Source organism: Arachis hypogaea, chromosome 20, assembly GCF_003086295.3.
Source record: "Arachis hypogaea cultivar Tifrunner chromosome 20, arahy.Tifrunner.gnm2.J5K5, whole genome shotgun sequence".
Taxonomy (NCBI): domain Eukaryota; kingdom Viridiplantae; phylum Streptophyta; class Magnoliopsida; order Fabales; family Fabaceae; genus Arachis; species Arachis hypogaea.
The window spans coordinates 137152664-137224752 of NC_092055.1; the positions used below are offsets into that span (position 1 = coordinate 137152664).

Sequence of the window (72089 nt, forward strand, 5' to 3'; positions counted from 1 at the left end):
ACTAAAATTAAAATATATTTTTTCATAATTTTACATGGATATTCTAAGAAAATACGAGTAATTTTTTTTTCTTACTTTTACGTTTCGTGCTTGTCAATGTCCATTTATTCTTTAATTTTGAAACTTATAGTTTTGAAATTAACAAATAATATGCATAATTATGGATATACTAATTAAAAAATTAAGAATTTTAGTTAAATTAAAAATAATAAATTAAAATCTTAAAAATTATAAAAATTAACAAATTTACTTCACAAATTGTGGTAGTTTTGCAGGTTTTATATTATATTTGTTTCTTTAAAATCTTGTACAAGGACCACGCTTATATAAATATTGAGAGGACAAAAAAAAATTAACAATGCATTTAATTTTAAGACAATCTCGTATGAATGATTTTTAACTAGTTTATTTAATTAAGTTAATTCTTGAAAGTATGACATTATGAATTTATGATTTATGAAAATCAGATTTAATATGGATTGATAAAGCGAAAAAATAAATCTTATTAAAAAAATTATTATGAATATTTTTAATAAGAACAATGCTACATGATAAACAAATATTATTATTTTTGGTCAGCACTTAATTGATAATAATTTGTACTTATATTTACAGAGATTTTATACACAATAAGCATATAGTTTGCACCTATATTTACCAAAATTTTGCACACATGAATCATTGTCACTTGCATCCAAATTTTTCAGAGTTTAAACACATAAATTAATAAAATTTATCTATTAAAGATAATTTAGTATTTATATTGACCAAAAAATGGCCAAAAGAACTAAAGATTAACAATCTCCAAAATTTTCTTTTTTAATAATAACAATAATAATATCAATAATACCAAGAACAAAAATAATAATAACTATGGTAATATCAACAATATTGTTTAATAGTTAATTTTATTTAAAATAATAATATTTTCTTATAAAATTTAGACACTTTATAAATTTATACTCTTATATAATTCATAAATCAGGCAAAGATTAGCCATTCTTTAAGTCACATTTGTTTTCATGGACCTTGAACCAAGTCCAAAAAAAAAAAAAAAAAAACAAATTATTCATTAAACTAATAAATTTTATTACTACATCTACCCCAACTATTTTATTTTGTCGAAAAAATTAAAAGTTTTAATTTTCTTTATTTTGTTTAAAATTTTAATTTTATTTTTGGTTTTTTTAATTTTTAGAATAAAATAATAAGAAGAGAAATACTAGAGGATTATCAAAATTTATTATTTTTGGTAATTATTTAGCCATCAATATTTAAAAATATGAGATAAAGTATGTTGTTGGATTACTAGACTAAAGAAACTAGACTAAATGAATTGAGTCTATGGTTAAATGATACAACAACAACAACAACAACAACAACAAAGCCTTGTCCCACTAAGTGGGGTCGGCTACATGAATCAAACGACGCCATTGTGCTCTGTCATGTATCATGTCTACAGAGAGACCGTTTACATGTAGATCTCGTTTGACCACCTCATGGATGGTCTTCTTAGGTCTTCCTCTGCCTTTCGCCCTTTGTCCATCTTCCATCTCATCCACCCTCCTGACTGGATGTTCTATCGGTCTTCTTCCCACACGCGATTCAACCATCTTTTCCACAATGGGTGCTACTCCAACTCTCTCCCTTATATCTTCATTCCTTATTTTATCCAATCGCGTATGACCACTCATCCATCTCAACATCTTCATCTCTGCACACTCAACTTATGTTCGTGCTCCCCTTTAGCCGCCCAACACTCCGTACCATTTAGCATAGCCGGTCTTATAGCGGTGCGATAGAATTTACCTTTAAGTTTTAAAGGCACTTTTTTGTCGCATATAAAACCAGATGCACTCCGCCATTTTGACCAACCTGCTTGGATCCTATGATTTACATCCTGTTCAATCTCTCCATTATCCTGTATGATGCACCCAAGATACTTAAAACTTTTAACTTTTCGCAGGATGTTTTCTCCAATCTTCACCTCTATATTGGAGTTTTCCCTTCTCAGACTAAACTTACATTCCATATATTCCGTCTTACTACGGCTTATGCGCAGACCATACACTTCTAGAGCTTCTCTCCATAACTCCAACTTCTTATTTAGGTCTTCCCTTGACTCTCCCATAAGGACAATATCATCGGCAAAAAGCATGCACCATGGCACAGGCTCTTGGATGTGCTCTGTGAGTACTTCCATGACTAATGTGAAAAGGTATGGACTTAAGGATGATCCCTGGTGTAATCCTATACCAATAGGGAATTCCTCTGTCACACCACCTTGAGTCTTCACACTAGTTGTGGCCCCATCATACATGTCTTTAATTGCCCAAATATATGCGATCCTTACTCTCCTCTTTTCTAAAACCTTCCATAAGACCTCCCTTGGTACCCTATCATACGCTTTTTCCAAATCAATAAACACCATGTGTAGATCCCTTTTATTACTACGATACCTCTCCATCATCCTTCTTAATAGGTATATCGCTTCAGTGGTAGATCTGCCTGGCATAAATTCAAATTGGTTCTCTGTTACTTGTGTCTCTTTTCTCAACCTCTGTTCTATCACCCTTTCCCATAACTTCATAGTATGACTCATAAGCTTAATCCCTCTATAGTTTCCGCAACTTTGTATATCCCCCTTATTCTTGTAGATAGGTACCAAGGTACTCTTTCTCCACTCATCAGGCATCTTCTTTGACCTTAAAATCTCATTAAAAAGCTTGGTTAACCAGTTGATACCTTTTCCTCCAAGACCCTTCCAAACCTCAATCGGGATATTATCAGGTCCTACTGCCCTGCCATTTTTCATCTGCTTTAGAGCCTCTTTTACCTCGAAGTCTCGAATCCTTCGATAGTAATTAAAGTTTTGATCTTCTTCCCTTGTGCATAATCGACCAAGGCTCGGAAGAGTCTTCTGTCCCTCATTAAATAACTCGTAGAAGTAGCTCTTCCACCTTTCATTAATCTTCTCCTCTTGAGCCAACACCTCTCCATCCTTATCCTTTATGCACTTAACCTGATCCAAATCTCTCGTTCTTCTTTCCCGACTCTTTGCGATTCTATATATACCTTTTTCTCCTTCTTTCGTGCCCAAAGACTGGTAGAGACCCTCATATGCTCTTGTTCTTGCTTCACTTACAGCCACTTTTGTCTCTTTCTTAGCCGCCTTATATTTTTCCCAGTTATCTGCATTGCGGCATAAAGACCACTCTTTAAAGCATTCCCTTTTTATCTTTATCTTTTCTTGTATACTCGCATTCCACCACCAGGACTCCTTGTCTCTTGGTCCTATTCCTTTAGATTCACCAAAACTTTCTTTTGCTGTTCTTCTAATAACTTCTGCCATCTCCCTCCACATTTTTTCCGCGCTTCCATTCCCATCCCACTTTGCCTCTTCTCCTACCCGTCTTAGGAAGCTTCTTTGTTCCTCCCCTTTCATCCGCCACCACCTCGTCCTTGGGTTCTTCGTATGATGTATTTTCCTCAACTTTTGCTCAACGCGAAAATCCATGATGAGCACCCTATGTTGTGTTGTCAAACTCTCTCCCGGGATAATTTTACAGTTAATGCAAAATTTCCGGTCGACTCTCCTCAACAAGAAGAAGTCGATTTGAGAGCTTGTCATGCCACTCTTATAGGTTATAAGATGTTCGTCTCTCTTTTTAAAACATGTATTTGCGATGAGAAGATCAAAAGTTGAGGAAAAATCCAAAATAGTTTTACCCTCGGCATTGATCACTCCGAAACCATGGCCTCCGTGAATACTCCCATATCCAGTCACTTCTCTCCCAACATGGCCATTTAAATCTCCTCCTAAGAAAATCTTATCTCCCAAAGGTATGCGTTGAACCAAACTCTCTAGATCCTCCCAAAACCTTATCTTGTGTTGTTCGTCCGAACCCACTTGCGGTGCATAGGCGCTAATCACATGGAAAGCACCTCCCTCCACCACAAGTTTGATAGAGATGATCCGATCTCCCACCCTCTTGACATCCACTACGTCTTTCTTCCACTGCTTATCCACAATTATTCCAACCCCATTCCTATTCTTCACCTTTCCTGTATACCAAAGTTTGAAACCAGAAGTATCCAACTCCCTAGCCTTTGCACCAACCCATTTCGTTTCTTGTAGGCACATAATGTTAATCTTCCTCCTTGTCATGGTGTCCACCACCTCCATGGACTTTCCTGTTAGAGTGCCTATGTTCCATGTCCCAAATCTCAACCTTCTGTCGCTTCGACCTTTACCTTTTCCTTTGTGAACTAGCTTATTTACCCTCGTCCGTTCACGAAAACGCGAGAACCCTTGCTCATTTAACACTACATCCGGGCACCGATGCAGCGGCTCTTGCTTCGACACCGTACTCGAGCCATACGGCGCGTTGCTTCCGGGAAACGACCTAGCTTTAGCGCAATAATGTCTTTGATTCATGTCATGGGGGTTCGGCTATATTTTTATGTTGGTTGCCGAAGACCTAACACAACCCTCCTCCTTTATCCGGGCTTGGGACCGGCTATGTACCGCAAATGTAACATAGGCGGAGTTTAAAAGAGGTGCAACACAAGGACTTCCTAGGAGGTCACCCATCCTAGTACTACTCTCGCCCAAGCACGTTTAACTGCGGAGTTCTTATGGAATCCGGTGCTTTTGTGCTGGTATGATCGCACAAATGATAGCTAAAAAAATAAATTATAATATTTTCTTAGCATTTCTCTAATAAGAATAGTAGCATAATTTGATAAAATAACGTGAATAATTATAAAATAATTTTATAACAACATGTGGTATATTTAATAAATAATTGTCTACGCATATTTCATATTTATCTATTTCATAATTTAAAATATATAATATAAATATTTAGCTAATATTTTTCAATTAATAGTAAATAGTAATTATGTACGTAACCATTAAAACTACTCTCATCACTTTAATGAAATTTTTATTTTTGAAATACATTTTATCTAATTAAATAATAAATTTTTTTGAAAAAAACTTTAATAATTATTTGAGAAAATATTTTGTCAAGAAGAATTAGATAACACTTTATATTAGATTAATTTTAAAAAAATAGCAATTATATGATGTTTGTTTTTGTCCAATTACATATAAAGCCCATATACATGGAGCACTTTTTTAAAGATGTAATTACAAATATACCCTGCAATACATATAGCACTCACACACCTAATAGAATCATTCATAATTATTATTGTTGCCACTTGTCCTCTTTATATAAGTCAGTCAAAACTTGGTCTTTCTTGGTCACTATATTCTTGGCCACCAAAGAACTCCCTTATATATATATCTTTATAATTCAATCAAATAACAATTAATAAAAATTTCTTTCATGTTTTTTTTTTTTTTTTTTCTATTCTTTCAATTCACAATTTTATTAGTAGTGATATGTGTAACTGTTATGTTAGAAAGAAGGAGGAGTGAAAAAAGGAGATAAAAAGAATGATTTAAAAAAATTATGAATTAATTTTATTTATTTGTTGGCTAAAGTATTAAATAGGTTGATTATTGCATAGTTGACTTTTGGCATGATTGATAAGATTTATAAGTCTGACTCCACCAGCTCTCCTTTCAATAACAACAAATGCAAATGCAATCCACCTATGAATGCACGTACGTAAGTGCATGCATGTAGGCTTAACTAGTTAAACAAGCTCACAACAACATAACTCACCTCCCAATACTTGTAAAGTTAATAATTAATTGATTAAGTGACAGGTATTGTATCTCTTTTAGTTCGTATTTTTTAGTTTGAGCTTTAAAATGAAAGAAAAAAAAATTGCATTAAGAATAAGAGTCATACTTTTCATGTTAAATTAATTAGTTGCATTTTGACTATAAAAAAAAAAAAAAACCTTTTTAGCCGATATCAAAGAACATTTTTTCTCTATAAATTATACTTTTCTCTTTTAATCTTTATTCATACACTACTTTGCTAACAATTGTTGTTTTCAAAAAATTGGTTTCTTAACAAAATTATTTAACAATAACATTTAGATATTATCATGAAATCACTATTTTAAAAATTCTTAAGACGTTTTTTTTAATAATAGTCTTTTTTGGGTTTGTTTAATAATCCTTTTTTTTCTTCTATCTTTTGTTTTTCTTCTTTTGAAGACAACAAGAATCGAATTTTAGATTTTTTTATTATAAAAATTTTAATACTATAAAATAAATTTTTTTAAAAAAATTTAAATTAATAAAAAAAGACATATAAATAATTATATTTTTATGATCTATTTTGTGAATTTCTTTTATTTTGGTGTAATTTGTCCTATTAATAATCATCGTGATACATTTATGTACTCTATGCATAGAGCTCCCTTTGCTTTATTGAAAATTATAAAATAAAAGAAAATTAAAATAAAAAAGAGGATTATACAAAGACAAAAAAGCAACAACCACCAAGTGTACGTGTCCAATAATATCTGAATTTCACAACATATATACCATTTAACTAAACAAAATGTGCATACCCAAAAAATGAACAAATGAAAAAGTAGAGGTGTAGAACTCCATTTTATACCCCTTAATTATTAGCTTGTTTATGCATGTTAATATATATGGATATTATTTTTATTGGTTTCTATTATATTTCTGAAAAATAATCTATTTTAGTGGAATTTACATTGAAGGTATACTACAAGAACGTGCAATCTCACTCAATGATATCTATTACAGAGTGATAATAGAGTTGTTCACACACATACCATGATAGATTAAATTTTTAAGAAAAATATATATTAAGAAATCATATTTAAAATTTTTATAACAAACAAAACTAGAATTTGATTCTTGTTGTCTTTATTATTTTAAAAAATAAAAGTTTAATATAAGACAAACAAAAATGAAAAGAAATTAACGCACAATATATGTTATTCGCAATTCAAACAGCATTTTAGAATGGGAGTCACTTAGATAAAGACGTCTAAAACGTCTTTTTTTAAAGATGTTTTTTACTAATTAAAATTTAACACATATAATCAATTAAATCGTGTTATTTTTATTAAAATTAGGCCAGATAAATTAATTTGACTAAAAAATGGTGAATCAAATCTTGAATCGAACTAAATTAATATTATTTTTTATAAAAAATGACTACAATATTCTTATTATAAAAAATGACTAAAATACTTTTATTATATATATATATATTAAAAACTCTAAATCCTAACCCTATAACGGCGGAGAAGTAAAGGGATAGAATTTAGGATTCTCAAAATTAATATTATATAATAAGAGTATTTTAATTATTTTCTATAATAAGAATATTGTAGTTATTTTTTATTAAAAAAAATTATATTAATTTAGATTAATTCAAGATTTGATTTACTATTTTTCGGTCAAATTAATTTGTCTAACCTAATTTTGATAAAAATAATACGATTTAATTAATTATATGTATTAAATTTTAATTATTAAAAAATATCTTTAAAAAAAAAGACGTTTTAGACATCTTTATCTGAGTGGCTCCTTTTTAAAATAATTAAGTTATAACAAGGAGGATTGAAAAAATTAGCAATGCTTTTTATGATATATACATTTACCACTCATCATGATCTAAGACTTTGCACAAAAAGATTCTCATCTTTTATAGTGGCTCTGGTGGCTCCACTGCTCAAGGTGAAGTCATCACATCCCATGTGTTTGAAGGTCTCCCATTTGAGTTTCTTTGATAATGGGGGAAGTTTTTCTTTTAATTTAATTTTTTTTTTCCTCTTTGCTAATATTTTGAATGACGAGGAATATATGATGACGTTTTGAATGGTTTAGGTAAATTTAAATTCAAGTATAAGTTAAGATCATTGTACCAAATTTATTAGGAAAAATGCTAAAGTATCATTAGAATGTTTTTGGCTATCAGTTAGTTACTAATATTTAAAAATATAGAATAAAATAGGTTATTAGATTACTAGACTAAAAGAATTAAATTAATAACTAAATAATAGCCAAAAATAATAAATTCTAATAATCTGATAATTCTTAGTGTTTTTTATTTATTATAGAAGAAAAAGTTACAGTTAAATAACAAATAAACCTAAAAATAAGATTAAACTTGTGAATAACTATTTTGAATTAGTCTAATAATTATCTCACATGTTTATTTAAGTAAGAGTAAGAAGTTTAAACATATGGAAATCGATTTTCAATGCCTCCAAAAAATAGTGAACAATCAAGAATTCTATGTTGTCCATATTTCTTCCACAGATTAATTTGGAGACATATTTACAAAACTATTTTCTGCATCCCCTCTTTCACAAATTTAAAGACAAAGTTAGAGTGGTTAATTCAACCATAGCTAAGTTTGAGGGAAGGGGGTATAAGTGAGTATTGTTAGTTGTTACGGTTAAAGTTAGTTACAAAATGTTAGCATTATAGTTTGAGTTTGTTAGAGTCTGTTGTGCCAGCTATGATTAGTGTTTAGTTAAGCTAGTCAGAATTCACACCTCTTATATATTCATCACAATGTAATCAATGGTTAAGTGAGAATTCAATCTCAATTTCACATTCCATTCTGTTTTCTTGCAACACAAGTCTATTATGTTTTTTCCTCTTTTTTGTTCTTTTCTTCAAGACTCATTGACTTATGTTCGTTACTTGATGTTCTCGGGTTGTCATGAGGTGACGAGTAGGAAAGAAGGGGAGACTCCGAGTTGGCGTGGAGCGAGGGAAATCGCGTTCTGGTGACGTTGGAGGTGGGACGGAGTGGGGATGGCCACCTGCAACGACACTCCGACAATCAAGTCAGAATCCGTACTAAGGGGTGATAGGATTAGGTAAGGATGTGACGTACCTTGGGAGAGAGCTGTCCTCTCCCCTTATATACTATGTTGGGTGGGCTTATTAATGGTTAGGCCCACTGATAGAGAATGAGCTGTCACCTTCCACGTGAGCGAGTCGTCCGTACTTTGGTCGGGACGCCGGGTACCGACCATATGGGACTTCGACCCGAGCGATAGCATGCTTGGGGTGGTAAGTCGGTTGGACTTCAAGTCGGGTGCCAGGGACTGACCCGTGAAAATCCTTTGCTGGAGATTTTGGGTCTGGTGGGGCAGTGCCCCGACCCGACGACTTCTTGGGCTGGACTTTGGTAGTCCGTAACAACTTACATTCATGCTTCTGATTCTTGATCACATGAGAATTGCGTGCTATCAATAAAAAATGATATATGTATACTAAAAATTAGTTAAAAAATATGTTATTTAATATATTCTCATACCCATGCTAGAAACAAAAGTAATAAACACATTTACTGTCAACTCATGGGGTTATCCGAAGCCACATTTAGGTAAGCCATATGTTAGAAAGAGGGTACCCAAAAAGGCATGTGATTGGGTGAGTGCTTAGCCACATTGAGGAAGATAGAAACTGATGAGAGCCTTATTAGCTTGTGGGGCTATTATTTATATCTTGATACATATGGTGCCAAAAACAACAAAAGATGAAGAAAAATGGTGACTTGTTGCATGTTACCCCCTCGTGGAAATATGAATATCGTGATCGTCCTTTGTACGAAAAACAAGAACCATTGACAATTACCATTCAGTTTTGGCCTTGTGAGCCCAATTTATTGAGTCATTGCCCCCACTATCTCCATCCATGTATACGCATATATAGAAAACACACACAAACATATACTTATCCTTGCAATGCAATTCCAACCTTTAATATTAAACCTTAGCTTGAGGTTGACATCTAACGGTTCCCCTCGTGGGACTCTCATCTATTGCTTTTCTCCTTCTTAATACTACTAGATAGTTTCTTGCATTCAAACTTATTAATTATAAATATTCTTACAAAACTATATTTTTAAAAAAGTTTAAACTAACTAAAAAAGTTGTATAAATTATATCTCTAAAAAAGTTAAACTAATAATAAAGAAATTCAAGGTTTTATAATTTTTTTTAGACTTAATTTCTCAGTGTAAGACTCTTTTTAGATATTGATCTTATAAAACTCATAACATAATATCTTATGGAAAAGTATAGGTAACTAACAATATTGTTGAACAATATGAACGATAGAATTAAAAAAGTAAATTAATTCTAAATTTAATTAGTGGCATGACTAATTAATAGCTAATAATTTTTAAATTTTAAATTTAAAAAATCAGAGTTTTCACATTGATGAATTGAGGCTCTGCAACTAGCCTCTCATCTTATCTTCCTCTCGCTCCTCTCGCTGAACCCTCTTCTCTTTTTTACTCTCAACCCAGCATACCCTGAGACTACAATCCAGCCCCAACCCTCCATCCGACACCACCGCCATCACCACCGGCGACCACCGTTACCTACCCCTTCTCTCTTCCCTCTCTTCTCTTTTTCTTCCCTCTTTTTCCATTTCTCCTGAATCCCCTGTACGCTACCCCTGTTCTCTGTGCAAAACCCAACCCTGGCGAGAAACCCCGATGCAACCCCAGCAGCGGTGGAGCTTTGTGCCGCTGCAACCCCGTGTCTGCTACCCCTCTCTTTCTATTCTTCCCCTTTCACCAACGCAGTTCCATGCTTCCCCCTGCTCCTGTGTTCTTTCGTTTATTTATTTTAATTGCTTTTTAATTCTATTTTTATTGTTTAGATTAGGTTTAGATTAATGGATTGATACTTTCTGGATTGCAAAATATTTGATGACTAATTTTTCTGGGTTGATTGTTGCTTAAATTGAGTTCAAAATCCCTGTTTACATATTGTGCATATATACCATATGCTCGATGAAATGCCTGAGTGAAACTTGTTGTTTAATTCTTATGTTTGGCCGGCATTTGTCTTAGATTAGGCTTATGAGCTTATTGTGAAGGATTTCTTTGATTATGTCTTCCCTTTTGGTGTTGAACTTGGTATATGAATCGAATTTTAGAACTAGCTTGAAGGGTTTTTTGGAAGATTTGTTCTGGGACCTGTAAGGTCTTTCTTCTTCCTTCCTGGATGGTGGTCTCTCATTCCTCCGAGTTTTGCAAAACTCCTCTATTTCGATTTGTCCAGTTGCTTTGTCTCGGAACTCTTCCAACGTCTTTGGTTTTGCCACAGCGATAGCTTCCTGGAATTTTCCAGGTCGAAGGCCACTCTTTATAGCATTCAACTGTACCTCTGGGTTAAGGTCAGGGATTTCCATGGCCGCTGTTGTAAAACGTGTCATGTAGTCTTTTAGGCTTTCGTGCTGCCCTTGCTTAATTGTGCTGAGGTAGTCCGAGTCTCTCACATAGATTTTGAACGCTGCGAAATGATTGATGAACATCTTGGCAAACTCATCAAAGCTGGTTATGGATCCTGTAGGCAAATTAGAAAACCATAATAAGGCAGCTCCATCTAAAAAAGTTGGAAAAGATCGGCACAGGATGGAATCGGAGTCACTATTGAGGAATATTATAGACTTGAATTTTGTGACATGAACTTTAGGATCTCCGATCCCCTTATATGGTGTTAAAGTAATAGGGAGTGTAAAATTCTTAAGCATTTTGAAATTCATTATTTCTTCGGAAAACGGGTTGGTTCATCGTCTTCCAGTTTTGGAGGGTGTTTTCCCTGTCTTTGCATTGGACTCTGACTAATGCTCTTCGTGCTGATCGGTGTTTGTTTTTTTGTTGTCATCCTTCCGTTCTCCATTAATCTGCATTGTTGCTAACAGCTCGGCCATCCGCTGATTTTCCGCTAGGAGGGCGGCATTAGCGGCCATGAGGTCGGCATTGGTTTGAGGATGTTGCAGAGTCTCCAAGAGATCAGTCATGCTTCCCTTTCTACAAAGAAAAAAGGGGTACAAGGTAGATATGGATAGGTTATAAAAATCAAAATAACGGGATGGAGTAAAGTTAAACTCTTCATCCCCACGATGGGCGCCAAATGGTCCTGCCTAAGGCTCTGGCCGAGGTATAGGTCGGTGGCAACTTCTGAGATGCTTGCGCGGATGCTCTTGCCAAGAGTCGTGCCACCAGTGCAAGCCTCATCCAAGCAGTGAGGAGTACCTGCAAAAAGGACTCCGATGCTTAAGTTAGTTTATGCGCAGGAATAATATCTTAACAACGATTATCGTGAGTAGTAAATTTTGACTGTGTTTTGTCACTCAGACTTGATCTTTATTTAAGGAAGTAGTGTAACCGTTCTGTGAATCTGTATCCCAAGAATCCGGGCTTAGTGGTTTGTTGATTCCGAGATATGGTTCGCTGATTTTGTGCTTCACTTTGTGCAGTTGGTCAAACCAAGATATGACGTTAGGGTCCGAGCTTATAGGGACGGATCACTTAGGAAACCAAAAATCATTTTTGCTGTGGATGTGAAGCCTTTGGCAATTATTCCAATCCTTGAAACGAATGATGTAATTACAGATTTTCTGGATACTAAATTAAATTATGCTGGTTGTTCATTTTATTAGGTCTGTGGATGGTTATTTTTATTATTAAGTGTTTAGTTGTTTGGATTGGATTCAAGTAAATACATTAAATTATGTTGGATGTTCATTTTATTAGGTATGCGGATGGTTATTTTCATTGTTAAATGGATGTTTGTTTGTTAGTATTAGATTCAAGTAGATATAATTAAATTATGCTAGATATTTAGTTTAATAGGTATGTGAATGGTTATTTTCATTTTCAAGTGGATGTTTGGTTGTTTGTATTAATTAATTATTATGTACCTTATGTGAATACATAAAAATTAAAATTTTCTTATATCTTTAAGGAATTTAATTTTGATGCACTGATTGTGCAAAAGGTTTTACCTAATCGACCAATGTCATATGTTTTTTAGATGATTTTTCACGCCGTCGAAGTAAAATAGTAGTAACAATAACTAGATACATGCACAAAACTAATTTACAATGACAATGTATTAAGGGATGCCCTTCAATGGTATTTTTTATCTAAGCTGTTTTGATCGTTAATTCATTAATTTTGGCTTTAATTTAGGTGTTGGTGCAACAACTAGTGCTGGTGTATATGTACTTGTTGGAACCGTTGCTTGCGAGCATTCTGGTCTGTCGGCGATTTCTTTCTTGGTAGCTGGATTTGCAGCTGCTCTTTCAGCTTTTTGCTATGCAAAGCTTTTTGCGAGTCGCCGCTAATGAGTTTGGAAAACTTTAAATTAATATTTGTGATGACTAAACATTATTAATTATATTAATTACAAAATTATTAATTCAGTTTTTATTTAACATATGTTAATTAATAATTTTGTGATGCAGGTTTTCTTATTGGGCCGAACAGGAAAAGAATTATTGCCAACCCAATATGCTTAAAACCATTCAGCCTTGTTTAATGATTCCTATATTATGTGGCTGAAGCAATTTGTGATTATTTGGGCCATAATTCAAAAAAATCATCATAAGCCCAAATTGAAGCTAACATTCAGCATTGATACAAAAATCTTTTTGATCTACATTGCTGAATTAATGGTAACATTACTTGGGCCAAAATTAAACTATTATTGCTACAAGCCCAAATTAATAATTGTTGCTACATGAACCAATGCTTGATCCGAAACCTATTAAGAAAGGAAGCAAAATTGCTTCATACCTCCAACGGATCCCAATCCTTCTCTTGGGATGGATTTCAAAATTTAATTTGCTAGCATTGGAAACATGAGAGAGAATGTCATTGATATGATTGATGGCATTAAGGCTACACGCTACTCAGGGAAGGAAAAGCAACTTCTATTCAATTAATTTGTTTAATTCATTTAATTGCTTCTCTTTCAATTGTTTCTTCTCTCTCATTCATTCTTTCCTCTTTTTCAGACATTACCCAGCAAACCATGGAAGCTACATTGAGCTACCGAAAAGAAAGAAAGGCACACCAAAAGACTATCACAATAATGGCAAGAAAAAATAAACTGAAAGTATGTAGTGGCTGAGATTATCACCAAGAATGGTAAGATTTGGTGAGGTAATCTCAGGCTCCTCATACCCAAAAAGAAGAAGAAGATCTCAGCCAACAGAGAAGAAGATCCTTGGAGAAGATGGCTTGTCTCTGACTCTGCTCAACTATCACAGGAGGTAGCTAGAGTGGCTACGTGATGGAAGAGGCAGAGATTGGAGCAGATGAAGCTATCATCATCATGAAGCATCAAGGGCCAGAATTTCATCTTGGAGAGCAAAACAATGATGAAAGGCTCGGATTGATAAAGAGTGGTGACCAAGGAAGGACTAGAGGTAATTGCATACTGGGTTTTGCATGAGTTATCTCTTCTCTCTCTCTCTGGCCGAACCGGTTCTGTTTGAAGAAGAAGAAGATTGGCTTGGTTTGTTTGGTTTCAACCTTGGAGGCTTCTCACTATAAGTAAGGGTGAACAGTCAGGGTTTGATTCAAGGAGTAAGGAGTGAGAGTGCAAGGCACAGAGTTCTCATAGCTCTCTAAGCTGACAGAAATTATTCTCCTTCAATGTTCTTATTTTGTAATTTTTCTTTTTAATTTTGTCATGTCTTGAGTCTCATGGAAAAGGCAAACAGTGAGGTTTGTATGAAAAAGCCATAGAGCGGAAAAAGGCAGAGAGTGCAAAATTAAAAGAAAAAGCCATAGATGTCCTTAGAGTTCCTTTGTACATCTGTGTTGTGTTTCATGATTCTGTGGGAATCCCCTTGTAAGTTGGGTTAGCACTTTACAGTTGAAAGCTTGGCTGTGACCAAGTCAAGTTCAGTTTGGGTTTAGATTCTGGACTTGTCCCGGATAGGAAGGGTAGTTCCTAGGGAGAATTGGTGTTTGTAATCAAGGATGATTATAGTGAAATTCCATCATTGTTGTGATGGAGACTGGATGTAGGCTGCCTTGCACTTAGCAGCTAAACCAGGATATATCTTGGTGTAATCTTCTCTCTCTTCTACTCCATTTCTGTTTCTGGTGACCAGGAGATAAAACTGAAAATATCTCGTGCTGACTGACGAGATAAAAAAAAAGTCTCGTGGCTGGGGACGAGACAAAAGAAAACGTCTCATGGCTAGCTACGAGATAAAAAGACAAAGAGTTTTCAGAAGTGGTTTCAAAGGCCAGCAAGCATTGTCAAGCAAAAAGGGGGCTAAGATTCAACCCCCCTTTCTCTTAGCCACTGATAACCATCAATTGGTATCAGAGCTTGGTCTCAAAGAGATCAAACTTTGCAGCTTGGAGTAAAGATCCTCATGGCAGAAAACAGTGGCTCAAATTTGGTGTCCTACAATCTGACCAAAGGACAATCAAGCAACAGACCTCCTCTTTTCAATGGAAAAACTATACCTATTGAAAGGAGAGGATGAAGATCTTTGTGCAAGCAGTGGATTACAAACTTTGGAAGATTATCCTGGAAGGCCCTCAATATCCAACTTTTACAAGTGCCGAAGGAGTTGTCTCTCCTAAACCAGAAGCAAGCTGGATGAAAGAAGATAGAAAAAAGGTGGAGCTCAACGCCAAAGCTATCAATCTGCTCAACTGTGCTATCAACTTTGAGGAGTACCGACGGGTATCACGTTGCACAACAGCAAAGAAAATATGGGACAAACTCCTAGTTACTCATGAAGAAACAACCATTGTGAAGAAGACCAGGATAGATATGTTAAACAGAGAGTACGAAATGTTTGCAATGAAGGAAGGAGAATCCATTGATGAGCTGTTTGAGCGCTTCAACACCATTATTGTTGGCTTGGATGCTATGGGAATCAAGTATCCTGAATTTGTGCTAGTGAGAAAAGTGTTGAGATGTCTCACAAAAGAGTGGGAAACAAAAGCTTTAATTATTTCCGAGAGTAGTGGTCTTGACTCTATGACTTATGATGATTTGAGAGGAAATTTACTTGCTTTTGAAAACACCTATTTGAAAAAAAGATTCAAAAAGGAAAGGAATAGCTTTTTCATCTGTCACTAACCCTCTGGATGATGAATCCAGTGATAACTCATCTGAAAATGAATTTGTGTTGTTTGCAAAAAAAATCAAGAAAATGGTAAAGCTCAAGGAGAGAGGCAAAGGAGGCAGCTCAAGAAAATAAAAAAGAGATTTCAGCAAGGTGACTTGCTACAACTATAAAGAAACAGGGCACTTCAAATCTGACTGCCCTAAGTTGAAGAAGGAAGAAAAACCAAAGAAAGGGAAGAAGAAGGGACTAATGGCATCATGAGAAGATCTTGAAAATGACTCTGAAGAAGATGAAGAATCTGAAACAAAATCTCAACCCTGCCTCATGGCTGACCTTGTTGAGCAGGTAATCGTTCCCAACCCTGACACTGAATCTCTTTATCTTATGATAGATCATCTTTCTGAAAAAATAAGATGTTTTTTGCTGGATAATCAAGAACTTGAACAACAAATTATCATCCTTAAAGCAGAAAACAGATTTTTAAAAGAAAAGCTAAGGGAGGCCGAAACTGCTTGTGATATTGTTGAAGAAAATAAGCAGTTAAAAGCCCAATTTAGGAGCTGTGAAAGTGACCATTCGGTTGTTTCATATGTTGATTGTTTTAAAAGGAATGAAGAGTTGCTTAAAGAGGTCAAAAGGCTTAAAGAAGACTTAGCCAAGTTCACACAAAGTTCTAAAAATCTGAATCAAATCTTGGCTAGCCAAAAACCTCTTTATGATAAAGCTGGCTTGGGATATTATAAATCTATTGAAAAATCTCATTTTGAAAATAGTGCCTCATCTTCCAATGATACAAGATTTCAAAACCCAAGAAGCTTTAACAAAACAGCAACTCCAAGATTTTGTAGACTGTGTAACTAAAATGGACACTTTCCCATACAATATTTTTTTGGTGAAAGGATGATAGGAGATAAAGTTTACAAGGTTGTTTTTTATTATAATGGCTTAGGACATAAGAGATGATTTAACGTGAAAGGATCCAAGAAAATTTGGATACCTAAGGTCACTTGAGCTTGTTTTGTAGGTGTGCCTAGCATCCAAACGAAATGAGAATATGTGGTATATGGACAGCAGATGCTCTAGGCATATGATCGGAAAGACAACCTTCTTCCTAAAGTTTGATGAATATGATGGAGGACTTGTCACCTTCGGTGATGATGCAAAAGGAAAAATAGTGGTTGTTGGGAAAGTTGGTAAAAACTTTTCATCTTGTATAAATGATGTCCTTCTTGTAAATGGTTTGAAACATAATTTACTTAGTGTTAGCCAATTGTGTGATTTGGGTTTTAAAGTTATTTTTAGGAAGTTTGTATGTTTGTGAGAAAACTGGGGATATTTTATTTGAAGCTAAAAGATGCAATAATGTGTATGGATTGACTCTTGAAGACTTGAAACAAAATGTGACATGTTTTACATCTCTTGAATCTGAAAAATGGCTATGGCATAGAAAGTTGGGTCATGCAAGTATGTATCAAATTTCTAAGCTAGTAAAAAAAATTTGGTTAGAGGAATTCTAAATATCAAATTTGATAAGGATCTCACTTGTGATGCTTGCCAATTGGGCAAACAAGTGAAATCTTCTTTTAAACCTAAAGATGAAATCTCAACCAAAAGGCCATTAGAGATGTTACACATTGATCTTTTTGGTCCAACAAGAACTCAAAGTTTAGGAGGTAAACACTATGGTCTTGTGGTGGTAGATGATTACTCTAGATTTGGTTGGGTACTTTTCCTTACTCATAAAAATGATGCTTTTCATGCCTTCTCCACTCTTTGCAAGAAAATTCAAAATGAAAAAGATTTAAAAATTGCCCATTTGAGAAGTGATCACGGAAGAGAATTTGAAAACCAAGATTTTGAAAAATTCTGTGATGACTTAGGAATTTCTCATAACTTTTCATGCCCTAGAACACCTCAACAAAATGGGGTGGTTGAGAGAAGGAATAGAAGCCTTCAAGAGATGACTAGGGCCATGCTTTGTGAGAATGAGATTCCTAAATTTTTATGGGCTGAAGCTGTGAATACGACTTGTTACATTTTGAATAGGACAATCATTAGAAAAAGAGTTGAAGAAAACCCCTTATGAGCTATGGAAAGGAACCCCTCCAAATCTTAAGTACTTTCATGTTTTTGGATGCAAATGCTTTGTACTTAACAATAAAGAAAACCTTGGAAAATTTGATCCAAAATCCTATGAAGGAATGTTTGTTGGATATTCCACCACAAGCAAGGCCTATAGAGTTTATCTCAAAAAGCATAGAACCATAGAGGAATCCATACATGTTACTTTTTGTGATTCTAATTTAATTCCCAGTATTGTGATAGATAATGATTCAGATGGTGAAGAAGCTGGAACAAGTAAAGAAAATCCCAAATCTGCTCAAAATGAAGAATCTGCCAGTCCAGTTTTGTCTCGTCCAATTGAAGGAGACATTTCCATTTTGTCTCCTGAGCAAACACGAGAAACTGAAACAGTGAGACCACCAGAAACTCATCAAAGCTCAACACCACTCCGAAAGCCTAGAGAATGGAAGTCTATGAGGGGTTATCCTCATGACTTTATAATTGGTGATCCCTTTCAAGGAGTAACAACAAGATCCTCCACCAAAAGCCAATCCAAACCAAGCAATTTTGCCCTCCTATCACAAATGGAGCCCAACAATGTCAAACAAACTCTTGAAGATCCATCATGGGTCAAAGCAATGCAAGAAGAGCTTGCTCAATTCGACAAGAATGAGGTTTAGATACTAGTACCCCATCCGGATGGTAAGAAAGTTACGGGTACTAAGTGGGTGTTTAAAAATAAACTTGGTGAGGATGGACAAGTTGTTCGTAACAAGGCTAGATTAGTGGCCCAAGGTTACGATCAAGAAGAGGGTATAGATTTTGATGAGTCTTTTGCTCCGGTAGCTAGAATGGAAGCAATTAGGTTGCTTCTTGCCTATGCTGCCCATAAGGGTTTCAAAATGTTTCAAATGGATGTTAAATGTGCTTTCCTTAATGGCTTTATTGATAGAGAAGTGTATGTGGCACAACCCCCAGTTTCGAACATAAAGATTTTCCAAATCATGTTTTTAAACTATCTAAGGCTCTTTATGGTCTTAGACAAGCTCCAAGAGCTTGGTATGAAAGGCTTAGTGCCTTCTTGTTGGAAAATCAATTTCAAAGGGTACCACTGATACTACTTTATTTATTAAAACATCTAATGATGATATTCTCCTAGTTCAAATTTATGTGGATGACATTGTATTTGGTTCGGCCAATGAGTCCTTGTGTGAAGAGTTTGGAAAACTCATGGCTAGTGAGTTTGAAATGAGTTTAATGGGAGAGCTTACTTTCTTTCTTGGCCTCCAAATTAAACAAACTCCTAGTGGTACCTTTATTCACCAAGGAAAATATGCAAAAGAACTTATCAAAAAATTTGGCCTAGAAAGTTCCAAACCAATGGGACCACCAATGCATCCTAACACAAAACTTGAAAAGGATGATGATGGCCAAGATATGGATGAAACAAGGTATAGAGGAATGATAGGTTCACTTATGTACATTACCTCCTCTAGACCGGATATTATCCAAAGTGTGGGTGTATGCTCAAGATTTCAATCTCACCCAAAAGAATCCCATCTTTCGGCCGTTAAGCGCATCATTAGATACATTAAGGGGACTAGTGATTATGGCTTGTGGTATCCTAAATCTGATGACTTTTGTGCAGTAGGATTTTGTGATGCAGATTATGCGGGAGATAGAGTGGATAGACGGAGTACATCCGGCATGTGTTGCTTTCTTGGAAGGGCTGTGATTAAGGGGGAGACAGCGCCAAAATTAATTCTCATGGGCCCCACCAAATTTCTTTGACCCCATTCTGACCGTTTTGTTAGTTCCTCATTTTTGAAAATCACAATCCTTTTCTTGTCTCATCAAATTTTATTGGAAGAGGATAATGTCAAATCAAATCTTTCCTTCCAACTAATCCCTTGATTCAAGGAAACCTTTTTTTTTTCAGTTTAATTCAAATAAATAGAAACCCCCTTTGGTTAATAACTGCGCCCTCTTGATGGTCATTAACTCCCTCTACTATCTATTTTCAATCAGCATTTAATGCCTCTCTAACCTCCCTCCACTCACCTCACCCTTCGGCATTCTCTTTAACCTCCATCTCCATCCATTTTCACTACCATAAAAAAGAAAACTGCTACCAGAAAAAGTGAATGCATTCTCTTCTCTCAAAAACCGTCCACTCCACAATCTCATACTCACTTCCATATTCACTCTACATCATCATCTTCTCCCTCACCTCCCTCAAAGCAAACCAACACCATGAGAAGGAAGGTCATTGCCACAAAAACCTCTTCAAGGAAGAAGAAAGAGAGAGTTCCCGTGGAGGAAGAGGAAGAGTCTCACACATCACCCATTCCGTCTCCACCACCATCTCCACAGAAGAAAGTCACACCCGGGAAGAGTGGCCAAAAATCTAAAGGCTTTGCTCTGCACAACACCAAGGAACCTGCTAACCTAAAATCTTTGGACTTCAAGAACAAATTCAACAAGACACACTCTCACTATGACCCTGCCCGATTCAATTCCTGTGCTTCATATGAATTCCATAAAGAAGTCCTTGAGAAGCGTCATCTCTGTGCAACCTACCTTGTCAACTTGGATTCTCTCACCAGCAAGGGAATAAATGTGTCTCCTCTTTTTGAACTGCTTCAATGGACTCCTCTGCTTCACATCCAAAAGCCAGTTTATCCAGGTTTAGTTCGAGAGTTCTACGCCAACATGAGACTCATAGATGGTACCATACATTCATATGTGAAGAGAGTTCACATCACTCTTGATACCGCCACCGTTGGAACGGCCTTGGGCTACAAGGAGGAAGGGCCGCGAGCATACATGGCCGAAGGGTGGGACTCACAAGTCGGCGTCACCTATAAGGTTGTTCTTCAACACATCTGTGAGAATCTCTCTGGTTTGGATGGCACTACTCCTACACACAAAGCTCTCAGACCAACCAACTCCTTGCTTCACAGGATTATCACATATTCTGACTCCTCAAAGCGGCTCTCACAATAGAGTAACACTCTCTGATTTTCTAATCATCTTTGCACTTGTTACATCTACTCCAATTTCTTTTGGTTATCTTATGATCCGTCATATGTGGGATTCGGTAAAGAGCACCAAAAAGGAAAATATGCCCTATGGTATGTTCTTAACCAGCATCTTTAAATTTTTTAAAATTGACCTTCTGAATGAGGCTGTAGAGAACAAAGTGTCAATGATAAAAGGAGGCGGCGCTGTTAAAAAGGGAAAGAAATCTGTGACTTCTGATGATGATTTTAAAAGTCGGCCAGAATCCTCCAAGGCAACTGAATCTATCAGAGACATTCTCACAGAATTTTCAAACATGTCAGAACTCATGGTACAATTTCATAAGTCGGCACGCAAACTAGCCTATGAAAATGAGTCGGCTTGGAAGAAATGTAAAGATAGGGTCGGTCTGATGCTGGAAAGCCTTGAGGATGAAGTGGGTAGTGAGGCAGGGGCTGAGGAATCTGAGTTTCATCTCTCTGATGATTAAACTTCTGTTTAGTGTTTAATATTGGCACACTTAGGCTCAATTTGATACTCTGTTTTGACTTGTTACTGTTAGTACTACAACTCTGTGATACTCTATGGACACTTTTGAAAATATTTTGGATATTCTGCTTGCTATGTCATATTTTTTTTGCAGGTGCCCCTTGATGCCAAAAGGGGGAGGAATAATTCTGAAAATTGAAACTGAAAAATAGGGGATGAAATTCTGTTGAGAATTCATGATCACCCTTGTTGAAATGATACACTTGATGCTTGTTAATGCATGTTGATAATGCAATTGCTTTGCCCTATGAATGCTGCTGTTACTTGATGTTTCTCTTAGTAAAATGCTTGGTTGAATATAATGGTGATACATCTGTCTTGGTATAATGATTACTGTCTTTGAATTTATTTTTTGGCAGTTCCTTTAAATTGAGAAATATGAAGCTTACTATTGTCTGTGATGATTATGCTTGATGAGAAAAATTTTTTTGCTATGGTTAACTTGCTCTTATTTATACATTGGAAAATATTTTCAAAGAACAGCTTCAGGAAACTTCAAAATTTGTTTGCATAAATTGTTTTGTGTGTGTTTGAGCTGAAAATCAAATTACTGATAACAAATGAGTTTTGATTATCATTCAACTCTGCTCATAAGATCAAGCATTCAGTAGTAAGAATTGGATATGCTGAATAACATTGTTAATTTAGGCTTGATTAAAAATGTTACAGGTTAGAGCTTCCCTTGGTAAAAATAGCATATATTAAGGGGGAGCCATGTGACATTTAGAAAGGGGGAGAAATTCAAATCTTCAAAGGGAGTACTCTATACTCTATACTCTAATCTTTAATTTCTTTCCATTTCAATTTTGATAATGTTTGTCATCAAGGGGGAGATTGATGAGTTTGGAAAACTCTAAATTAATATTTGTGATGATTAAATATTATTAATTATATTAATTACAAAATTATTAATTCGATTTTTATTTAACATATGTTAATTAATAATTTTGTGATGCATGTTTTCTTATTGGGCCGAACAGGAAAAGAATTATTGCCAGCCCAAAATGCTTAAAATCATTCAGCCTTGTTTAATGATTCCTATATTATGTGGCTGAAGCAATTTGTGATTATTTGGGCCAGAATTCAAAAAAATCATCATAAGCCCAAATTGAAGCTAACATTCAGCATTGATACAAAAATCTTTTTGATCTACATTGCTGAATTAATGTTAACATTATTTGGGCCAAAATTGAACTATTATTGCTACAAGCCCAAATTAATAATTGTTGCTACATGAACCAATGCTTGATCCGAAACCTATTAAGAAAGGAAGCAAAATTGCTTCATACCTCCAACGGATCCCAATCCTTCTCTTGTGATGGATTTCAAAATTTAATTTGCTAGCATTGGAATCATGAGAGAGAATGCCATTGATATGATTGATGGCATTAAGGCTACACGCTATTCAGGGAAGGAAAATCAACTTCTATTCAATTAATTTGTTTAATTCATTTAATTGCTTCTCTTCCAATTGTTTCTTCTCTCTCATTCATTCTTTCCTCTTTTTCGGACATTACCCAGCAAACCGTAGAAGCTACATTGAGCTATCGAAAAGAAGGAAAGGCACGCCAAAAGACTATCACAATAATGGCAAGAAAAAGAAAACTGAAAGTATGTAGTGGCTGAGATTATCACCAAGAATGGTAAGATTTGGTGAGGTAATCTCAGGCTCCTCATACCCAAAAAGAAGAAGATCTCAGCCAACAGAGAAGAAGATCCTTGGAGAAGATGGCTTGTCTCTGACTCTACTCAACTATCACAGGAGGTAGCTAGAGTGGCTACGTGATGGAAGAGGCAGAGATTGGAGCAGATGAAGCTATCATCATCATGAAGCATCAAGGGCCAGAATTTCATCTTGGAGAGCAAGGCAAGGATGAAAGGCTCGGATTGATGAAGAGTGGTGACCAAGGAAGGACTAGAGGTAATTGCATATTGGGTTTTGCATGAGTTATCTCTTCTCTCTCTCTCTGGCCGAACCGGTTCTGTTTGAAGAAGAAGAAGAAGATTGGCTTGGTTTGTTTGGTTTCAACCTTGGAGGCTTCTCCCTATAAGTAAGGGTGAACAGTCAGGGTTTGATTCAAGGAGTAAGGAGTGAGAGTGCAAGGCACAGAGTTCTCATAGCTCTCTAAGCTGACAGAAATTATTCTCCTTCAATGTTCTTATTTTGTAATTTTTCTGTTTAATTTTGTCATGTCTTGAGTCTCATGGAAAAGGCAAACAGTGAGGTTTGTATGAAAAAGCCATAGAGCGGAAAAAGGTAGAGAGTGCAAAATTAAAAGAAAAAGCCATAGATGATCTTAGAGTTCCTTTGTACATCTGTGTTGTGTTTCATGATTCTGTGGGAATCCCCTTGTAAGTTGGGTTAGCACTTTACAGTTGAAAGCTTGGCTGTGACCAAGTCAAGTTCAGTTTGGGTTTAGATTCTGGACTTGTCCCAGATAGGAAGGGTAGTTCCTAGGGAGAATTGGTATTTGTAATCAAGGATGATTATAGTGAAATTCCATCATTGTTGTGATGGAGACTGGATGTAGGCTTCCTTGCACTTAGCAGCTGAACCAAGATATATCTTGGTGTAATCTTCTCTCTCTTCTACTCCATTTCTGTTTCTGGTGACCAGGAGATAAAACTGAAAATATCTCGTGCTGACTGACGAGATAAAAAGAAAAGTCTCGTGGCTGGGGACGAGACAAAAGAAAACGTCCCGTGGCTAGCTACGAGATAAAAAGACAAAAAGTTTCCAGAAGTGGTTTCAAAGGCCAGCAAGCATTGTCAAGCAAAAAGGGGGCTAAGATTCAACCCCCCTTCTCTTAGCCACTGATAACCATCAGCCGCCCTTCTGCTGGAAGTGCTTATCATTAGTGAGACCTATGGCCTGGATAAGACCATCAAAATACCCAGGGATGGCGAACACTAAGAGAAATGTAATTGCATTGCGACATTTACAATATTGTTTTTCTCATTGGTCTATTTAGTATGACTACAAAACTACAAATGGAATATGAATTGATTATGTTTGTTTTAGGGTAGTGCTATTCCTGGTTAATAATGCAGATAAGCTACCAAAAATAATTTACTTATGTATTGCTATAAATAGACCTACATAGTTCTGTAATGTCTTTTTATTCATGTAATTGATTAATTCAATAAGAACTATGTCTGTTAAAATATTGCATATAATGCTCTATTTACCATCCCAAAATTTTGTTGGAGTCCTATGGGCACCGTAAATTTCATGAACAAATAATCCATTACCATATAAATTATTGATTTTTCTTTTTCACATCAATAATTGAGATGTATCATGTACTATATTTTAAGCCATTTAAACTAAAACAGATGTTCATTTTACTATGATTTCGAATGGTTGTTTCCCTTCAAAAGTGGATGGTTATTTATCTCACTCACATTTTCATAAAAAATTCAATTGTTTAGTCTTATTACTTGTCTGTAAATGTGTTGGATTTTGCAAATTGATAGTCATAATAATTACTATGAAAGGATAAAAAAGATAATTATTTTTTATTAACTAAGACCCGATATTCTTTTTCAATTAGAAAAAAATATCTTGATTTTATTGGAATGTGTAGTAATTCTATTAGGCAAACAAAAAATTAAAAGAGAAACTAAGATAGGTCGGATGTTCATTTTATTAGGTAGGCTAATAGTTATTTTCACTAAGTTAGATGTTTATTTGATTTGGATTGGATTTAACATAACTTTTCCTAATTAGAAAATTTTGTTAAAAAATATTGTGAGCATGGTGCCTATTATAAATTGAAATTTTACTAACACGCTTCATCCTATTTAAGTTAGTCATTTTCTTAAAATATAAATTAATAAATTATAAAATACATATCACTAGCAATCTCATTATTACACAATTTATCACTAATATTAGGACCAAACATTTAGTAACTTTTTAGATCAACAATTATTCATATTGTGTACAACTATGTCATTTGCATCTTTGGCATGTTTCGGCAGCATTGTTTGATATTTTTTCACCCTAGTAAGAATATCGCAGCCTCCTTTAACATCTTTCATATTGGCCTCCTTTCCAGATTTCTCCTGAAGCTCCACTTCTCTCGTTAATTTTATAAGAGATTCTATTGATGAAAACAAAGTTTTTTGCATCATAATCAATATCAAATAAAATATTAATATAAAGTAAGAAGTTCTTAATAGATTTCATCTAGAAAATTGTTATTACCTTATTTTAAACTCTTAAAATTCATGCATTATTATGTAATTAAATCTTCCATTTAACAATTGTAATTGCTAGCACAACTGAAAAAACTCTCAACCTATAATTCAATTATCTCACGTCCTACATAATAAATCAAGCAAAAGACCTAGTACATAATCAAATCAAACTTCCATTTATTGAAAGAATCCAACCATCCGGATACATAATAAACTAAACATTCGGATATTTCTGGCAAGTAAAGTAATATAACATCCGTCATATCAAGTGGTTTAAAAGATGAACAGGCACACAAATGGAAAAAGTGATTTAATAACATCTCGATCGATAATCTTTACACACTGAGTTATCAATTTAACAAATGATAAGCTGAATTGTTTTTTTTTTTTTTTCAACTTTTTCAAATAAAGAAAACTCAAGCCAAATTACGAAAGATATAGAATTAGGTTGATTCTTACGCAGCTATAATAAATTTCAATCAATTATTTAAGCAAAAGAAACATAAAGAGAACTAAATCAAGAGTTATAGATAAGCTTGTAAAATCGAAGATGAATGAATAAATTGTATACATAATTCCAGGCTCAAATAATTGTACAATTTTTGTATCCACTCGGAAGAAGAAAATTTTTTTATTCACATTCATTTTACACATTTCAAATGCCTGGAAGTAACTAAGGGGTGGAGTCCTCAATAAACCAATGGTAAACTCACAATTCACATAGTAAATCAAGCAAAAGACTAATTAGGTAACCAAAACAAACATCAATTTATTGAATGACACCCAACCATCCATGTACTTAGTAAAGTAAACATCTATCTTATTTTGAATAAGTAAAATAATATACCATCCGTCATATACAGTAGTTTAATAGTTCAACAAACATTCACTAGTTCAATAAATTTAGGTAACATCTCATTTAAACATCTGTGCATGCTACTTAAATCCTGGCCTAACTAAACCAAAATTAGAAACATATAGTAATGAAAAAATAAGAACATGCAAATCAGCAACAGCCACACATTTTTTTTTCAAATGAGTTCAATTATTCAAATACATAAAATGGTGTACAGAATAAAAAAATTCAATAACTTAACCAAATTCATTGAATAAACATCTAGTTATCAAATAAATCCATAGCCATCAACTAACTTAATGAAACAGCAATGAGGCAGGCGGTCAGCATTAGGTCTGGTGCGAGAGAGTGCGACGCCGGGTGCGAAAGTTTGGCGGCGCGGCGACACCGACTAGGAGCTCCTCTGCCTGGACAAACATAACCCAAATTAAAAAAAGTAACCTGGAAATCAGCAGCAACCACCGTAAGTTTTCTTTCAAATCAGTGCAATAAATCAAACATATACACCTTTACGTAGATGTAACATCCATTTCAATCAACCATCAACTAAATTCATTGCATGAACAGCTACTCATGAAATAAACAAGCAGCAAACAACTAGCCTTTGGCAGCAGCGAACAGAAGGAGAAAACCACGGCATTGGGGGGCGTTCACGCCAAAACAGTGGCGGCGCGAAGAAGCTCCGGTGGTCAGTGCTGGGTCAGGTGCGATGGAGTGCAACCCCGGATGCGGACGGTTGGCGGCGCTACAACCTCCGTGAATGGCCGACTTTGATTCTTGCGGGAGGAGCGTCTGGGTGGTGCTAGATGTTCAGTTTGCAACGGACACCACGGGAGGATTTGGTGCGGTGCTGGCGGTAGGGGATGTTGGGGCGTGGCTGCTGCATTTTTGAAATTGGGGGAGGGGGAGAAAGGATGTTGGTAATGGCGCGCCGGAGGTGAAGGCTCTCCGTGACTGCACTTTCAGTTTGGGAGTAGAGGAAACGTGTTTACTAGTAGGTAAAAAAGGGGTAGATGATTAGAATTTAGGATGGTTAAAATTAGGATTGTGAAAAAATTAAGGTGTAGTGTGTTTTTAGTTAAATTGAACTAAGTTTAGGGCCCATTATTCATGTTAGTCAGATAAATCATTGGTTATCTAGCGTTGTCCATATATATCTTATTTTAAACTTTGTTTGCCGGATAAAATTTTCTACAATAAATAATCCTTTTTGTTTGGCCTATTCTCGGTAAAAACGCCAATGCAATGAGTATTAATTATCACCATAAAAATTAGTAATTATAGTGAAAAAAATCCAAACCTTATAATTAAGACTCTTTCTTAAATATTAGTCTCGCAAGCCTCGTAACCATCTCTAAAATAGTTTGACTCAACCTATGAATATATAAATTAAAATCTAAATTAGATGTTACGTGTTCTTCAAAATTTAGTCTTTTGATCAATTTTTTAAAAATTTATTATTATATAATTAATTTAAATATTTATTTTTATGTATCAGTTATTCAAAAAATTAAAAAAATTATTTTTTTCTAAAAATAAAATAAAAAATAATATTAAAAAAATATCTAATTACACTGTTAACTAATATGTGGGACTACTTTTTGAATTGGCATAAGAAATTAAAATAAAATCCAGCTTGAGTGTAATCACTAATTAATCATCGATCTTGATCCAAACTAAAATAAAGTGAAATATATAATATGTATGACCCCACTATTTGCAAAATGCAACCGAATCATCTAAGAAGATTGAAAATAAATATTATGTTATTCACGTCAGATCTTGTACTCTCTGCAAACAATACAGGAAAAATTTTAAGTGTACGTAAATATCTGTATTCTAGTTGTTTTAACTATTAATTTTAATTAATATATATTTTATATATTTTTATAATTCAGAATAACGGTTAAAATAATTGAAATACGAGTATTTTCGATATACTTAAAATTCTTCTCAATAATATAATACATCATAATTAAAAGAATAATATTTTTATGCTATTAATAATGCCTTAGCTTTAAGATTGGTAGCATGTGTAGGACACTTTCTAACCTATACCTAATCACATGCTTAGCTAATGACAAAATTATCGATTGATTGAGCAGCTAAGAAAGCTATTGGTGCTTATAAATGATTGTTGCATTCCAGAGTTTTTCAAACCATATATCAAGTTGTGTGTTCGAATCTATGTAAATAGTCAAATAGATCACAGTCTCGGTTGACTGCTTGCTCCTCGTTATTCACAAAATCTTGAGGCCATTCTTTGACTCCCTCGGACTCTGACTCACTGAATCTGTGTCGGTGTATTAATTAATAAAAGATTATTATGCTTTTTCTTTTCCTCTCTTCTACGTTGATATTAACCACTGAAAAATAAAAAATAAAAATAGTATAATATAATATAATATTAATTGTGTGGTTTAAAATTAGGTGTATGTTATTCTGAACAGAAAAAATAGTGAAAATTGAGAATTTTTTTTAAAGATAGTTAGATATTTATCTAAAAAAATTATGTCATTTTATTTTTATTAATTTTTTATAATAAATTATACACTTCTCAATGAAAGTGATATTTCTTTTACAAAATATTTGAAAACAATAAAAAAATTTAATTTTAAATAATTTAAAATTATTTTATTTTATATTTTTAATTATTATTAAAATAATTAAATATATAAATATATAATTATGAATATTACATAAAAAAGTTATAGATATTAAGTTAAATAAATTAACTTTCAATTATTTTCTCGCTCTCTTTGCGTATTTTTTTGTTTTTTGGACATGCCCTATTTCAGGCCCAGATGATTCAACGCAATATGGAGTCCTGGACCAACTATGGGATCTCTGCGCGTAGTTTAAAATCCTTATAAATCAACACCAAAAACAAAATGGTTATATGTGATACGTAAAAAACATGCTTACATTTAACCTTTTTTTTTTTTGGGGTCAGAATTCTTAGTTGCGCTTTTCTTAGGGTCGGGTTATGGGGGCGTATTGGGTTCTGGTTGGTTTGCCAGGTCAGCTCTCTGGCCCATGGCTGTGTCCAAAAAAAAAAATACTATCGTCAAGTCCAAAACAAAAATCAATACTATCGTGATTCTAGTCCACAAAGGGGATTTTGGTCATAGGGGAGGGAGTGGGGGGGGGGGGGGGGGGGGGGGGATTTTCTCAAACCCTAATACTTTCTAAGCTATTAGATAGTTAACCAAAAAACAAAAGCTATTAGATAAGAAGTATTTAAATAATTTGTATCTCCAACACAGGCAAAGACGCAATTTTTTCTTTTTGGTTTTTCATACCGATATAAAGAAATACAGTAGAAAATATAATTACAAAACAAAAATTTAGTCCTTCAAAATTATGCGTAATATCAATTTAGTTTCTAAAAGGTTTTATTTGTAATATTAATCTAGTCTAACTTATACCATGGTATGATGAGTTTATCATTAATTATATTTTAAGATTTATGTATATATTACCAGTTCCATTAGAAAACCAACTAAAATCAACCCATTAAAAAACAGATGTTATAAAAAAAAAAATCCTCCACTAACATAATTTTTCGAATTTCAAAATTAAAAATACAAATAATTAACTATAGTTAACTCCTTAAACTTTTTTATATATTACCTTTAACTTTTCTGTCGAGAACTAGGTTTTATTTATGTATTTATGATTTTTCATAGTTATTTCACTCTTGTTTGTTCCTTATTCTCCTACAAGTTTGCGGCAATAAATGGTGTTCCAATGTGTCTCCAATCTTCATAGCATCTTGGAAACTTTATGGTGCATCAATAGATTGTAAGATATCATTTCTGCTATTCAGAGTTGCATGAAGAATCAGGACTATAATTAATAGGTGAGGGAGTCATTAAAGTTGAGATAAGTCATGCATTATTCATTGATCGCCACAGTCTTGTATAATAGAGGCTATGCAGTATCAAAACGGTTAATTCAGTTGCTTAGTGTGCAAGGATTCAATTCTGTTTTAACAGAATCTGATGTATGTCTATGAAACTGATACAATCTCATCCATTTTCTTTCATTATTCATCACCAAACCATCTCCCTTATAAAAATCTTCCTCTGAGTTGCATCGGGATCTTTACTTTTTCAATAAACACGCATATTCTTACTTAATTTTAGAATGTGACGATAATCCTAGCTATATATATTGAATTCATGTCAATATGACTAGGCAGGATTAAAATTGATGGATGATAACAGGAAATATATAAACAACGGTAATACAAGAAACCCAGACTCATAAAAAATTAAATAAAATAAAATAAACCATAACAATTCGAAAAAGATAAATGATGGCGTGGACGTGCGTGCAAACAAAGATGCAAACGAAGATGGTATGCTCAAGAAGCCTGGGCCCCACTGGTTTGTTGTTGACCAAAGTCCTTAATCTCACGCGCCTTGCCCATCAGCTTGTGGCGGGCTGTGTCCAATTGGTTGGCGCCAGGTGGATGCTTACCTGTTACGTACCTATAGATCCACGTCAGCACTGTTATTGCCGCCACGCCGAAGCCTCCAGAGGCCAAGAACCCCAAGCCTAAGAGTGCCACAGTGATGACAGCTGGCACAAGCACCGGGCTGAAGATCACGAAGAGCGGTGTGATCGTTGTGAGGCCAATGACGGTGCCGGCCAGCACAAGGCCGGCGAGGATCAAGAGGGAGCCTCCGGCGACAACAGCGGTGGTGGCCTTGACAAGCTGGGTGGACCTTGGTTGCTCTTGGCGTTGGCGGCCGCCGTAGTAGAGTGCTTCAGCCATGTTATTAATTAATTATGAAGTGAAATGAAAGGGCTAATGCTAATGCGAATGAATAGAGAGCGGAAAATGTGGGTTTTAAATTGGGGAGAGGAGGAGATAGGTGTCTCCGGGTGGCAATCTTCACAATTCACAAGGTGGGTGTCGTGGCACGTGTTGAGGTGCTTCTCATGCAGCCGCTGCATGCAAAACCCATTTCTGGGTTTCATGACACGTTTGCCTTTTCCCTTTTCTTTTCTTTTCTTTGTTGGCGTCATATTTTTCAATTCTTATCTAAAACTGTTACATACATTACATCACAAACAAAACTCACTCATCAAGCCTGCATATATATATATATAATTTAACTTATTTTAATATATATTTTATTCTAATAATTAATTTTAATAGGTAATTTTATTATATATTTAATATAATTGATTTAATATATATTTTAGTATTTAAGTCACCAAAAAATATATATTTTAGTGGCTAATGTTTTATGTCTACTATAGTCTATAGATTAAGTTATATAACGAACAATTTATATATTTTTACGTAATTTTTTAATTAATTATTTAAAAATTACAAAAAAATTAGCCAAAGATTGATCTTTATTACTTTTTTTATTTTTCATTTTTTCATTCTTATTAAAAATTTGTCATAAAATTCCAATGTAAAATTATCAAATTTTTTATGATGGAAATATCTTATTTATCTAAATAGATTTGTAAAAAAATTTACTTGAGGATTAATGTATGATTAACCAATTTTATACAAAATTAATTTTAACTTACAAAAGAAATTTTAACAATTTAAAAAAATCAATTAGTCATTTTTAATTTATCTATTATAAAATCAACTTAAATTTGTAACACATTTATATTAAAAAATTAATTTTAAAATTTCAAACGATCTAACCGATTTTGTTTTGTTAATCTGTCGATTTACAAACTGGTTTTTACTAATTTAGTTAACCACTTTCTAAAATTAGTTATAGTTTATGGGCTATTTTAAAAAAATCAGTTATTTTAAAATTTGGTTAATTTTTTAAACCAATTAACCATTTTATATTTTTTTATGAACAGTCCTACTGAAAATAAAATACCACATTGCTACAATACCATTAGACAAATTAATTTGGCATAAACTTGCATGCAAATTCAGATTTGGATATTTATTTCATAAAGCAGTACTAGCTTATTTAATTTACGCATATGTACATATACACACAATAAAATAAAACAACCCAAGCACCTCTACATGAAGGTGAACTTTTAGGAGAAATAAAACAACTCACTAATAAAAACATACATACATACGATGACATATATATATATAAATATGTGCACACTGCACATTTATTAATTAATAACATAATGTCATTATACCACCACTACATAGATCATTTAATTTGTGGAACATATTATGGCTTGATCTTGAAGTACTCCTCTTCAATTTTCATACCGTTCTTAACGTAATAAGCATGGAAATCTTCAAAGTTCATAAACTTACCAAGTGTTGGAGTTTTTTCATTCACAAATTCTTCAGCAGGTTTAATAATAGCTTTAGGCGATGGGTAGATTAAATAAACAACACTTGTTCGTGCAGTTTTTGAATTTGTCACAGCACGGTGAATTCCACCAACAACCTTTCCATTAGTCATTAGCTACAAGAGCAAAAAAAAAAAATAAATAAGAAAAAAAAATTCCATTCTCACTGTAAACGAAATATACATGTGTCACGCTTATTATTTCGTTTACACTGTAAACGAGATACGTGCAATATTATCTCAAAAGATTAAGGAATTTATTTATAATAATTAAATAACTATTAGTGATCCATTTAATAAACAGTATTTTTATATATTAATTAATTTTCTTAATCTATGTGCTTTTATTCTTTTGGAAGTCCTTCTTTTTATATACGTAGTTTAATTTTGGAAGTCATTGTTACTTTACTATTTTTCAAAAGGTAGGACATACATATATATATATAAAACAACATTGGCAAAATCCCATAACATGCATGTATAGGAATATTCCTTTCGGTTTTAGTAAGTGATAGATATTTCTATCTATATGTTGTATGTCCTTCATAATTTGTTTTCTAATGTATTATTATTTATCTCAATTATCTATCTTTCGCATTGAAAAAGTGGTCGTGAAAAAAAACAGAGAGAAGTATATCACTAGCTAGTTATAAATGGATTAAAAAAAATTGTCATATGATTAGTAATTTATAGGTTAAAAAAGTAATGCAACTTATTGTATACATCTAGATCGACTACTTTGCCTTAGCTATATAACTAAATTAACATATAGCTTCAGACAAAATTATGATTACGACAAAGTAGTATACCATTATTATTATCATTACTAAAATATTTAACAAAAAGTTAAAATATTTAGAATGAATTAGGTTATAACTCATAAGTGATAAATTAAGATGTTAAAATATTTTAAAATAGTAAAATGATCAATAATATTAGACAAAATTGTAGATAAAAAATCACTTACTCATCCAATACCCCCATTCTTAAACAAATTAATTTCTACATTAAATTTTAGTAAAAAATTAGACAAATTAAATTTTTTATTATTACTTAATAAAAACATAAAAATACCTAATAATTTTTAAAATTCTTAGATAAGTCCCTCTTATTTGGACAACAATTTGATAATTAAAAATTAATTAAAAATTAAAATGGCCTATTAAATATTTTTCAAAAACTGATTTTACATATTACTCATAACTTTTTTTTTTCTTTTGGTAGATTTTATGGTACCTTTTATTGTTGTGATTAAATTGTCTAACTTACTTTTATAAGTAAAAAATAAAATATTTAAAATTTATTAAATACTATTTTTTTACCTTTTTAATAAGTTAGACACTATAGTATTTACCTTTTTTATATAAAGGGGTCAAATTATATTAAAAAATATTACTAAAAAAATGAATTCAAGTCGCTTGGCAAAAAATAAAATATTGAAGAGAGAGAGAGAGAGAGAGAGAGAGAGAGAGAGAGAGAGAGAGAGAGAGAGAGAGAGAGAGAGAGAGAGAGAGAGAGAGAGAGAGAGAGAGAGAGAGAGAGAGAGAGAGAGAGAGAGAGCACTTGAATATGAACAAGATTTAACATATAAAATTATTGCCTGAAAAAGACCATATTCTTGAGAGGCTTTCAAAAGTTGGTTGATGATATGAGCACGATCATGTCCTCCAAGATTAATGATCGGTATGCTATCATTCTTCACCATCACTTTATCAGGTCTCGATTCTTGTGGTTGCACATAATATTTAGGCACTTCTGAATAACGATGAATGTCAAGCCTATTGGCCAACAATTTTATCTCACTATTATCACTATTATTATTATTATTCAAAGTCTCCATTCTCACACTATTACTACTCTATAGTGATGATGATGTGAGAAATGAAGCACTCAATGCCTCTTCTTATATAGCACTTTTGGTAAAAATTTATTCATGAAAATTTTGGACTAATAATTAAATTAGTTTTTAAAAAATTAAATATTTTTTAAATTTATTTTTAAAAATATTTTTTAATTAAATTAGTTTTTTAAAAATTACAAATTAAATATATTTATTCTTTAATTATTCTATTAACAATTTTTTTTAATAAAATAATGATGATGTAGAGTATTAATTGACAACATATATAATATCTAACATATCTAATTGAACGCTGACTAGATATATTATAAAAATATATTAATTTACTCTCATTTTTCAATTACATAAACTCTATTTTTAATATTATTTAATGACTAAATTGATAGATTTTTATAAATATATTTTGTTAGCGTTCAATAATTGAACATATTAGATGTCATATATGCTTTAAATTAATATTTTAGATTATCAATCGTTGACAAAATTATTAATGAAGTAACTGAATGATAAATATAATTATTAATTTATAATATTTAAAAGATCAATTTAATTGGTAAAATTTTTTAAAAATAAATTTAAAAATATTATATTTTTTAAAGATTAATTTGGTTATTATTCTTAAAAATTTTAGTAAAAAACTTGTCATGTTTTTACCAATTTTCACGTAAAAAAAGTTTATCAATAAAACATGATATAAGTTAAGAAAGTAAAATTGCAATTTCTTAAAATTACCGACTGAAACATAATTTTCTTTTTTCGGATATAAATTCACAATAATGCCCAATAGATTGGGCACTCACGAAGATGTACAATGACAATAAAGATAAGAGATAAGTATTATTTTATTTTCTAAAATTTTGGATTAAAATTAAAATTATTTTTTTTTTGTTTAAAATAGTTTTAACATTATATTTAATATTAAAATTATCTTTTTGATAAATTTATCTTTATAAAATTTGATAATTTAAAAAAATATATTATCATCTTCAATCAGATAAAAGTTCTCATCATTCATCATCAATCTTCTCACTGTTATCATTAGATAAAAGTCTTCATCTTCTTTTCCACGGTTACTATTGTCTATCATCTTCAATCATCAGCTTCTATCATCTTTCATTATCTCAAATCACGTCTTTCTCATTTCTTTTTCCAATTTCGCTCATCTCATTTATCTGATTTTAATTCTATTTTTATCTTCATAAATCTAATTAGATTAACCATTACATACACGTTCAGATAAAAAAATAAAAAAATGAATGAAAATTTGGTGTAAAAAGAAGAGGCCGTCAGCAAAGAACTGCTCAAACACCTAGACGCGTTCGTCTCAATCTGCGAGAACTGCTCCAAAAGTCGATCAAATTATGAATTTAATAGAAACTTTGTAATAGCCGGCAGCAAAGACCGCAAAATTGCTTCCGTCGCCGTTGTCATAGTATAGTTTGAAGGCAACACCTTCTTCATGATCAGCGTCATCACTAAGACCACCAGAAAAAGAAAAGAGGAAGCGAATTGTCTCTCTCTACCTCGCGTGCTCTCTTTCTCCGCCTCTTGTTCTCTTGTCTTTCTCTCCAATGATGACGACGAGTCCTCTCTATGATGGTGCCGTGCTATCCTTCTCCTTCTTCTTCTTTCTTTTTCTTCTCTTCTGTCACTTCCTCTCTTTTTTCTTTTTGTCTTAATTTGTTTTCTTTCTTTCAGAAAAAAATATATGAATGTTGTGTGTTGTTTTTGTTATTGAATTTAATATTGTTGTTGTTTTTAAATTATTTAAATGATGCGTTATTATTGGTTATCATTGGTGATGGATGAAATTGATAATTGTTTGAATTTAAATATATTATTATTGTTAAATATTATGTTCTTAAATTTGATTGTTGGTATGTGATAGAAATAAGTGGAGGAGATAATGATAATGGTAAGGATGATAATAATAGACGATGAGATTAGAGACTGAACAAATAAAAAAAAAATTATTCGTAAAAAATTAAAATGATAATTTTAAAATTAAATAAAATGTTAAAGACAATTTAAAAAATAAAAATAAAAATAAATTTAATTTTGTGTCTAAACCTTAAGAATAAGAAACGATACTTATTCCTAAATATAAAACAATGTCTCAATCCCTCCATCTCACTTGCAGTGCAGTAAGAGAGGAAATTATTACTAAATGGTAACCGGATTGACGAGAAAAAAAAAAAAATTAAGAAATGACAATCCATCATGATATAGATTATGTAAATTGAAATATGCAGCTCAATAAGGATGAATTATACCTTAATTTTAAAACTAATTTAATAAATAAAATTTATTTTTATTAGAGATATAATTATTTATTAATATTTTATATTAATTTAAATTTTTGAATTAAATAATTTTATAATATATTATCAAAACTTATGATTAAAAATTTTAAAAATCGATAATTGTAATCTAAAAAAATAAATATATAAAACTAAAAAAAGATTTATACATAGTCACACTAGCTAGCTAGTTTAAAAAAGATTGCATAAAAAACATGTTAAATATATATAATTATTTATATATATTTTTTATTATTTTAAACTTTTATAATAAGTAATTTTGTATAATTATAATTTTAAAAGATATCAATAATCAATACCTTATTTTTAAATGATATAAAATTTTAATATTGACCAAATTTTGGAATTAAAGTAAACTGTTCTGGGGTTGGTTCTGATATTTCATTTAAACTATGGTTAAATTAGTTTGAATGAGTTTTATTTGTTCTCCATTTTTGCTGTGATAGTATTTAAATAAAAATGAGATTTGTCCTCCATTTTGCTGTTTAGAGGGCATTTGTGTTGAAAGACACATTAATGGTTTCTTGGTCCCTATCTATTTCCATATTGAGTTTTCAGGAGCAATACCTATCTAAAATCTAAAAACCAAATAAAGGTGGAATTTTCCATAAAAATACAAATAAATAAAGAAGCTCATCAACTCATTAAAGACATAAATTTAGGGTTAACATATGTCTTTATAAAAACATGATAAAATTATAGTTTTAGCTAATATATGTCTTAATTTTATTATTAGTAGCGATAATATTAAAGACAAAAAAAAAACAGTCATAATTTGTCTTAAGTAAAGTCTAAATAAGTTAGTCAAATTTTAGTTGTTTTTTATTAAACTTTTTTTATTATTAAATATTTTTATTTTAATAAAAAAATTTTGAATTTATAATCTTAACATGTGTCTTTATGACACAAAACAGATAAACTCTAAAATTATTAATTAGAATATTTTTATAAAAAATATACAAAATTTAAATTTTAATATATTTATTAAAATCTATCTATTTAAAACTTTTTATTACTAACCATCTTAATTTGTTCCCTGTATATTAGCTAAATCCATAAATTTATTCCATTTTGATTTACGTAATTTTCGGTTTGAGCTAGATTTTCTTTTAATTTCGGTCATTATTATCAAATTGGCCATCTAACTAGCTATCATGCATCTATTTAATCAAATTGTGTGATGATGCACTTAATTCTTTAATTAGTATATTAGAAGTGACCGAAAAGAACTGAAACACTATCAAATACAGTAATCTCATTTTTAAAGATGGAATGCAATAATTATAGTCGTAGACCAAGTACACATCAGAAATTTATTCAGAAAAAGATATGCTAATAAATGATTCACTTTAGTTTCGCAACTTATTGCGTGCTCTTCTAATTTACTGAACAGTACTATTGAAATTTAACAATGTTTTTTAGTATTAATTATCTTTATTTTTAAAAATTAAAATTTTCTAAAATAAAAAAAATTAGTAAATAATAAAATAATTAATTATTCTTAAGATATTAATAAGACACATATTTAATAAGAGCTACAAATTTAATGATGATTAATTCTTCACTTTATGATTTTATGTTTTTTCATTTTAAATTACTCAATTAATTTATTTAATTTAGATACCATTATTTCCAACTACATTGATTTTTAATGAATTAAAAAAAATCAAAGACGATTAATTAGAAATTATTTATTTATTTTCTTAATCTATCTATTTTTTTTATTTTTAAAATTTATTTTAAAATAAAAGAAGTAATATTAATTTATAGTTTGTCAAAAGATTGAACAAAAATAACATAAAAAATATTTCGCTTTGGTGGTGGTAGCAAAAATAATTCGTATATAGTTGTCTTTCTTTAAAGTGATACTTAAAAAAACAAGAGAATTCGTATATAAATAAGGTGGCTATTCTAATAAAAATTTTATAATTATTATTATATAAAAATATTTTATTTTAATTATTAAATAATAAATTATAGAATTTAATTTTTATATATTATAAAAATATTATTTTTATTTAAAGTGTAACCAAATAAATATATTATACTTTTTAAATAAAAATTATTATAAAAAGATATTTTTACCATATTCATAAAATAGTTGCCTATAAATAATTATAACCTCATTTGATTTGAGCATCTATAAACGTAAAATGTTCAAATAATGTGTCAGAATTCTCTTTCTCGCACCAAGCAAGACCCAAAATAAAACCCTTTCTACCTTTGTCATGCATTTTAGCGTTTATCCATTTTCAAATCTATTATTCAATCTCAATGACCTTCTTAATTACCCAAAAGAAAAAAGGGAAGGGGGCTCGGAGGGGTGGTTTTTATCTCAATTACGGTATGGTTTTTTTTTTTTTTTTTTTTGAAATGGAGAACGGTTTAATATGAACAGTTCCCGTAGCGTAAAAATTTAAAGAAAAATATATATTTTTTTTTACTAAAGATAGGAGACTCGAACTCGCAACCTCTTAATTGAGTATGGGGACTTGGGGAAGACTATGTGATTTGAACTATAACTCATTGGCAAAATTTAGAAAGATAGGAGACTCGAACCCGCAACCTCTTAATTGAGAATGGGGAGTTTATGTCATTTGAGCTATTACTCATTGGCTTAAAGAAAAATATTTTAAGGTAAGAAAAATAAATAAAAATATTGATACTTAATATTCGCTCCCTATCTTACTTTATTAAGTAAGAATATTATTTCATACCATTGAAAAAAAAAATAGCTAATTACCAATCAATTAACTAATTTTGATTGGTCGAATAATTAACTTATTCTTTTATTTAAATAAGTATTATGAGTTTGAATTATGCTTTATATTCGTGATAACTTCTTAAATAAATTCAGAATCAATTAATCTTTAATTGAATTAGAAAAAAAAAAGTTAAATGAATAGTGAAAGAATGAGTCCCTAGTTTAATGGACCAAGATCTTGCTTATTCTTCCAACCAATTATGGTGTGTGACATTTGATAATAAAATAATTTATATTTATAATACAAACAAAATTATATTTAACAAACCTTTTAATATTACAACCGTTAGCTTTAATTCGTACATCACACATTGGTTAGACAAATAAAAAATTAATTCGTCGCAAATTATAATTCTATTTAAGAGTTGGTTATTAATCAATAAATTACTTTATTAACAAGACGGGATTCGAATTTTTAACACTTATTTAAATATATTAGTAAAATAAATACTAGATCAACATAAATTAATTTAAATCATAACTATATATATCAAAATGTATACGAATAAATTTAAACTAAATTGTTTTAGCCGTTAATTTTAGTATACATTTCCTTTTTTTTTTCAAGTTACAGGATCGGATAAGAACTTAATTATTCAAGCTTTCTCCATTTCATTAGAAGCTCATTAAGAAAAAGTAGTGTGCCATTTTGATTTATGTAGATTCAGTTTGATCTGGATTTTCTTGATCATTATCATCACATTTCATTGTCATGCACCCTTTTAATCAAATTGGATGATAATAACTAATGCACGCAATTCCTTAATTAGTATAAGAAGTTAACCACTAATTAACAGATAAACTCACTTTCGTACTTGGAATAATGTTGTAATTATCTTTATACCCATAGATCAAGTACCTAGCTAGAATCACGAATTTATTTAATTAAATGGAAAAAGATCCTCTAAAATGATAATGTTAGTGATTGACTCTCATCACTTGCCTACATGCTATGTCATCGTTACACAAGAATCTTCACATTTCAGAATATTTTATTTATTTATAATTTCAAATTAATATTATTTCTTTTTACATAACTTTAGACACTACGATAACTAATTTATTAAAGTAAAAAAAATTAAAATGCTTAATTATCTTGGTCAGTTAATTATTTTTTTAATTGTTCAATTATCAAATAAATCACACCAACATTTAAGATTTACTTGTTTCAAGGTTATCAAGTGTCTCATTTGTGTATAAGGAACAAAATTGAGTGGGCGAAATGGCAATTAAGCAGCGACAGTGGCGAATATAATATGCAATTCCTAAATAAATGAGATTAATTCTAAATTAATTAGAATTAGTATCCTATACAATTTTGGGATGTTAATTACACATACCTCTTTGCCTCTAATTACGTGTTGTTCCTCCTGCTTTCAAAGAAAAAAGAATATTGTTCTTCCTTTTTCATCGCAAGTGTTACGTTAAGTGTTATTCTTTATATTGATTTTTTAAGTTACATTCGCATTTCAATGTTGTTTCCAAATTTTTTATTTATTCAATTTGATTCCATAATTTAGTATTTATGATTCAAGTTAGTCTATAACTTTATTTTTATTAAAGAACAAATTAAAGTAAAAAAATTTAATTTCTACGTCAATACTCGTTAAGGAGTCCAATACGACGTAACATGCTGTTAAAGATTTTATGATAGAAATAATCCTAATGTGAATTATAAATATTAAATTAAGTAAATTAAAATTTTAAAAATTAAATTAAAATATAAATATAATTTTAAAGACCAATTTAAATATTTATTCGCTAATTTCTCTTTTCAATTTGTCTGTTTGATTTTGGTATTTTATATATATATTACTCAATCTATCTCTACTTTTTTTTTTTTTAATATATATATTGTTACTCTAGTGTAGCTAAATTACTGTAGTTAAAAAGAAATGCTCAGATGGCAAAGAAAACAAACGAGTACGTAATTGATGGGAAGAGGAAGACTAGACGAAGGCTGAGTTTGGTAAAGCTTTTTCAAGAGGTGCTTGTGCTTTTTAAAAGCACAAGCACGTCATTTTGCGTTTGGTAAATTAAAAAGTCCAAGTGCTTGTGCTTACGGCTTTTAAAAGTTTGGGGTGCTTTTGAAAGCACCTAAGAGGGAGCTTTTCAAAGCTGGCTTATGCTTACCAAATTTTTTTCATTTTTCCGCACATATTTCTCGCTATTATATTGCCATTGAAATCCTCATATATTTCTAACTTCTCATCCTAACCTTCACAAATTCTAACACAATCTTCATATATTTTTTATTTTTCAACCTAATCTTCATATATTTTTTATTTTTTATTTTTAGTGATGATATTTAGGATAAAATAAATTTTTATGATACTTATATAAAATTTTAAAGTTAAAAAATAAAAGAATTTATTTATTATATTTATGTTTATTATGAATTTTTTATTTTAACATTATTTTATTTTAAAATATTATATAAATTTTTAAAAAATTTGAAACAAATTTATTTTTTGTTATAAACATGTTTATTATAATTTTTTCAACTTTTAAAAGCTGTTTTACCAAACATAATTGTGGTGCTTGTACTTATTAAAAGCCATTTTTAATTTGATTTTACCAAACGCAAGTGCTGCAGCTTTTAAAAAGCTATCTTTTAAAAGACAGCTTTCATAAGCTACTTTTAAAAAGCAAAAGCTTTACCAAACTCAGCCGAAGTCTCTGATTCTATTTGAAAATAAGTTTAAGAGAATGGGTAGTTTTTTCTATTTTTAGAGTATGACATGTAGTAATTAAAAGTCCATGTCAGCAACTACTAACAACATGAAATGAAATTAACTTGATTGAGTAATTAACTTGATTGAGGATTATAAAACTGAAAAGGATCAAACTAATCAATTTAAAAATTAAAAACCCAAACTGGTAATCATCTCAATTAACTAGTGAGAGACAAGACAAGTTCAATGTCTCGTCAGGAAACTTACCACTAACTATAATATTGCAATAAGTTTAGTGACACGTTTTAATTTGTCTATTTAATTTTTTTTATTCTAAATATTATTTTGCCATGTACTTAAAACAAGTAGAGTACCACAAAAAACTCTTACTTAAATTAGCAGGAATTTAAGTAGATTTTAGTGAATTGGAATTAAAAAATACTTAAATTTTGTAGGATATTTATAAAAATAAGTGATGATTTAGTTATTTTTATTGATAGTAATTATATATATTAGATTATAACACAAAAATCAAAATAACAAAAAAAAAATGCAAGTAAGATTTTCAATTATATAACAAAATATATCAACTGATTTGACTGACATTCAACTATATTAACACTGAATTATACTAACAAAATATTTATATATTAGATTATAAATAAAGATAAAAAATTAACATAATATATTTTATTATTTTTTATAACTCAAATACTCTTTTTATATATTTTAACATACGTCTAATAAAATAAACAAAAAATAAAACAAAACAAAAATGTAATTTTGCATTGATTTTATTTGGTGGTCCGTGTTTTATAGTTGAGTTTTTATGCTTGTTTTAAAGGGAAGGGAAGTAATGTCCATAATGGGCCTAGGCCCAAGAGGCCTTGAACCAAGATATTAAAATATTTTGAGAGAAACCGGTTCTGGTTGGACCCCTTTTGAGAAGGTTGATAACAAGAGAAGATAGAAAAAATGGATAACATCACAGCAAGCGAAGTTGCAGGTTTGGGAGTTGGCACGCTTCTCCTTTGTGCCACCATTGCTGCCCCCAAAATCGATGCTTTCTTCTCTTCTTCTCAGCGCAGGTTAACTTACTCTTCTCTTCTGTTTTTTCTTGTGTCCAAGAAATTGTGGGAAAGAATTGAACTGTATTTTGATGCCCTTGAAACCTTATGCACTTAATTCTAATTTGCTCTTTCAACTTCAATTTCTATTTATTCTGTGTTAGTAGTTGTACAAGTGTAAGAGGAAGAAAGAACAGAAATAGATTAAATAGTATAGGAAGTGGCAGTAGAGAAATAGCATATAGAGATAGGTGAAGAATGCAAAAATCACAGTTGAGGGAATATCGGTGAGATAGTTCCCAAATCGGTGGAAAAATGTATTGAGTAAAGAATGTATGCTTGTAAACAATTACAAGAAATGATCAATTGGTTTTATAGAGGCCAATCTCGCCACAAATTCCCACTCAATTCTTTTCCTACTTCCAAGTATGCTTTATTTTTCATTTTATTTTTCTCATTCTTGTCTCACTAACCCCTAGGCTGTGTTTGGTTGCTGTCTCAATTTATTAATAGAGACATAGACACAAGAGTACATAGAGTACATTGACATTTTACATTTTGTTTGATAAGTTAGACAGAACAGAACACACAATTTATAATTATAGTAAGATGTCAATTTATAATTATATGTGTATTGAAAAGGGGTGGCTCCTCCATGCTGCCCTGGAACATCTCTGCTATTGTGGGGTGTGTAACAATAAGCTAATCTTGCATGTGTACTAGTTGAGTGAGTTTGATGACTCGTTAATTAGTTAGTAGTTATTACACTCTTATATATGATCATGTAGTGATAGACTTGTATCATAACAGTTTCCCTCAATGGTGAAATTAAATTTATCATTTTCCTCTCAGTGTTCTTAACCATTTTTTGGGGCTCTTAGCATACTTTCCAACAATTCAAACTTGTTACATGATACCTATCTTACTATTTCTTAGTATTTGAAGTAGCCTGGCTTTTCTTATAGGGTTCTGCGAATGAGTGTCGCAAGAGTATCTGTTAGCTACACTCTATCATCAAAACATGAAAGAAGCCATAAAAAGCTCAAAACCTACTTATTCACTTTCTCCTTTGTAAAGGATTATTCAATGTATCATACCAATCATCAAGGAAATTGATTAACCAAGCTATGTAATAGGCAGACACTGTGTTTTTTCATTTCTGTGCCTATTTGGAGGCTTTCATGATCACATTTGCATTTGTTGTTCAACTTTCTTGTTTCAAATGCTTGCTTGAAAATTTTCCTATGAAATTATGAATGAGACAAATTTATGCATAACAAACAAAATTTCACGGCCAACAAGAGTTACATGCATGAGTGTCCCAAGTCAACCACGAACAGGAACAATACAAGTCAATTATGATAATTATGAACATGTTTCCCATGATTTTGCTAAAGATTTCAGGTATATAAGTTCTATCTTTAACAATTTCACTTGGGCAGTATATTCATAAGGTGTATTTTATGTTGACTATAATACTTTAAATTAAGGTAATTATTTTATTATTTGAAAACACTTCTTAAGTTGGGAACTATGGCGGAGGATGTGGCGCATCCACAAAGTCTTGCACCCTAGATTCCCTGGCCCTCCGAACGCAGCAACACCACCACTGCCTCCATAAACTTTGGAGCTACCAACTCTTGTCACAACAATGGTACAAACCGATGGTGAAGGAGAGTCCGACAAAAATGGGCCAATTCCCTCTCCATCCCAATACCAATGGTTGCTACAAGTCTTGAAAGGAAATCTTGGTATTACCTCTGCCAAATGTGATTAGCCCACTCCAATATGAGACTTGATACACCCCTCATGCTCAGAAGTAGATAAGGAGGACTTGGAGCGTTGACTTGGACTTGTGTATTAAGTGAGGATGGTCCAATAATATATATATATATATATATATATATATATATATATATATATATATATATATATATATATATATAAACTTTACTCTCATACCATATTAAAAATTAAATAGTCCTAAATCATCCCAGAATCTAGTATTCTTTGGGTCCATTGTAGGTCTGCTTTATAACATCTTCACATAGTGTTATTGGATCATGCAAAGATTGACTTTGAGTCAGTCTTGAAGTTTTTCACACTCCCAAGAGTGTTTGAAGTCATTGTTGCTGCTTTCTAATTGTGGGAGTCTTTATATGGCATCAATTTTCCATTGCCTTTTGGCCGTTTCTATAATCTGATTCAATGTCGTGGTGTTGAATCTTTCAGACCCTTGAATTTTTCTCGTGCACTAATGTTTCAAGTGAATTATGGTGACAGATTTTTAATGGTACTCACACTTTGGCACCTGCAGCACAAGAATTAATGATATTAAGATAAATATAACAACGTAGATTATGTGAAACTATAATGCAAATGACATTGTAAACAAACACTTACTGAGACTTCTATTTGTTAAAATTTTTCAATTGTTCTTTCAAGTTTTAACATATATTCCCTTGATTGCAGTGCACTGGGGATGTGCAGGCGATGTGGCAATCTGAGGAGATTAGCTTGTTCTAGATGTAAAGGAACTGGCTCAGTCAAAGAAGGCGGAATTCTAAGACTCGGTAGTAACCTCATGGATGACTTGTATGAAAATCTTGGTTATCAATCAAAGGTCAAGCAGATATCTTGTGTAAAATGTCAAGCCAGAGGTTACTTTTCATGTCCTGAATGTTCTAAACAATAATCTATGTGATTTTATTTATCTCCTGGACCACTGACCGGCACCGGCGAGCTTGCATCCTTGCCCTATAAAATTGTGGCAAGAAAACCTCACAGATGGTGATATGTAACAGCAGTTTTATCCTTTATACCTTGTTGCAAGAACAGATGCATGATCAAGATGCTGCTTGTTAATCAGGATTAGCTGTATTTGTTGTCTCTATTGTATTGGTTTGTAATATTTTGATTCCATTATTGTCCTTGACTTATAAGGTTGGAACCTTTTTTCCTTCCATAGTAGTCCAAGCATTGCAATAGTCTATCCTTTTTACTTTCTTGCTTTTTAGGGAACACACCATTTTATTGATGAATTTGTTCTGTCATTGGGCCACATGTCAAATTGAAAATGATATTCTTACAAGAATAAAGCTAGAGTCATGTGGTCAATTCACTTGTTCGCTTAAACAAGTGTCAAAGATTTGAATTTCGTCTTGTGTATGTAATAATTTATTGGTCAATAACAAATCTTTAAATGAAGTTTAGATTTGTGGTAAATTAGTCTTTGATCTATCGGATTTAGGAATACTATTTAAAAAAAAAAAAAAAGAGAAAAGCTAGATGGATGCCACTTTAAAACAAAGTTAATAGATGTGAAGATTCTATTGAGGTGACTCCTAGCATTTAGAATAAATTTGGTTTATGATGATAGATGCTCTTTCCTAATCAATATAATTGATTCCACCCAGTGAATGACTATTTATTTTTAAAGGACAAAAGGCTGGAAAAAGAAGTGTTATGGCCAACAAAGTCAACATCGGCATCATATAAACGTGGAATTATCTTTTCAAAAATAATTCATTAAAATGTTTAGGCCAAAATAGCCAATAAGTTCTCCTTTATTATTTTTGTTACCGAATTATAAAATCTCAGTTAGGACAAGTGCACCGATCACAACTCACAAGTAATAAAAAAAATAGTAAAATAATTATCTTTTCTTCGAAGATTATTAATCAGGTAGAAAATTTGCTTTAAAAAAAATTCATTATTTGAGCATTCAAAGAATAGAATGAATAAATAAATAAAATCTAAAATCTAAAAAAACAAATAAAAAGATGAGAATGTAATGAATGATATAAATGTTAAGATTAATTTCATCCAATGTTTCATGTTTGTAATATCGAGTGTTCTCTAATTTTCTTGATTCACTGACATCAGTGAGTCTCTTAATTAGATTAACTTAGTGAATAACTTAATTTGGTTAATGACTTAATTCCAATTTAAATCTAGCTAATGATAAAGATCTAAGACCACACAAGCAAATACTTCCTCGTTTGGCTATGCTTTAATTTATAGCAGCAATTTGTTTAGCGTATTCATACCTTCCAACTCACATTCATCAATCTTATCAAGAGAACAATCTAACAATAGAAGAAACATTGTTTCTTTCTCGCATCTAAACTTATTGCCTAAAGTACTCTATTGAAATAAAAAATCATATACTTAGTTAATTTTTTTTGTGACTGAAAAAGAAAAACAACCAAACAAAAAAGAAAAATAAAAACAAAATCCTAAAAGACTAAAAAGACGTAAGACGTCTCGTTGAATACTCAGCTCAAATTTTGTCCGAGGCACTGAAAATGTCACGTTACTATTTCATTGACCACATTACTTTATCATTAAAAATGTCACGTTGGCACTATATCATTGTTTCAGATTAATATTATGTTAACGGGAGTTGAATTAATGATGAATAGAAAATCATAGTTTATAAATTTATAAGCCAATTTGGTTATTTTCAAAGTCCGAGACAATTTTGACGAATTCCAAAAACTAAATTAGGCATTACCTTTTTTTTTAAGTTGTGTAATTGTGTTTTTAGTAAGGCAATCTGTGCATTATGAAATCCATAAGTAATAAGATTAAGTGTTTTGCTATGGATAGAAGATTAAATAATTATCATTGTCTTGTTAACTAGAAGTAAGGTGCACATGGAACATTGTTCACTACTAGTCATAGGATGAACAATAACAATAGTCTTGTATTGAAGAACACATTAATAATTGTAAACAGGAGAAAAATTTGGTAGCCAACAAATACATAAACAATCTTTAAAGAAGAACATAATATTTTCATTAGTTACATAATCTTTAAAATTTAAAATTCATATTCATAGCACTTATAAAGTTTATTCACTTGAAAGTCCTTCATTTCTATTGTGCTAGCTATTATATATATATATATATATATATATATATATATATATATATATATATATATATATATATATATATATACTTACGGTTTACTATGACGTTATTCTACCAGTAAGTTAAAGCTGGTTTCGCTTGATACAATTTGTTATATTTTTTTTTTTACCGAAGATATGGAGACTCGAATCCGCAACTTCTTAATTGAGTATGAGAAGATTATGTCATTTGAGCTATTGCTTCTTGGCGATACAATTTGTTATTGACTATACTTATTAATATAAATAATATTAGAATATCTGATAGAATATATGAATATTAATTATTGTAAATTTTTTATAGTCAAAATGTTATCAAGAACTCACAATAAATGATTCAATTTTCTATTTTTTTTTCTTTTATGTTTTTGTCTATGTTCTTTCTCTTCTTTCTTGAAGCATTTTACTTTGATATTTTTTATTATTATAGCAGCCAAATTTTAGATATGAAGAAATAAGAGTTTCAAATGCTAAAGAAAAAAATTTCTGATATAAGAAAATAAAAGTTTTGGGTTTAGGGCCGTGAGAGACAGCCCAAGCTATGGTGATTGGGCCTGGCCCATAATATCGTGCAGAAGGTCTTTCTAGTTTCTACCATGAGCTTTCCGCATCCTCAGTGGAAGGTATCTGTATCTGTATGGCGAGCAGTGCGATGCAGCGGTGCGGCATAGCAGCCACTGCAAGGTGGTTGATGGCGTCCTCGACGGCGTCTGGAGGAGTAGCTTTACCTACGGTGTGCGGGCGAGGTGACAAGAAGACGAAGAAGGGGAAGAGATTCAAGGGATCGTACGGTAACGCTAGGCCGAAGAAGGAGAAGATGATAGAACGCATCAAGGACAAAGTCGAAGTCCCCAGGTCCACTCCTTGGCCTCTCCCTTTCAAGCTCATTTGACTGCTGCATCTACTTTCTAGGGTTTTGAATTATGTTCTTCCTGCTTTGGGGTAACAATAAGTAAATTACTAGATTAGCCTCATATCCGTGTGAGGGAGGTTCGGGTATGAGAAGCACATTTCCTTCGTCCGCCGCGTCGCCAGGTCCAGCTTCGTCGTTCGCTGCTGCTAGCTTCTCCGCGTCACATTGTTGCTCCCTCTCCTTCATACTCTGCTCGTTCGAAGGGTACCAAAGATTAGTTAATTTTTCTTGCTTACTTTTTTTTTTTTAATCAGTTCATAAAAAAATGTGATTTGGTTAATTTAGTTTTTAATGTGTTCAGAATGATTTAGTAAAGAAACAATTAGTTAATTTTGTGTATGTTTTGAGCTATGATATCTTATAATATGTCGTCTGTCGCTCTCCCTCAAATCTCTGCTCACTGCCCTCGCCGAAGGTAATCAGTCAGTGCTTGTTCTTGGACTCTTTGGTTGATTAACTCTGTTACTGGTTTACTTCTTGATGATAAATTGATACTGATTCTTGTGATAAATTGATACTGGCTTAGTGAATTTGCTGGAATTAAGTTATGGTTTCTGTAGGAGAAGCATTATATCTCTCTTACTATCCGTGTTCCCTTTTTAATTACAATTTGATTTCATTCTATGTGGGGTTTTGTGGCGATTCCTTTGCAAAATTATAAAAGAAGTTTTGTAATTAATCATTATTGAAAACAAAAATGAATGTCATTTTGGTATTTGATTAGCAATTTTGCTATCAATATGTTATTTCCGTTAACAAATCTTTGGAATTGAATTACCGGTTTCTTAATTCTCATAGGAGTTAGTTTCTTAATCTTGTGCTTAGATTGTAACAGTTAATTTCAGTTATGGATGATAATATCAATCAAGAAGCATTTGTTCATAGTAACGTTTTCTGCCAATCAAGTAGCATTTGCTTAGATTGTGACTATCTTCCATTTTTTCTCTTCCAATATGCTCTGTTCAAACTGGTTTCTGCCTCGGTCATTATATGCTGAATGTTTTCATTATTCTCTTCCAATTGGGGATTGTATGAATTATTATATGCTTTATTTTTTCATTGTTCTGTTTTTACGAAGAAAAAATTTGCAATTGGTGATTGTATGATTCATGTTTTGATTGTTCTGTTATTTAAAAAAAAAAAAATCTGTTTCATTGTGTGGTTGCACTGGACCTTCTCTCGATCTCCGCCAACTCGCTGCCTCTCCTCCTGTGTTGGATTTTTTTTTTGTTTCAAGCTCTATTGTGTGTTTGTTGTGCAACACTATTATTTTTTGTTTTACTTTTTGATTCAGCTACATTGAAACAATATTCTCTGTCTTTAATTTGTGCACTCTGATTCAATCCAATCATTTTTAATAGAAGTATAACTACGTTAATTGTCTATAAATTTGCAGCAAGTTTTTGCATATTTTGATGATTGATGACATTTTCATGTTGATATTTCATATTTGAATATTTCCTATTGTTATTTAACTTTTTACGATTGTATTTTGATAAAATTATAAGATTTTCATCGATGACATTTCATGTAGCGCTTTAAATTTGGAAGATATTTTAAATTTATTTATTATTTTATTATAAAACGATTTTTTTAGTTGAATTACAGTTGAATCGGTTGGACCAATAAATCAGTAACTTGAACAGTTTGATGACCGGTTCAGTTTTCAGAACTTTAGTTGGGACATTAAATCCTTGTTATTTCATGAGGAATGTTAGAGGACTATTAAAAAAAAGTTTTGGAGATCTAAATTCTGATTTTCATGAATTTTTGAATGTGTAATTGCCTAATTGGTATAAGTTTCATAATTGAAAAAATAAGAGTTTCGGATTTTGACATATTGGATGATTTTAACTTCAGTTTTTTAAAAAATAAAAAAATGGTAAAAGTACACCATTGTTGGAGAGGAATTGGAATTGAAATTGATATTGAATATTGATTGATTTGTAAATTTCATAGTTTTTGTTATAAAATTTTTAAATTAATAAAAGAATAAAATATGAAATTAATTCAAAATAATAATTACAAGAAACACTAGTAATAAGCATAATGAAAAAGAGTGAAAGCTGGTAGGGTGTTCAAATTCAAATCGATCCAAATTAAACCGTTCATTCAATTCGATCTAAATTGAAAATCGATTAAAACCGCACTAATTCGGATTTGATTGGATTCTCTTTTTTGCAAACCGCTGGATTGGGTCGGATTTCGGATTTACTTTTCATAACCGATCTAATCCAATCCAAACCGCACAATGTGCTATAATATTATTATTTTATTATTATATTTACAATTATACTTATAGCATGTTCAATTTGTTATACATTTTTCTATTTTTCATGTATTATTATTATTTAATAAATATTTTATGTTGAAAATGTTATTTATTTATTTATTTTAACTAACCTATAATTTTATTTCTATTGTTATGTTATCGTTAGTTTTTTAAGATATTGTTAAGACTTATTATGTCATTGTTGATTATTTAAAATTTGATGTTGAGACTTGTTATATGTATTTAATTTTTTTTATTTAAAAACCACAAATCCAAACCGATCTAAGCCGCTTGTAATCGGATTGGATCGGATTGGATTTCCAAAAAAATTTTATCCAATCCAAACCGCACCGCACATAAATTAAGCGTTCGTATTGAATAACTTTTTTCCTTAAAACCGAACCAAACCGCACCGCGAACATCCCTAAAAGCTGGCCTATGATTTTAAGAGAAATAGTAAAATTGTTGGTAGCATGATTAGGGAGACTTATATTTAGATGATTGTTAATTGTAAAAAACAAGGAAAGAATCCTTGATGCTAATATGCAAGACTTTAGTGTCACTGGAATCCAAAATAATTTAGAACCAACCAGTTGTCTCAAATTTGGTCTGGGTTGTCAGTTGGTTAAATTGAAGACTATGCTATGAACCTAATAAGGAAGTGACTTTTGTGAATGTTTACTGTTCCTTTACCCCCTAGATCGATAGGGAATGAGTCATTAGCTATTCCCTATAATAGTGCCATAATTGCAAAAGAAGAAACTAGAACAGTATATGTCCAATGTGTCTGGGATAAGAATCGCTCCTCAGAATTAACCTAAAATTGGTTGTTCTTAATCTTAAGAGGTTTATATCACACACACAAACACGCATACGCCTATAAATAAGAATGCACAGTTTGGAAGATGAATCACGTTTCTTTGGGCGGAAATGCACAATTAATTTGTCAGTTTCATGCGTATAGATTTATAGGGTAAGTCATGCATTTCAAAATTTGGGAATGTTTAGGCACATAGAGAATATGGACTAAATTTTTAGAATAATTTTTGAGATTCACGTGTACACTTAAAATCGTTTTGAGATTTTTTTTTGTTACTAATCGTTTTGAGATTTTAATTGTATTAATTATATATTTGAAATTGAAAAAATTGTACTATATTAGTCTCTAACTTATTTTTTTGTTAACGACACGCTGACGTCATTTGATGACGTGGACCTTTGGTTAAACGTAGCACTTCATGATTTGGTCACGTGTAACGGTATGATGACGTGTCGGTCAGCAACACGTAGTATGCTGACGTGAATAGTTATGCTGCGTATCACAATGCTAATTTGTCACGTGTCATTCACTATGTCATTATTATATATGCATCAAATTGGTCCCTTACTCTATATCAAATGACTCATTTTAGTCTTTGAAATTGAATATCGTGCACCAAATTAGTCCCTTTATCAGTTTTTTTGATTTTTTTTTTGTAAATTTAAAATTTTCAATATTTTTTTATACACTAATTTTAATTATATTTTTTATTATACAATTTTTTATAATAAACTTTTTATATAATTTTAACTTGTATCATTAGAGCACATGTTAGCTAAATTCAAAATTTTATTATTGCCCCTTATGTTTATTTGTATCTGTTTTAATACTGTTCAAGTCATTATTACAATAAGTGCATATATTAATTAATAGTGTAATATATGAAAATACCGCCTAACTAAATTATAGATAAAATGAATTATTATCAAGGTTGTCAAACTCGCGAGTCTAGGTAAAATCGTGGAGCTGACCTAGACTCGACTCGTAGATTCGTACGAATTTACCTGTTATACATTTTTTATAAAAAAATATATATATCATGTATAATATATATATTTATTCAGATATAGACATTTAAACTTAACAATTTCAACATCAAAACACATAATAAATTAACATAATACTACAATTACAAGTTACAACAAGTACTCTGGATCACACATTTAAATCCTTCACAAGTATGTATCTAGTTCAACATAAAACACACAGTCACACAATCAAAGCTTCATAAGACACAACCAAAACACAAAAGAAAATAACAAAGCAACAATTAAATGTTCTAATAAACTCTAAAACTCAAATCCTCCAATATCTTCATCTTTCATGGCATCAACATAATCATCTTCACCATCTTCATCAGAAACATCATTTCTTTCAGGCTCAGGTTCAACACGGCCAACAAAATCATCATCATCATTCACATGTTCATCTTCTTCCTCTATTAAATTTTGTTGTGGATCCCCAATAAACTCATTCTCACCTCCCTCACCCATGTTGAATTCATTACTATTCATACCTGGAATAGCAAATTCATTACTATTTGGATCATCATTAGTATTGTTATTCGTTGGCAAGTGAGAATGCTCAACACTTTCAGCAATATTTTCATTAACATCCTCAGTTATTCACTCATCATCAGAATGCACTGCATCAAATTCAAGTTATGGAGTTTTTCTAATTTGCTTGCCCTTTAACTTCAAATTATACATCACATACACTAAATCATTCATTTTCTTTTGATGTAACCGATTTCTTCTCTTTGTATGAACCCACAAACATATAGTGTCAATAGTTAATAAATATACAAAAATTAAAATAAAAATAAATAATGAATAGTTCTAAGGATTAAGGAATCACCATTTCAAATGCACTCCAATTACGCTCACAACCAGATGAACTACAAGTTAAGCTTAGAACTCGGATAGCAAACTTCTTTAGTTCTGGACAACTATCTCCATAGAAGTCTCACCACTCAGCAGGTAGCATAGTCTTCCTACTACTCTTTGCAGTTTCATTACCAAAAAGGCCTCTAGCATAATGAAAGTCAGGAAGCTGTAGACCAACCTTTTTCCTTTCTTCCTGGTTAGGAACCAGTTTTTTCAAACAACTATATGGACCAATCTTAATGTCAGCATCATCAACCATGAAATTTGGTTCATAGTAATAATGAGGATTAAGATAATACGTAGCTGCATGCAATGGTCTATGCAGTTGGCTTTACCATCTTCCCAAATAATTTCCCATATAGGTTCATAACTAAAAATAACAATGCAAATGAATAAAAATAAGAAAATTAAATAAATAACTGAATATAATTAGAAAACATGGTAACATGATACATTGATAATCAAATATTAAAGCTTGCAATTAGTCAAGACTCAAGATTACCTCTTTTTAACACAACCGAAGTTAGTCTTGATTGTTTCTTTGACTTTTCTCATGTCTTTAAAGATGAAACCCATGGCTGATTTTTCATCTGAATCAACCAAGCGAAGGACTGTAATGAGAGAAGCAGCAGCCTTGAGGCATATGACAATATTCTTCCTTGGACTCTTATTCCTTCAGACGTTGATGCAACCTTAGTTGTCTTCCAATCAGCAGAAGTAAATATAGTCATCAACGGTCCTTTATTATCATGAAGACAAGTGAGAGTCAAATAGGCAGTGGCAAATCTTGTGGCACCTGGCCGAACCAAGTCCTTTCCCTTTGTAAAATTCCTCAACATGCTAATGAGCATACTCCGGGAGTAGATAAAAGTGGTGATTTTTCTTCCCTATTTTATGGTTGTTTCATGCACCTTTAGCTTCTTTTCAAAATCCTCCAATATCAAATCTATGCAGTGTGCAGCACATGGTGTTCAGTACAAACTTTTTCTAGTCTCCATCATTCTTTCTCTAGCAGCCTTATAATTAGCAGCATTATCTGTAACAATTTGGACTACATTCTCTTCGCCAATAAATTCTACAGCATCTTCTAGCATTTTGACAACTTTATTCGTTGTTTTTGATATAACAGAAGTGTCCAATGAATAAAGAAAAACTGTTCTTTTAGGATTGTTCATCAAGAAATTACAAATACTACGCCTTTTTTTATCAGTCCATCCATCCGACATGATTGAACAACTAGTTCTCTTCCACTCTGCCTTAAACTCGGTAAGCATTTTATCAACATTGGTCACTGCTTTCTTTAATTAGGTTTCTCTTAACTCATGGTAACAAGGGGGTTTGTAGCCAATTCCATATCTCCCAACCATCTCACAAAACTTTAAAAACTCGGGATTCTTAATAACATTGAAAGGAATAGTACTTGTATAGAAAAATATGGCACATTGTTGATCACATTGAAGGGCGACGAACAAGGGGAGGGGAGGCAAACGCAGTGAAGCAGAACACGGAGGAGTGCAACGGCCGACGACCGCAGAACAGGGGCGGTGAACCTTTACTGCGTGGTGGTGTGCTGGTGTCGACGAGGAACCTTCACTGCATGGTGGTGGGCTCTGCGACTCTGCGTGGCCGCTACGTGGTGGTGGGGTGGTGTCGACGAGGAACCTTCCCTGCGTGGTGGTGGCCTGGTGGGCTCTGCGACTCTGCGTGGGATGAGGGATGAGGGATGACGAATGAGGCGAGGCGACATGCAAGGGATGAGGGATCCATCCGACGTCCGGCCTCTGCGTGGCGGCGCAGACAACGGTGCCAATAGACGGTGGCGATTCAGCGACGTTGGAGACGAATAAGAGAGTGAGCTGTGAGCAGTGAGGCTGTGAGGGCTTAGTGGAGTCACTGGAGTGTGAGGGTTTCGAATTAGGGTTACTTACCGGGTCTGGGTTAGCTGTAGGTTTTTTTTTGCCAAAAACGACGCCGTTTTAGCGAAAATGGGCACCGAATTCAAACTCGCTGACTCGCCAGCAAATTCGCGAGTTTGAGCGATTGTCCGAGTCTAGCCGAGTCAACCCGAGTCTACCCAGAAACGAGTTTGTGTCCGAGTCAACTCGATTCCACTACCTAAACTCGTAAACTCGTACGAGTTTACGAGTTAACTCGCGAGTTTGACAACCATGATTATTATAATCAATAGTATAAATTCATCTTATTAATTTAGTGAGAAGTCAATTATATGGGGAATCGGACATTCTTAAAACAGATGGAAATAATAAATTTATATTAGTTAATAAGTGCCTTATCAAGTATTTTTAAAATATTTATTAAGGTGTTAAATATTAAAAAATTTATATTAAAAAATATTATTATACTCTTAATTTACACTCTTTACTAAATCAATATCAATATCTTATATAATTTTTTTAATAAAATATTGTAAAAAAATTTGTATAATTAAAACTAAAATTTTAAAAATATTTTATAAAAGTACTTGTATTTAAATAACTTATAAAAAGATAAAATTAAAATTAGTGTATTCAAAGATATTAAAAATTTTGAATTTATAAAAAAATGAGAAAAAAAACTGATGAAGAGACTAATTTGGTACACGACATTCAATTTCATAGATTAAAATGAGTCATTTGATGCAAAGTAAGGGGCCAATTTGGCATATATGTAACGATTGCATAGTGGATAACACGTGGACAAATAATATTACGACACGTGGCAAAATAGCAATGTGACACGTGATATAACCATCAACGTCATTATATCGTCATACGTGGCCAAACTATGAGGTGACACGTATCACCAAACTATGTGTAAATGCTGGAATGTGCTTTTGTTTTATTTTGTTTTGGTATAAAAAACAGATGTGGCTGGCTTAAAACTCTGACCATAGACATATGGCAATGTAAGAAGTCATAGACTCTTTGAATGAGAACATTATCTGAATGACCAAGTTGATTTTCCTTGTTTCTTGCTAGCCCCAAATACCATAAAGCTATTGCATGATTTGGTATTCTCCACTCAAAATGTGACCTCCTCGTTAAAAAAAGCAGAACATGGAGGGGAGGGGATGGAAGGCAAACGCAGTGAAGCAGAACACGGAGGAGTTCGACGGCCGACGACCGCAGAACAGGGGCGGTGAACCTTTACTGCGTGGTGGTCAGGTGGTGGGCTCTGCGACTCTGCGTGGTGGTGGGCTGGTGTCGACGAGGAACCTTCACTGCATGGTGGTGGGCTCTGCGACTCTGCGTGGCCGCTACGTGGTGGTGGGGTGGTGTCGACGAGGAACCTTCCCTGCGTGGTGGTGGCCTGGTGGGCTCTGCGACTCTGCGTGGGATGAGGGATGAGGGATGAGGAATGAGGCAAGGCGACAGGCGAGGGATGAGGGATCCGTCCGGCGTCCGGCCTCTGCGTGGCGGCGCAGACAACGGTGCCAGTAGACGGTGGCGATTCAGCGATGTTGGAGACGAATAAGAGAGTGAGCTATGAGCAGTGAGGCTGTGAGGGCTTGGTGGAGTCACTGGAGTGTGAGGGTTTCGAATTAGGGTTACTTACCGGGTCTGGGTTAGCTGTAGGTCTTTTTTTGCCAAAAACGACGCCGTTTTGGTGAAAATGGGCACCGAATTCAAACTCGCTGACTCGCAAGTAAACTCGCGAGTTTGAGCGATTCTGCCCGAGTCTAGCCGAGTCAACCCGAGTCTACCCAGAAACGAGTTTGTGTCCGAGTCAACTCGATTCCACTACCTAAACTCGTAAACTCGTACGAGTTTACGAGTTAACTCGCGAGTTTGACAACCATGATTATTATAATCAATAGTATAAATCTATCTTATTAATTTAGTGAGAAGTCAATTATATGGGGAATCGGACATTCTTAAAACAGATGGGAATAATAAATTTATATTAGTTAATAAGTACCTTATCAAGTATTTTTAAAATATTTATTAAGGTGTTAAATATTAAAAAATTTATATTAAGAAATATTATTATACTCTTAATTTACACTCTTTACTAAATCAATATCAATATCTTATATAATTTTTTTAATAAAATATTGTAAAAAAATTTGTATAATTAAAACTAAAATTTTAAAAATATTTTATAAAAGTACTTGTATTTAAATAACTTATAAAAAGATAAAATTAAAATTAGTGTATTCAAAGATATTAAAAATTTTGAATTTATAAAAAAAAATGAGAAAAAAAAACTGATGAAGAGACTAATTTGGTACACGACATTCAATTTCATAGATTAAAATGAGTCATTTGATGCAAAGTAAGGGCCAATTTGGCATATATGTAACGATGGCATAGTGGATGACACGTGGGCAAATAATATTGCGACACGTGGCAAAATAGCAATGTGACACGTGATATAACCATCAACGTCATTATATCGTTATACGTGGCCAAATTATGAGGTGACACGTATCACCAAAGATCTACGTCATTAAGTCACATCATCAGTGCGTCGTTAACGAAAAACGGGTTGGAGATTAATATGGTGTAATTTTTTTAATTTCAAAGACATAATTAGTACAATTAAAATCTCAAAAACAATTTTAGTGCACAAAGTCAATCTCAGATAGGGGTGGCAAACGGGCCTAAACCCATCGAGCTGGCCCGCGTAACCCGCTTGAAAAGGCAGGTCGAGCTGGAAAATCAGGACTGTTAAATAGCAAAAGTCTGCCTAACCAGCACTGCTTAAACTGCGAGTTTTGATGGGCTTTGGCGGGGCAGACTTCACCGCCGGGCTTAGTATTTTTTTGGCAATGAGGTATTTTTGTAATTTTTTGCCAAAATCTAACTTCTCTCAACCCAACTTACAAGAGAATGAAGATGAAAATTGAGTATTTTGGATTATCTTTATTTTGCTTTAGAGACAATATTTATAACTATGTTTTGGATTATGTTTATTTTGCTTTGGAGACAATATTTATAATTATGTTTTGGATGAAAACTTAGTTTATAATTATGTTTATTAGATATTTATAAGGGATAAGTACTGTTTTGATCCCTAAGGCTTAGGGTCAAAATCAAATTCGTCCCTAATCTTATTTTGGATTTAAAATCATTCCCAACGTTTCATTTGGTATTAAAATCGTCCTTTCAACTTTTTTGGACAGCAATACCCTTATGTTTTTCTTACCCGAACCCCACTGTTTACCACCACCACCACCACCACCACCACCTTTATTACCACCAACTATTCTTCTTCTTCTCATATCTATTCATTTTAATCCATTAACAACAACACAACATCAACAACCTCATTTAAATTTAAAAATTCATCAACAACAACATAACAATCAAATTCAAGAACAACATCAACAACCTCATTTATTTCAAAGAGATTGAGAAGAGAGTGAGACTGCCGGGAAGAGAAGGGAAGCGAGAGAGCGAGAGGGAGAGAGCTGAAAATCTTGGCCACCACCATCGAAACCGCCGCTGCTGTTGCTCTTGGAAATTGTTGCTGGAAAAGGAAGAAAAAGGAGATCTAGAACTAGAGAAGTCCCTGCAAACGCTAACAGAGAAGCTCAGCCTCAGTGTTCACCACCATCTCCAACGCTTCAAAAAATTTTGTTTTAAATGCTACATCAAATCCTTCAAATCCAACAACAAAGCATTCATATTTTTTTGAAAAAAAGAATGAAAAACTTAATCAATTACAGAGAAAGACAAACGAGATCCAGAGCGAAGCAGAGACAGCAAGGTCGCCGGTTTGCTCCGCCACTGCTGTCGCCAGAGAAGGTCGTCGACAGCCGACAAGGTAAATGGTGACGGTGCCATGACCGACGCCGAAGAGGAGGACGACGATGGTGGAGAGGATGTCCTTCAATGGTGAGGCAAGGCGAGGGTGCGGCACGGCGAGGCGAGGGTGCGGCGTGGCAAGGCGAGGGCAACCGTCAATTTCGACGACGGCGGAGGAGTCCTTGATGGCAGATCTTTGTCGTGGTTTCCCCTTTCAACACATGCAATGACACAACAACGACACCATTTTGAAGAGCACCGAAATTATGGCAAGGATGCTCAGGAGGAAGAAGAGGAGTGGGTTCAGAGGATGGTCCGAGTAAGAAAAGAGGAAGAGGAGAAGGAGGAGTAGTGTGAAAGGTTGGGATAATAAGAGGGTATTTTCTTGAATAAAGGGAGAGGACAGTCAAACAAAGAATATAAGGGAGTATTTTTGTCATTTAAAAAAATATTTTATTCAAAAGGACGATTTTAAATCTAAAATAAGATTAGGGACGAATTTGATTTTGACCATAAACCTTAGGGACCAAACAGTACTTATCTCTATTTATAATTACAAAAACTTCAATGTTTGTAAATATAAAAATTATAATTTGTTTATGCCTTTAGAAACTATAAATTTATTAAAATAATTGTGAAATTATATATATTATTTAATAGTTAATAATAAAAAAAAAAGAGAAATTTTGGTAGACTTAGCTCGCCAGCCCGCAGTTAAGTGGGGTGGGGTGGAATTTTAGTACCGTCTCACTAGATAGAGCGGGACGGATCAACCCGCCATAAAACAGATTTTTAATGGAGCAGGATGGGACAGACTTTTCCACTTGCCACCCCTAATCTCAAACACCACTACTCTAAGGATTTAGTAAGAGAATATGAGTTCATAATTACTGAAATCACATGCCTTTTTTTGGGTTTAAAATTTGATGTAGTCTCTAATATGGCAAATTTGACTTTATTTGCAAATTACTGCATTCATGATGCGGCTAATTTTTTTGGTTATGGAAGTAGAAGTGGTGATATACTTTAACATTGTAATTTTTTGTGTTTTTCAAAACTGTGGAAGTACACAAATCGGAGGGTCCGATTTCTGTACCTAAAATTTTTTAATTTTTTTTAAACACAAATCGGACGGTCCGATTTGTGTACCTCTCACAAATCGGACGGTCCGATTTCTGTACCTCTACAAATCGGACGGTCCGATTTGTGTACTTCTAGAAATCGGACGGTCCGATTTCTGTACCTTTAATAAATCGGACGGTCTGATTTCTACTTTTCTAGTTAAACGATTTCACATTTGAGTATAACACCCCCAACAATCCACATTTTAAAAAAACACCACTACCACTCCAATATTAAAAATAAAAAATTCTCATGATGCATGTATATTATATATTTATTTAGTTTGATATTAAATCAATTTTATTATTATAATTAGATTGTATTTTTTATTTATAAATAAATACTTTTTAGTATTGTATATTCTCATAGTATCTAAATATTAAGTTTATTTTTAAGTTATCATCATTAATTTTTACACCTACTCTCAGGTATTTTCAAGGAATAATTTTTAAGTTTATGATTTTTTATAAAAATAATAAAGTAAACCCTAATTTTATCTAATTTAATTACTTAAAATTAAAAGAAATTTAGAGTAAAACAATATAATCTTATTATGTAAAAGAAAAAGAATAAAAAATTGTGGTAAAGTATCATTTAGAACTTCTTACATTTATTATTAATAAATTGTGTTGGAAGCCAATAACAACGAAAATTCAAAAGGGTAATCACTAACCATGCAGGCAAAACACTCAGATGAATAGTTGTTACTAAAATAAAATATAGTGTGGATTTTGTAGCTCCAAAACAAAATATATTTAACTGAAATTATAATTTTTTTTTAAACAAAAGATTTCAAATTACGAGTTGCCATAATATTACATTAAAATTATTTAATAATATAAAATATTTTTCAAGTTGATAGTTAAATAGAAATAATAATCAAATTTGTCTCCCAATTTTCATTTCATGATAAAACTAGTTTTTTATTGAGTAAAATATTTTTTATATTATATCAATTATTCAAATTACATATTATATCAATATAGTAAATTATTTTATATTATATAATTATTATTATTTTTAATTTAAAAAAATTTAAGTTGTAACTTTTTTTTAGATACTAATAAGTCAAAAAATAATTTTTGAAATTGTTTATTGTTTCGTTTTGAATTTATAAGTTTGTAAAAATATATATATTTTTTAATTTAAACTAAAACACAATTTAAATTTTTATTCTTATTCATTTTATTTTTTTATATTTTATTTAAATTTAAATAGAGATATTTTTTATTGATATTATATTTTAAAATTAATAAAAAAAATAAATAATTAACTATAATTTATCTGTGCAAGTAGTAAATCGAATCAATTAGATTAGATTTATTAAAAATATTCAATCTAATTGTATCGATTTACATTAAATAGAAAATGCTCTTACACTAAATCAAATTTAATTCATTTGATATATCATGTGCCACATAAATTAACATTAATTGATTCAATTTATATTAAAAAAATATAAATCAAATTCAATTATTTTAATTTAGATAAAATCATTCGAAGCGTGTATGTAACAAAAATCAAACTAAAATATTGATATAATTTTGAGACTAAAATAATTGATTTGCGTTAATTATCCTATTTTACTTATATATATATATTGAAAAGCAATACTTTTGATATGAATATTGGACCTGTTGTCAGGGGTCGAATCTACCCAGTTTTTCAGCTGCCTCGTATTATAGAATAGAATAGAATTCACATTGATTGCACAGTGCTAAAACAGTAGACTCACCAGTGTGAAAATCCAAGAATGGCCCTGTACCTAGTCCTCCTATCTTAATTCGACACGTGTCCACGTAAGCAGAGGAAATTGTTTTCTCTTTCCATCAATGGACTCGTCTGCCTCTGCGTCACCTGGTACTGTACACAGTAGCCTATAAGAAGAGTACACGTAGTGCTCCCCACTGTACAGTGCTACAACCTAATTAGCTATGTCACTCTTGGAAATTGTTGACCTCTAGGTTGGACTATATTAATGCACACATTTAATTAACCAATGTACTTACTCCCTTATAAATACTTCACTTATTTTATTTATTAAAAAAAACCTTCGAATACAAATTTTTTATTTGATCGAGTCAAATTAAATTTAAATAATATATTAAAAATTTTGATGCCAAAATTAAAAATTTTTTATACTACAATTAAAAAAATTTTTTATACTACAATTAAATAATTTTAGTATTATTTTTCAAAAGTAATTTACTAATAAAGGCAATTTTTGAATGATGGTTTTTCGAAAATTATATTAGCTAGGTTTAGTAAATTAAAATAAAAATCATTTTAAAAGTAAGTATTTATGTCTTTGAAAAATACAAGTACCCTAATAATGAAATTTAAGAAAAACTTTTAAATCAATAAGATGTTCTAATCCAATGCGATTATGTATATGTTTTTAAATTGCAATAACCTTTTATGATTTATAGTTTTATACTAAATAAAAACATATGTGTAAATAATATTGGATAAGGGAATTTGCTTTATTAGTTAACTTTTTTTGTCTATTTAAGTAAAAAAAAAATCCAATTATTGTGATACGTAACATTATTAAGAGGGAGAAACTTAGCCTCTTTTGCTAGGGTTTTTTAACACTGTCTTTTGGTCCTAACTTTAGGTGTTTTCACTTGTTTGTGTGTTGTGTCCATTAGGCCAATTATAATAATTTAAAAAATAATGAAAGGACATCAAAATTTATTATTTTTATTTATATTTAGTTATTAACTCAATTTTTTTAGTATAATTTTTTTATTTTAATAATTTAATAATATACTTTATCACATATTTTTAAATATAAATGACTAAATGATAATCAAAATACTAAATTCTGACGGTACTTTAACTTTCTTCTATAATTTATTTTGAAAAATAAAACATCTAAGTATGAAAAAAAAAAAGTAACGCCATAAATAATCAAACAATTACGTATATCATTTCTCCTTATAACTTCCCAATAGTAGCAATCACACCATGTGATGAAAGGAAGATGAGGCAACCGAAACGAAAACGTACATAGTACCTTAGCTTTTGAAATTAAAATCATAGCAAAATTCAAAGAAGAGATAAGCAAAGTTGTGCTCTTTTCTTGGCCACAAAAAATGCAGCACCCAGTAAAGTAGTGAAACCAAAGTGGATTTTAATGAGAGATAGATACATAAAATTATAAATAGAAAGATCCAGTTTTATATTCCTTATTTGGAATACAGGGTCCTACATAATTTGTCTCTTTAGACATATAATACAACAAGTGGATGGCATTATTTGTACGTAGGCTATAGTTGTTGTGTACATTTAATCTTAAAATTTGACATGAGAGTGTTTTTGCAACTAAGTTTACCTTAGTCACATATCATTTATGGGTTCTGCTCAAATCCAAATCCTTCACATTTCTTTATACGGTGTGGTTTTGGTATAGTGGCGGCATCACGGTTAGAAGTTACAACTTAGAAGAATGTGACAAATAAATAGGTATGTGACCACTAAATAATAATAATCACGAAATAAATAGACTACGAGAGATTGTTGTCATATTTAGGATCACCAAGGAAATTCTCAGCTTACTTTATATTAACCAAATCTAGCTTTGGTATTAGTGGTTCTAAACTTCTAATTGGTAACCTAATAATAATAATAATAATAATAATAATAATAATAATAATAATAATAATAATCCTTTAAAAAAATTCAGTGAGTAAAATCAAGCTAAGATCACTACAAGAAAATTATTGGATACCATCAGATTTATCGATAGATTTATTGTCAAAATAAATCCGACGGTATAAATTTCGCCAGTAATTATTTACCGACGGATTTTTTTATTCGCCACTAATTACCGTCGAATTTATCACTCGATAAATCCTACGGTAATATGTTATTTACTAATAACTAAATTAATAATTACTAGCAAATTTATTCGGCGATAAATCTACCAGTAAACTTAAATTTTAATTTTTGTTTATAAATTCACTTATCACCATCCTCCTCCTATAGTAGAAGAGAACAAAAGCATATATAATTAATATCATCCAATCAAACAAGTAAAAAAGATAAAATTAAAGTACAAAAAAAAAAGAGTATATATAATAACTAACTGTATTATAGGACAATAAACTCCATATTCTGCAAATAGAAAGAAAAATTAAGTATATATACATATTATGACTAGAAATTTGTCTTAAACAATTGTTTAGACACTTATAAAAAAATTAAAGCCAATTAAGAACCTTTATGTTCAATAAAAGACAATCCATATATCATATCTTATTACTTTTAATAGCATGTGCAATTGACTTAGTAAGCTTAATCTAAATTAAAATTTCACTCGTTACCAACCAAATCAATATATAACTTTGTTCACTTTTTCTCAAGCATTGAGATTTCGAAAGAACTGAAAATAGACTATAAAATTTACAGAGAATGTTCACTCTATTAATATTTGGTATCATCGTACTCTTTGAATTTTTGTTTTGTATGTGACTTCAATTTTTTTTGAAAATAAGATATGAACAATTCAACATTAGTTTTATAGGCATAATCAACCGATAAAATGAACAAAAAATAAGTACAAAACTAGAGAGAAAGTAAACATGGAGATATAATTAATGTGTGATTGAATTTTAAGTTTCAATAGACCAATAAGAGAACAATTATGAAAATAACAGTAAAAACCAATCATCAATCATAAAACAAGTTAAAAACAAGTAATTGATTTTTACCACCACCAGCCTTGCTAACCTAATTATTTTAAAATTGCAATGACAAAAGAAGTTAAAACTCAAACAAATTAAAAATAACTTGAAAACTAATTCAAAATTTTTTAAAACAAGTACTGAACAATATTATTCCACATAAATAAACACTCATAACTGTAACAGATTTGTTATTTGGGTGATCTTTCTTGTACTATTCTCTGAACTCAAACTTACAAAACGAAAACATAACCAAAAATCAAGAACAAACTAAAAATCATAATGAAAATCAGGAATAGAAAACATTAAGAACAAATCAGAATAAAAATCATAAAGAGATAATGAATTTAGAAATCAGACATTTCAAAATAAAATAAAATAATAAACCTAAAATAAATCCTAAAATCGAAATTAGAATAAACAAAGAAAAAAAATAAAATCAGAACAAATCCTAAAATCCAATAAAAATATAACAAAATAAAAATAAATAGGAATATAGGCATACATCATAAATTAGGGTTTAGGATTTAACTACACTATACTAACTAGTGAGTGAGATGCCCAGAGATAGTAGTAGCGCAGAGGACTTTTCTAACGTAGTAGTAGCATGGACAATGACGCAGTAGCGGTGGCAGTGACCAATCGGCAGGCTACATTAGGTTTTTTTTTTATAAATTGCAAAAAAAAAAGGAAAATGGAGGAGGACAACCTAACCTGGAGGGAGGAATGAGGGACCTCCGGTGACACAATAAGCAACGGCAGCAGTGGTAGGAGTGATGAAAATGGTGGTGACAGAGAGACCAACGCGACGCAAGGAGTCCATGCAGTCTTTGGAGGCTGTTTGTGGCGCCGGCGCTGGCAAAATGGGGGGTTGTTGGAGGTGGTTTGGGGGAGAGAGAGGCAGAGAAATAGAGGAAGAAGAGGTTTAGAGAGAGAGAGAGAGAGAGATAGAGAGAGAGAGAGAGATAGAGAGAAAGAGTAGGTGTTTTAAAATGAGGGGGAGGGCGCGTGATTCCAATTTAGGGCAAATTTTTCGTCGGATTTACCGGCGGATAAATCCGACGGTAATGAATTGAGCATATCCAAAATTCAGCGTTCCGTTATTTGAACTTTGTTAGCAGATAAATTCGATGGTAAACCATTGCGCGTGACCAAAACGAAGCGTTTCATTAATTGAGCTTTATCGACAAATTTGGTAATTCTGACAGTAATGATCGTGCTAATTTTTTTCTCCAAATATTACCGTCGGATTTATTGTCAAAAAATTTAATCTGACGATAAATCTGTCAATAAACCCACTGCTAACGTCTGATGTTAAATCTGATGATAAATTCGACGGTATTTACTTTTTTTTTGGTAGTGAATAGAGATATTTCTTTTAATTTTCTTTTTTTGTTTCTCATTATTCTTCACCATTTTATTGTTAATAAATCAAATAAGTTACATATTGTTAAACAAAATATAGTGATTTGTGTTGAATTGGAATAGGGTGATTGGTGGGAGGTTTTGTTTCATTTGGATATGTATAGATTAGATTGATTTAGCGGTTGTTTATTGTGTTATATATTCTAATTATGTTAATTTAGCAGCGGTTAGATAACCGCCGCTAAAAGCCAAACGACTACCAATATCTCTCGTAGCGGTCGCATCAACCGCCGCTATATTTAATTTAGCGACGGTTTGTTACAACCGCCGCAAAATTTTCGCCGCTATCTGCTGGCATTATTGTAGTTGTAGAGATAATTTGTTCGTAGAGATATAATTATTTACGTTGCTTCTTTTTATTAATTTAAGTATTTAAAAGAAATAATTTTATGACATGAAATTAGAATTTTTATAATAAAAAAATTTAGAGTTTGATCTTTATTATTCTTTAATAGTGTAAAAATAACATAAGATAAATAACAAGAGAAAAAAAATTTATATAAAAATTCAAACAAATTCAAAAGAAGTTTTTGAAGAGATATGTAGAGATACAGTTATTTATAATATTTTTTCTCAATTTAAATTTTTAGAAGAAATAATTTTATGTTATTGTTGTTTACATGAATTATTTTGTTTTGTTTATATAATTAGTTTATCTTTTTAAGAATTTATTATTTTGAGTGTAACCTAATGCTTTACTTATCAAAAGAAAATATATTTACGAGTAAAGTGACAATTAAGTTTTTAAAAATTTTCACTTCAAATGATTAATTAGTCACTGATAAAAAAAAAATACTAATTTAGTCTTTACCGATAGTAAACGGTGAACATGTGATATTTTTTTATCAATTTATTATGTAAAATTTAACGGTAGTGCAGTGTTTATTTTTACTGTTAACGGATCTACTGTAACATATTTATTTATGAAAGATCGTCATATAGATAACAATTTTTGGAATAAAATTTTACTTGTTTTGATAGGATTCCTGATAAATAGAAAGTAGTTGATAAATATATAAAAATTCAAAAAATAATAAATATTTTACTATCCAAAACTATATTGTTTCTATGCTCACGTGACAGCAACAAAATACGTATCATTATAGATAATAAAATACATAGATATATAACTTCATTTTATTTTGTATTGTCTATTAACAAAAAGATATATATGTTCACTGTTAATTATTGTAGAAAATCTAATTAGTATTTTTTTTCAAAGACTACATAATCTAATATTAAAATTTTTAAAGATTTAATTGTTACCTTACTTTATATTTATCAGGATCGGGCTAACTTAGATCCTAAGTTAGGTTAGTTTAGAAAAAAAGATTGTAAATTTTTAATTGGCAGTCATCCAACAAACTAATGGTGGGATGTTGGTACTATGAGATTTTAACGTTTAAATTATTAATATTCTAAGAGATGATGTATAACAATTAAGATTAGATATAACTACTTTAGGCGTATGTTAAATTCTTTATTTATAGTGATTAGATTTCAGATTCAGAACATCTAGAATTTCTCGATTAGTGTTCTTAGTATTCGAATATGAATCTAAGAACTTTGCGTATAGACTGCTGCACCCTAGAAATAACGTTATTAAGCCGGTGACCATCTTACCGGACTTGGTCAGAGAGCTAACTTGCAACAATATTCTTCCCCGGCCCCTTCCTCTAGCATTTCACAGAATCACAATATAATTATTTTTAAAGAAAACTTTCTCATAATTATAATTACATTTCACTATTATGTATAACTAGTATTGCTTCTATTTCGGATTTCTTAACCCAAAGGTTCTACCTCATTGGCTCATTTGATATAGGTGCTTCATTAGTTGATTATTTCTCTTCTTTGTCCAAAATTAAAGTCCCCTATAATTTTTTTCCCATTAGTAGTCTTTCATTTCATCAAAGAGTGGAAGAATAAGTCTATTGATATTGACATAATCTTTTGACTCTTCTAATATATTATTTTTGAGTTTAATAAAATTTATAACTATAGAAAAAAGATCTTGTCAAATAGAGATTTTTTCTTTTGACCATCTTTCGATTATTAATACGATATATAAGGATTGCTACTATAAAGAGTATTATATTTTTGATCGTGAAATATCAATTACTTGTTGAACCTGTAAATTATGTGAAAAATAGAATACTCCAAATTCGTAAACGCTTGCGACATATCTTACACATGCAAGTCGAATGGAAGGTATTTTTCCAGTGGCAGACGGGTGAATAACACATAAGAACTTGCCTTTGAAAGAAAAACAACAGCTGAAAATGGTTGCTAGTACCGCGTAAGCTGAGAATCATAAAGAGAAATCTGTCCGAAGAAGAGCTCGCGAGTCTAAAAGTAATCCAAAAAGGATTAAATATGTGAATTCGTTCTTAAGTCGTACTTATATCCATTATAATCTGGAGCTGTAACTAGATGACTCACATCACTATATATTTTTTTAATTAGTCTTTGATATTTTATTAAATTTTTAATTAATTTTTATTATTTAAAAATATAATTAATTTTTTATATTAGACAAAATTTGTAATTAATATTTTTACTAATTGTTATTTTAAGAAAAAATACAATAATTTTAAAAAATTTATTTTTAAAATATTTTATAGCTTTACTTCAAACACAAAAAACAAATATTTCAAGAATATTTTATATTCATATAAAACAATTAGAAAAGATTAAATTAAACTTTTTTTTAATCTAATATAGACTTAATTATAAAAATTTAATTAAAATTTTGATAAAGTTATAAAATAATAAATAAATAAATAAGCCTTTCTTTGATGGATCTCCTCTCTGATGTAACCTCTCAGACAACCTTTGCATCCTCATTTGAAATCATAGAAATGAAGAAGTTTGAAACTTAGTATGAACATAGAAAGTGGAAGCAAGCATCACATAAATATATGGTACATATAACATAGAATATTTAACAAAAATAAACAACAAATAATTGTTCACAAATTTATCCAAATAGAGAAAACAAGCATTTACGAACTTAAATAAAATAGATTATAATTATCAAATCAATATCCAAATTAAACTTGAAATTCATCTATTGTTAAAAGGGAAAATTGAAGATCGATGATCCATGAATCACAAAGATAAAAGATGAAATTGAAGGAAGAATCTGGAGGGCAAAATTTTGAATATTAGAATAAGTAATAACAGGTTTGAAAGAGGAAAATAAAAGCGTAAAAAAAAAAAAAATCGAACTAAATATGTGTAAGTCAACTAATTTAGATGTTACTTGTTCGCTTAATTAAATGAACGAAATTCGAATTCTACATTATATATATAGCGATCTGTTAACCAACCATAAATTTTTAAATAAAATTTATCATATTAGTGTTTGTCTTGTCAAATAAAAAAATGCCGCAAAAAAATGTGTGCAAGACCATTTTTTCTTGTTAAAAAAAAAAGAAAATAAATTTATTAAAAAATAAAGTAGAAGAGTATTGTATAGAATTCGAATTGCTAACCATATCATTTGAATCAGAGTAATTCGAACTTCCCTATGCGTAATTCGAATCATGTAATATCTCACCATATAATTTAAACAATTTTATTAAAAAATTATCATGAATAGTTTTTAATAAATTTATTTAAATTATACCATAAAAAAATATTTTATTCTATGCAAAATAATTTAAAAAATGGCTTAAAAGATGTTAGAAGTACTATAAAAATTTGTAATGTCCTAATAACTTAAGACATTAAAGAAATACTCCACATAGTTACTAATAATTTAGAAATTAAAGAAAAAATATTTTTATCATGTATTTACCTAAATTACTAGAATATTACAAACTTTTATAGTACTCATAACATCTTTTAAGCCATTTTTTAAAATTATTTTGTATAGAATAAAATATATTTTTTAATTATTTTGTATGGTATAAAATATTTTCTTTCATTTCTAAATTATTATTGACTATGTAGAGTATTTTATTTAAAATTTGAGTACATGCATGTATTTACCTAAGTTATTATAACATTACAAATTTTTATAGTACTCCTAACATTTTTTAAGCCATTTTTTTAAAATTGTTTTGCATAGGATAAAATATTTTTTGTACTATAATTTAAAAAAATTTATTAAAAAAATTTATTAAAAAATATTCATGAACTATTAAAAATGGACAGAAAAGTATTGTATGGAATTCGAATTGATAGCTCATTAATATTTTAAAGAAGTCTCGTAATTAAATATTTTGTTAGCTTTTTTTAACGTATGAAATAAAAATATATATTTTTTTAAATAAATTATTAATTTTTTAACAGCATAATTCGAATTATACCATGAATTATTGTGTGTAATTCGAACCAAGCTGGTTCAAATTATGTGTGTGCGTGTGTTTGTGTATAATTCGAACCAAGCTGGTTCGAATTATGTAGAAATGAAATTCGAACCAGCATGGTTCGAATTATATAAAAATATGATTTGGCTTATTGCTGAAACGATTTTCACTTTGACGTATTTACGTTACATGATTCTTGACTTGGCTTATTAAGGTTTTTTACCCTCAAAAGAATGCCCTAGATTTTTATTAGTAACATTAAGACATATAAGCCAGCTGTCACCACGCGCCAGTGCGGTACACGCGTATCCCCAAATTCTTCGGGAAAGAAAGGAGCGTGCGTTCCACGTAAGAATCCTGAAAATGGGGAAAACAAAACTTTCCAAAAATACCATAGCCGAGTAAAGCACGATGAAAAGAAACTTATACGAAACCGGTAACTAACACAGTAATACTAA

The 72089-nt window shown here is 31.4% G+C and overlaps 4 protein-coding genes and 1 non-coding gene across 5 annotated transcripts; 2 read left to right on the forward strand and 3 right to left on the reverse strand.

Moving 5' to 3' along the window:
- Positions 1-4557: 4557 nt before the first annotated feature.
- On the reverse strand, positions 4558-4676 carry LOC112786943 (5S ribosomal RNA). The gene has a single exon (XR_003194385.1). It is a non-coding gene; the product is annotated as a 5S ribosomal RNA (ribosomal RNA).
- Positions 4677-30615: 25939 nt separating this feature from the next.
- On the reverse strand, positions 30616-31358 carry LOC112784540 (oleosin 1). The gene has a single exon (NM_001405412.1). The coding sequence runs from the start codon at positions 31306-31308 to the stop codon at positions 30895-30897; it is 414 nt and encodes a 137-aa protein (NP_001392341.1). The 5' UTR covers positions 31309-31358; the 3' UTR covers positions 30616-30894.
- Positions 31359-32424: 1066 nt separating this feature from the next.
- LOC112784495 (uncharacterized) lies at positions 32425-34735 on the reverse strand. The gene is made up of 2 exons (NM_001405413.1): positions 34437-34735; positions 32425-32953 (listed from the first exon to the last, which is right to left on the reverse strand). Exons 1-2 carry the CDS (start codon positions 34674-34676, stop codon positions 32711-32713), a joined length of 483 nt encoding a protein of 160 aa, NP_001392342.1. The 5' UTR covers positions 34677-34735; the 3' UTR covers positions 32425-32710.
- Positions 34736-43379: 8644 nt separating this feature from the next.
- LOC112784445 (uncharacterized) lies at positions 43380-46487 on the forward strand. The gene is made up of 2 exons (XM_025827647.3): positions 43380-43545; positions 45997-46487. The coding sequence occupies exons 1-2, from the start codon at positions 43433-43435 to the stop codon at positions 46217-46219; spliced, it is 336 nt and encodes a 111-aa protein (XP_025683432.1). The 5' UTR covers positions 43380-43432; the 3' UTR covers positions 46220-46487.
- A 2546-nt stretch (positions 46488-49033) lies between these two features.
- On the forward strand, positions 49034-49742 carry LOC112784080 (small ribosomal subunit protein bTHXm). The gene has a single exon (XM_025827193.3). It carries the CDS (start codon positions 49077-49079, stop codon positions 49329-49331), a length of 255 nt encoding a protein of 84 aa, XP_025682978.1. The 5' UTR covers positions 49034-49076; the 3' UTR covers positions 49332-49742.
- Positions 49743-72089: the final 22347 nt, after the last annotated feature.

What these genes read in the sequence shown, in the direction of transcription:
- LOC112784080 (XM_025827193.3), top strand. Translation starts at nt 49,077, where the DNA reads ATGGCGAGCAGTGCGATGCAGCGGTGCGGCATAGCAGCCACTGCAAGG.
- LOC112784540 (NM_001405412.1), bottom strand. Translation starts at nt 31,308, where the DNA reads ATGGCTGAAGCACTCTACTACGGCGGCCGCCAACGCCAAGAGCAACCA.
- LOC112784445 (XM_025827647.3), top strand. Translation starts at nt 43,433, where the DNA reads ATGGATAACATCACAGCAAGCGAAGTTGCAGGTTTGGGAGTTGGCACG. An exon ending in TTCTCTTCTTCTCAGCGCAG is followed by an intron (nt 43,546 to 45,996) that starts GTTAACTTACTC and finishes CCTTGATTGCAG; the next exon opens with TGCACTGGGGATGTGCAGGC.
- LOC112784495 (NM_001405413.1), bottom strand. Translation starts at nt 34,676, where the DNA reads ATGGAGACTTTGAATAATAATAATAATAGTGATAATAGTGAGATAAAA. An exon ending in AAGAATATGGTCTTTTTCAG is followed by an intron (nt 32,954 to 34,436) that starts GCAATAATTTTA and finishes TTGCTCTTGTAG; the next exon opens with CTAATGACTAATGGAAAGGT.